This window comes from Monodelphis domestica, chromosome 1 (assembly GCF_027887165.1).
Source record: "Monodelphis domestica isolate mMonDom1 chromosome 1, mMonDom1.pri, whole genome shotgun sequence".
NCBI lineage: Eukaryota > Metazoa > Chordata > Mammalia > Didelphimorphia > Didelphidae > Monodelphis > Monodelphis domestica.
The window spans coordinates 692036171-692108259 of NC_077227.1; the positions used below are offsets into that span (position 1 = coordinate 692036171).

General features: G+C 37.7%; 1 long non-coding RNA gene across 1 annotated transcript; it reads right to left on the reverse strand.

The window, feature by feature from the left end:
• Positions 1-12889: 12889 nt before the first annotated feature.
• LOC103101356 (uncharacterized) lies at positions 12890-30912 on the reverse strand. The gene is made up of 3 exons (XR_008912336.1): positions 30829-30912; positions 27622-27729; positions 12890-12954 (listed from the first exon to the last, which is right to left on the reverse strand). It is a non-coding gene; the product is annotated as an uncharacterized LOC103101356 (long non-coding RNA).
• Between the last annotated feature and the right edge of the window lie 41177 nt (positions 30913-72089).

A 72089-nucleotide genomic window follows, 5' to 3' on the forward strand; every position in this document is an offset into this window, starting at 1 on the left:
ATACTTAAGAGGCTAAGGATGGAAGGACAGGTAGTATAGTGGAAGGTACATTGGAAATGGAATTAGAAGGCTTGCATTTGAAACCTTATTACTTCTAATACGTGCTCTCTGTGGAACCCTGGGCAAGTCATTTAATCTCTGTGAAGCTCATTTTCTGCAAAATGGAGATAGTAAAATAGTAGCTGTTTCTGAGGGTATTGGAGGAAGGAAGCAGAGGGGGAATGGGAAAAGCTACGTAAGTATGAGTTGTTGTTGTTGTTGTTGTTGTTATTATTAGTGTCAGATTGACCAAGTCTGTCTCCTTCTATGAATTTCAGTCTCTTCTATAAAATGAAGGGTTGGACTAGAAGTTCTATACGATCTCTTCCAAATATAATACTTAGGAACTCAGCTAGGGAAGTCAAGTCAACAAACACTTAGTAAAGACTTATGTGTCAAGTGCTGCGTAGAATATTTAAAAAGAATCAAAATAGAAAGAGTGTCTGAAAAAAGAAAGTGCATCATAAATGCCTGGTTCCTTCTTCTCTTTTCCTCGAGGAGTTTACATTCTAAGAGATGAAGACAAGACATACAATTATAGGAAGGTAAGGGAGAGAATTTTGGCAGCCAGGGGGTGCCATATGGCACAAAGTGCCAGTCCTGGAATTGGAAAGCCTCATCTTCCTATGTTCAAATCTTAATCTTGGTCTTAGACACTTACTAGCTGTGTGATCCTAGATAAGTCACTTACCCTGTTTACCTCTGTCTTCTCTGTCAAATAAGCTTAGAGAAGGAAATAGCAAATCATTATAGTGCCAAGAAAGTGCCATATGTGGTAACAAAGAGTAAGTTATGACTGAACAGAGACAGCAAAATGGATATAAGGTACCCAGAATGGGGGCATGGTACAGAAAGTCCAGAGAGTCAGGGGTGCAGGCTAGAGAAGAATGAAGGAAGATATGACTGGCCTGGGCATTGCCCTTAAAATGGAGGTTCTGGGAGATGTCAGGCAATCAGAGGAGGGCTTAAGAACAGAGGGTCCTGGAGCAATAGGGGGTTCATTTGATAGAACGTCAGATCTGGAGTTAGAAGGGCTTGTGTTATTTGCATGACCCTGAGCAGTTCACTTAACTTCCACTATCTAGCCCTTACCACTCTTCTGCCTTAGAACCAATTCATTCTAAGAAAAGGTAAAGGGTTTATAAAACAAAAGAAAACAAAACAAGTGGAGGAAGGTACTTCCAGTGTGAGAAATCAAGGGAAAGTATGAACACTAGGGTGATGAGACATCCTTTCAGTGGTAGGGTATATATAGTGCAGAAAGTCAGGAACAAAGTCTTTAGGGGAATGAAGACAGGAAGTAGAGAAATAGTCAGGGGCCTGGTAATCAGGCTCATATGTGACCTATTTTAATATCTTGAAGTTTGTTAATGAACAAAGGTTCAAGCAGAAACATAAAGGCAACTTGTAAAAAGAAGGGGGGAAGCCCTAACTTTATATGAGGCAAAACCAAATTGGTTAAGAAGCAATTAAATTGAATTGTTTAAAACTTTAAATAGGAAAGATAGCATCAAGCCCAGTTGCTATTTCCTGCCCTGTAAAGATAATAGAACAAAGAGGTCTGAATAGAAAGCAAGAATAGAGAAATTCAGGCAAGTCTGTAGGAGGCCACTTTTCAGGCAGCAGATTGCAAAAGACCAGAAGGCTTCTGGGAGGGAGCCAACAGAAGGCAAAACATCAGCAGGGTCAGTTGTAAATCAGGCTTAGGACACTGGGATGGTGAGGAAGAAAGGTGAGGACAGGAGTTTTCTGCTAGAATAGCCTTCAGGAAAGCAGGTTCTCATTTATGGAGCAGCCAGTCCTATTTGGAAGAAGAAGAGGGGGTCATCACTTTAAAAAGGAGCTATTTGACTCCATAAGGAAAGAAGTAGGAGCTGTCAGAAGGAGCCAGTGGAAGATTTAAGAGAAAAACTTAGTAGTGATTAGAGTAGCCCCAAAACAAAATGGGCTGCTTCAAATGGTAGTGAGATCCCCATCAACATAGGTCTTCTTCTGGGAGATGTCAGAGAAAAAAAAATATGTGTTCAGAAATAGATTGAGTTAGATGACCTCTGAGAGGTCCCTTTCTGTTCTATTATTCTGGGCACTAGGTCTCCATCCATTATTCAATCAATCAATCACCAAGTTTTTATTAAGCACTCACTATTTTCTTGGCACTAGGGAGGTCTTCAGGGAAAGAGAAGCCCATTTGACCTAAGTGCAGGGACTCAGACACAATGAATCATCAAGCTATAGTGTCCTAGATATACTTTGTTGCACTTTGCATTTTCAGCTCCTGAAAAAATATTTCCTCTCCTGGTTACTTCTCAGCTATAACTGGGCACTTCCCAGGCATATTACGCCCATTCTACTGGATCATCTCCCCTTTGTTTTTTCTCATTCACAAGAATCCAATCACATAAGAGGTTGTTCCACAGGTTAGTATAAAAGAGTGAAAACTCCTGCTTTGGCTCAGCATTACTGGATGCCAATGTGTTGCCTGCTGCCAACATTCTCTGGGTTTGCCAACAGGGAAGAGCATAGGCAGTTCACCCACGCAGCATCCCTGGGCACAAGGATACAGCTATCTGGGCAATGCCCATGGAGCCAGTCAGCAGCAGGGTAAATCCAGGGTCAGTTTATTTTTTCACTGGTTCTAATTTCAGAGAGAGAGAGTAAGTAGAGTAAAGGCTGAGGATCACAAGATTTAGAACCAAAAGAGGGGTTGAGACCCTCTAGTCTAGCCCCTTCATTTTATAGCCTAAATCCATAAAAAGGAAAAGAAGTGACTTTCTCAAGGCCCTGTAGTCAGTGGCAGAGCCAAGATTCAGATCCTGATCCTCTTCCTATAATCTGGGGATCTTTTTTTCTTTACACCATAATGAGGTGTAATTTAAAAGCCCATTCCATTACAGCACCCCATTAGGGGAGCTGGGTCACATTGGATAGGGTTTTAAGCCAGATGTCAGGAAGACCCAAGTTCAAATCTAGCCTCAAATACTTCCCTACACAAATCACTTAACCTCTGTTTGCTTCAATATCCTCAACTGTAAAATGAAAAGAATAAAAGTACCTCTTCTAGAGTTGTTGTGAGGATCAAATGAGATCATTCCTATGAAGCACTTAGCACAGTGTCTGACACATAGTAAGCACTATATAAATGTTAGCTAATATTATTGTGAATCTTTAGGTCTGAGACACCTTAAAGATCATCAAATCATTTGATATGTTAACAAAAAAAAAATAGCACCAGACTTGGGGAGTCAGAGCACATCTAGCTTTGAATATCAGCTCTACCATTTCCTGGATATGTTAATAACTAACATTTATATAGTACCTACTATGTGCCAGGTACAAATTTTATCTTGTTTCATCCTTACAACAACCCTGGGAGGCAGCCAGTATTATCATCCCATTTTACAGATAAGGAAACTAAGGCAAATAGAAGTTAAGTGACTTGGCCACTATCATATAGCTAGTAAATGTCTCAGGCCAGATATGGACTAGAGTTTTCTCGAATCCAGACCCAGAACTCTATCTATCCACTGTGCCACTTTGTTGTCTTAAGAAGAGGTATATAATATATAATCTCTAATATATTATTTCATAAATTCACATATAGGTTATAGATATAAGAAGTCTACCTATTGATCTAGATCGCTAGATAGGTTTATAGAAAACTATAGATAGATCTATATGGATATAGATACATAGAATAAATCTGTAAAAGATAGGATACATGCAATAGGTCGCATTCATAGAATTCTTTAGTATTTACAAGGCAATAGATCCTTTTGATCTCCTTAATCACAGGCAAGTCACTTCACATGCATTGCCCTGTTAGATAGTTTTGGGCCTTCAGCAGTTCGTGTAACTTTATTTACTCTTTAATGTCCTTACTTCTAAAATATAAGGTCCCTTCCACCTCTAACATTCCACGCATGAATAAAAATTAAAAATTAAGAAATTAAAAATAAAATATAAAATAAGCAGGCTAACATCCATATTATAGGTCCCACATGAAGTACTTAGCTCGTTGATACTACTATTGCGAGGAGCCAATTTATCCATGGATTGAGAGTGCTTTATAAATCTAAAACATTATAAAAATGCTCTCCCCTAGGACTTCCTTTCCTAATTGGTAAGTGAAGTGCAGTGACTTTTATTCTGTAGACTGAAGTGCATGTCATGAAAGATCTCAGTCCCACCCAACACTCACTCTCTCCCTCCAGCCTTTCCCCTTCTTCCAAAGTCCTTTTTACATATTGTTTTTCCCTATTAGACTGTAAGCTCCTTGAGGGCAGGGAGATCTTTGTTTGCTTGGATTTATATCCTTAGAACACAGCACAGGATCTGGCACATACTAAATACTAAACATAAGCTTTATTTATCTACAGGAATATCAGCTAATATAGTTATTACAGAGGAGGAAATTACAGCCCAAAGAGGGAATTAACTTTCGTGAGGCTGCATACATACATAATAAATGAAAAGTAAAGCTCCCTCTCCAGGTCTTCCATTTCCATGTTCAGTGGTCTATCTATTCCATTTTAGCCGCTGCCTAAGAGCCATATCACTACCCCTCGAGAAATCTCTGGGCCACAGGTTGGATCCCACAAGATACTGGAGTCATTTAGCAAGCTAAATGATTATGGCTGTCATCCGCCAATTTCTATGTCAGCGACCAGTCTTTATGGTACATTTTCACTGTTGCCCGTCTTGTTCCCTTGAAAAAGATACAATTTTGTCTGCAAATTTGACTGTCATGTGAATCTAACCATTATGTAAATTCACTGATAATTTCATTTTCATCCTTATATATATATCACTGACATCAAAATAATGTCTAGTGCTTGTTTCTCTTTCCACTTGACAGTATTTATGTGTAGTTACTGTCAGAGACTATCGTGGTTCTCATTTTTCCCCACATTTATGCTCATTTGAAACAGAGAATTTCATAGAATGTGAGAGGTGGAAGGGGGCTAAGTACATATAATGATAAAACATAGAACAATGATTAATAATAACTGTCATAAAGTACTTTAAGATTTGCAAACACACATTACATAAAATTTCTCTCTTGATCCTCAAATAACCCTGTGAGCTAAGTATTATATGTACTATTACTTCCATTTTACAAATGAGGAGATCAAGGCCAGGAGAAATTAAGGAATGTGATATGTCACAAAACTAGAAAGTTTCAGAGGTAGATTTGGAATCCAGACCCTTTCTGACTCCAAGCTTAGTACTCTTTCTAAGAATGTTAAAGTTGGCAAAGATCTTGGAAATATTCTTGTCTCAATTTACAGAGAAGGAAACTGAGGTGAAGAGAGTAGAAAGTAATTTTCTAAGTCCATTCAGCAAGAAAGAGTTAGAATTAAGATATCATTCCAGAACTTCCAACAATTTAGTGCTCCTTCAGCTACATCATGGGTGAATACCATGAGTGGTCAAAAATGACATTTTTTGTAGAAGTAGTAGTAGTAGTAGTAGTAGTAGTAGTAGTAGTAGTAGTAGTAGTAGTAGTAGTAGTAGTAGTAGTAGTAGTAGTCTCTCGGTAACCAAGGATGACTATTGTCTTTGTGTGTTTTTGTGCACAAAGACACTTGTGCGTGAAGGAGATTTAAGTGGAAAAGTCGATGCACAGAGACAGTCCCACTCTCTCGGCGTTGGAAGCCTGGGTCCAGTGGCACGGAAAGTCTTTATACCTGGAGGCTTCCTCAGCTGCATTGGATGGTCATGTTGTCTTTTGTGCTCCAACACGCCCTAAGCACTCCACAGTGCCTTGCTGCATCGCCATCTCAGCCATTGAACCTTCTTGTTGGTTTCTTCCGCCTGTTCTGCCGAAGCAGTCTTCACATGCTGTGTGAGCAAAGCCCTAGTTCACCAGGGGTCCACGACGACCCGATGGCTACCCTCACAAGGTTTAGCCAGCCTGTCGAAGCCGTTGCCCGGGGTGTGGCCACTGCCACATGCTAGCAGCTACTAGGAGCCACGAGTGAGAGATGGGTGTCAGGTGAGGGTCAGAGGCTGGAGAGCTGCCCTAAGAGGGCACAACAAGCCCTCCAAACCAGAGATACTACCCCTCCATGAGCACCCCATACACCCCTTTTGTGTTATTAGGTAATCATAATAATGATCCTTGTTTTTCAGACATTTTTCACCGGTGTAATTTTGTGAGTCCATTTAGGGTTTTTTGGCAAGGACACTAGAGTAGCTGGCCACTTTCCTCGCCATTACATTTTATAGATGAGGAAAATTGAGGCAAATATCGACTTGCCCACAGTAAGTGTGTGAGGCCATATGTGAACTCAGGAAGATAATATCAGATCCTGTGCTCTATTGCACCACTTAGATCCCCCACTCATAACAAGAACAACAACAACAACAACAGCAATAATAATAATAATAAATTAATCAATGACCATTCAACAGAGTGGTATAGTGGAAAAGAAGGATTATTTTGGAATCAGAAAATTCAAATTTACATTCTTACTCTGTCACTTCCCAGATGTATAATCAAGGACTAATCATTTCTTTACATGAATTTCTTTGTCTCTAAATTGGGAATAATACCACATCTTCACAGAATTGCAGGAATGTGCAAGTTTTAAGCATTAAAGTATGCTTGGCTTCTTCACTATTCCAAAAAAATTTCCATCTCAGACACACATCACATCCCCTTCACATCTGACTGCAATAATATAGAAATAGTACGGCCCACTCAAAATTCATTTCCTGGTAGCTAACCTTAAGTGCAACGTTTCCCAAGAAATAGACACATAATTATCGTGGTTATGTGAAATCCTTTCCACTTTGATCGACCTGTCAGAAAGTTTGACAGCCCAATGCCTAGTGTGAAGTGGAGAAAGAGAATAGAAATTATTATTATTATTATTACTACCAAAAATTTTCAATGAAACTGAAAAAAAGAAACAGCCATGGGAATATTAGGTATTTGGCTATTATTCTTATATACTTAATGTTCTATTGAATATTTTGGCAGATGGATAAAGTAATTGCCTTTTATAATTGAACAAAGGTGTATAATGGGGCATAAATTTACCTTCTATAGACTAACAAGAATCACTGAGATAATTCTAGCAAGACACAAAATGATATGGATGATATGTATTACAACCTGTCCCATGTGATTTTGATTTCTTCTACTATGAATTCATTTTGCTCTATATAGCCTTGAAATAATCAATATTTACTAAAACATTAAAATTTATTACATATTAATTTTTTTAATTATGGTTTGTTCAAATCTTGAGGATATTTTAAAGTTTATTTTCATCATGAGGATGTGTCATCTTTTTTTTAATGATGTCAGATAGAGAGATAGATGGGTAGTTATGTACATGATTGCTTACATTTAAAAAGCACTTAATATGTACCAGAATAGTGAATAGAGTTTAAGATTTCTGAGACAAATAGTGATTAAGTGACTTGTCCAAGATCATACAGCTAATACATGTCTGAGTTTGAATGCAAACTCATTTTCCTGATTCCAAACCAATTGCTTTAACCACTGAGTCACATAATTGCCTATGACAGACAGACAGCTATTTATAAATGTAGAAATGACGTAGAACATTGATCAAACATAATATACCAGAAATTGTGCTAAGCATTAGGATTATAAATGAAAGTTAAAAAAAAAAAAAGCATCCTTACCCTTAAGGGGGCTACATTCTAATTGAAAAAAAAAAAAACAACACTTAACAGGAAGCTAGAAAAATTGGTATGGGTTATAGAATGAATATGCCTTGGGCACTTCATGAAACCATGGTCTTGGGAAGGAACTCCCTAACAGAAAAGGCCACAAAGCAAAGGTATCTTTAGGGTGGGAAGTTTCTAGGAAGGAAGTGGAAAAATCCAGAGAAAGACAAATGGAGCTGAGAAGGAAGATAGTTTTGGTAGGGTGTAGGGATAGGCAGCTGAGTGCCATAATGCACAGAGCACCAGGCTTGAATTCAGGAAGACTTCTTCCTGAGTTCAAATCTAATCTCAAGATACTTACTAGCTGTATAACCCTGGACAAGTCATTTAATTATATTTGCCTCAGTTTCCCCATCTGTGAAATGGCTGGAGAAGGAAATGGCAAGCCACTCCAGTATCTTTGCCAAGACTCAGTTGGACACAAGTGAAACAATTAAACAACAACCAGAAGCAGTGAAGTGTAGTACAATTTCTGCCAGTTCTTTGCATGATAAAGCTGGTTCCTTAAAAGAATCCATCTGTAATTTCTGGTGGCAAAGATCTGGCCCGGAATTATAATCATGAACTCTTCCAATTCTACAAAGCAGTTCCTATGGCTCAGCTGTTAGTTCAGTACTTCTTTGTCAGATTAAGCTCTTATATACATACAATCTGTAGAGGACTTTGTAATTCTATTCTTGGCTCTTAGCCATTTCAAAAACTTCATTAAGAGCTAACCCATTTTAAGTTACATTCAGCAATCTCATGGAATGTACCTATTATCAACCTCTAGAGTTACTTGGTAAAGTGAAGTCATCTTCTTCCAAAGCACTTCTGCAAATTGTTAACCTAATTGTTTGTCATGCATTCTAAGAGCCTCCATAAATCTTCTTTTTTGATGAAGAAATGCTAATGTTTCCATCGCTGCCTTTGTAATAATAGATCCTTTCATTGTTTTTATTTATTTAGCCTCTATTTTCTATTTTTTCCTCTAAATTGCCATTTTTTAAAAATTGTGATGAATAAGTGCATATTCAAGCCTCTTCCCTCATTCTTTTATTCTTGGCAATCCAAGAATTCCCTCACATTCCTTATCCCAGAGCAGCTCCTAAAATTAAAGATTGAGAATGAGATTGAGAGCCCCATCTTGTCTGATAAGCAAGAACTAGTTTAAGTCAAGTATATCTGGAGGTCAGCATTGGGCATTGGAGTGAATGGAAAAGGTCAGTCTTAACCAGGAATAACCTGATTTCTTCATCTAGACACCGTATTCCAATGATAAGGCATGTGATTGTCCATTATGATCAAGGAACTGGGAAAGGACTATAAATTATTAAGCCCACCTCCTCATTAGATATTCACCAATTAGAGATGTATTAGGGTGCCCAGGGAAAGGCTGAACAATAAATCTCAAAATGTATTAATTCCTCAAGATGCTAAATGGCTTTGTCTTTGATCACTGAGAGATATCACTGACCCAAAAATTAATTCATTGATTTTTGTTAGCCTGATCAATAAACTGATTTTCTTACCTGGAACCCAGTCTCAGATTTTTTAATCATCACGGTATTAAGTAAATGTTAATTACTTGAAATGAATTTTTCTCTCCAGACTGACTTCTATTTCAGAATTCCAGTAAATCTCTTAACCTAAATTGGAACCACTTTCTACATGTTAGTTTTATGATGACATGCCTGGAAAAAATCAAGTATTTGTAAATATTGTCTTCATTCATTAGTTTTTTGTTTGTTTTGTTTATTCTTTTTAACTCCCAGATTCAAATTCAAAGCCTTCAATCCCTATTTTATTCAAATGGCATTTTTATGGCATTAGAGAAAGTGTTCATAGACAGAGAAGTTATATGTTTGCTTCTCCTTCACCTCTCAATGGGAGCTCTTTAACTTCATGTCATCTATGCACATCAAGTAATTAATAAAATATTTTGTTTGATTCTCTCTTTGGAAGTCATACTCATTTCTATTTAGTGGAGCTCAAAATGAAATTAAAGCTAAGCAGAACCAAAAGAGACTTGTTTATGTTCTCTGCTTCCAGTACAATCTGCTACAAAGAAGAAAAAAATCTCCCTCAAGAATAGATCAGGCTATGTCACTCCTCTAGTCAAAGATTTTCTTTGGCTCCCTATGGCTTTAAGAATCAAGTACCAACCCTCTACCTTGACTTGTAAAAAGGTCTATGGTATGACTTCAATCAATTTTTATACTTATTTCACATTATACTCCTATACAAATTAAATATTTGAGTATTTACACATCCAGGAATCTTTATTTTCCTTCAAGGCTCAGCTCAGATACCAGCACCTGCTAAAACTTCCCTATCTCCCCATCATTAGAATGCTTATTCTTTTATATTGGAGGAGCAAAGAATGGTTCATCTGTGTCTTTCTATCACCAGCACCTGGTACAATACCTTGTACTACCATTCAATTCAATTAAACAAACATTTATTAAACACTGTGAATGAACTTAATGTTTATTTAATTTGATGTCAAAACACCACCTTTAGTGTAATTTACATTGTAAATAGTAACCAAAATATTAATTGTGCTTTATAATTTATAAATTGTAATGAAACCCATGAGGGAAACATTCCATATCTAATCATCTATTCCTCCCCATTTTTTTCCAGAAAGGAAAACCAAGGCTCAGTAACTTGCCTAATATCTCAATGCTAAAATGTGGCAGAATCTAGACTCGAACCCAAGTCTCCAGTGCCCATTCTATTATACTCTTAAGGACTCTTCTAGTTCTAAACTTCAAAAATGCAAGTCACTTTTGCAGTGGCATATCAGGCTTTCCCAAATACAAAATGAAGGAGAAGCCATTCAACTTGGAAAAACGGTCACCATTCCCTTAGAAAACCCCCTCGCCTAGGAATCTAGGATTGTGTCATCCTTTCGGGGTATCCAAGAGTGCTTCTTCCCCTTCAGCCCCACACTCTCCTTCAGTTCTGCCCAAGGGTCTGCTACTCAGTCTGCTAGAAAGGAAATAAAGCCAGGAAAGTCACCTTCAAATCACTTGAGCAGGCTGACCTCTTGGATAAGAGATGATTGCTGCCTCCAGTGGGGAGGGCCAGGCTGCTAATCACTCAGTGAGAGTGGGCTGAGCTAATAGCAATCTCCACTCAATTACTCAGGCCATGATGCCTCTATCATAACCCAATTAATTTTTTAATACCATTCCACTTAAAAAGAATGCAGCACATTACTCTTCACAAATTTATCTCTTAGGCGAGTTCACCCAGCTTTAATTCTGTCCTACCTGCCTCCTCCAAAAAAGAGGCGACCAGAAGCATTGGCAAACACAGCAGAATCTATTGACCTTGATCTTTGCTAAGATAGGCAGCCACAAGTGCCCCTTCTGTAATTAGAGGCTCCACCAAATTTCCTCCAAGTTTCCATTATGAATTTAAGAGGTGATTTGGCCAAAAGGGTTTTCCTTGAGAGTATAAAATATTGTCTCTGACTCCATGATCTCAACCTACCTCCCTCCAATCCTAGCCAAGCTCCTAGAAACAGTTTTCTACACTTCTGGCTCTGTTTCCTCACCTCCCATTCATTTTTTTCCAGCCCCTACAATCTGACTGTTAAACCATTCACTGAATTGAAATTTTCATTAAAGTTACCACCAATCTTTTCATAGCTAAATCCAAATGTCTTTTTTTAGCCCTTATCTTTCTTTATGTCTCTTTTGGGTTTGACGACCCTGATATTCCTGGATAGTCTCTTCTCCATGGGTTTTTGTGATGCTACTTTCTCCTAATTCTTTTCCTACCTATCTCACTTTTCCTTCTCACTCGTCTTTGCTAATTCATCATCATGTCATCTTCTCAAGTGCTCATGTCTCCCAGGGTTCTGTCCTGAGGTCTGGACATTCTGCCTCAATGATTTCATCAGCTCCTAGAAGGTCAATTATATCTCTTCTTCTGATTTCCAACATACATATGTAGCCCATATCTTTCTCCTGAGTTTATTGTACATTTTCCCCTACCTGGTATACTTTTACACCTGGTCTTATAGGCGTTCCCAATTAAAATTGAATTAATTATGTTTTCCCTTAAATATGGGGTTCTTAAGCCCTTCTTTTTCTTTTTTTTCTTTTGAATAGTAGCTTTGAATCCCCTTCCCTCTGACTTTGCCAGTATGCTGAAGCATAATTGACGTCTTCTCAAATTAATGTTTCAAAATCCATAAAATAAAATTCATAGAATTACAAAGCAAACTATTTTGATCAGCAGTGGAGGATAGTTCTAAGCTTATATCCACTGGCAGCTATAACCATAAAACACTAGTTGCATAAAAGACCATCACAAATAGGAAATAGACAATAAAATTATTTAAGCAAAAATCAGAAATAACTTAAGGAACCTAACCAGATTAGAATATTCCAGAAAAATACATGTAGACGAGCTTTTCTAATATGAGACCGAACCTCAACTCAAACTAAGAGACTAATGTAATTCTCTCTTCAAAATCTCTGGGGAGACAAATTGGAAACTGGAGACATGTTTAGGAGATGTCTTTGCCTATATGTCTGTCTTCTGAATTTTTCTCTCTTTCTCCTCCCTTGGAGTTGATCCCAAAGATAGTCTGTCTTCTCTTCCAATCACATGTCCCTCTCCCAAACAACTCCAGCAGCGATTTCCCATTGATGAAGATCTGAAGAGTCATATGAACATTTTCTCTACCATTAAGTCATATTTTTTCCCTATATGGCACACAGCACTTGACTCTCTCTTCCTCATCCCTCTAGGTGGGAGCCAATTACAGTCTTATTAAGGGACAAACAGAAGTTGAACCCAGGTCCTCTGAGATCTTGAACCAATTCACTTTCCAATGTTCTGTGGAAACCAGTATGGAGAAACTGTTGAGTTCATGTCACATGAGAAATGTTTGAAATGGATGGATACATTTCAACTGGAAAAGAGAATTTTGGAGAAGCTTCAGAGTTGGCTTGAAATGTTTGAAGCTTTTTCATATTAAAAAGAAATATCTATTTTATTTCACCACAGAGAGCAGAAAGAGAAGCAGTAGATAAAAGTTGCAAAGGGATCCACTTCAATTCTATGTAAGGAAAATGTTTCTAAGTATTAGTGATACACCAAAGTAGAATGAAAAAAGCTACCCCAGAAAAATAATGAGTTTCTCCTACCTGCAGTCTATGTTCTTAGGCCAAGTAGCACACTTCTTGGAAAACCATAGACCAGTTTCTTGTTCTGGACAGAGCAATAAAAAGAGAAGTCTAATACCAAGGCTATCCTATTAATTCAATTAGAGGCTGGTATGCCCAGTGGCATAATAGCTAAAATTTTCGTTTATTCCTCTGTAGATTAATTTATTAGAAGGAAAGTTATCTTCCCTCAATCAATCAATTGATCAGCATTTATTAAGCAGCTATGCTCTAGGAATTTTTTAGGTAATGGGAATGTAAAATAGAAAAATGAAATAGCCTTTGATTTTATGAAGCACATTATCTGCGCAAGAGGGTATAACATATTCATGGATAATCACATGGAGGTATTTCAAGAAATACATGATTATAGGGGACACCAATAACCGGTGAGTGTAACTAAGAAAAGTCTCTTGAAAGAGGTGGAACAAGCTAAACCTTTAAGAAATCTGAGGGCTCCAGGAGGTAGAGATGAGAAAGGATTCCTAGTATGGTTTTTCACGGAATTGGAAAATATGATGGCTCATATCAGGAGCAGTACATTAGCCATTTTGACTGGGATGTGTAATACATAAGTGAGAGTAATATATACTCAGTCAGGAAAGTTGGACTAGAATCCATTTTAGAGGACTTTATAAAGACCAGAGAAGTTGATACTTTACCCTGAGGGAATGATGGAACCATAGGAGCTTTTTGAGAAGGGGATGGTTCCTTACTTTAGATTGCACCCTTATCTCTAGCCAGCCACCTTACGAATGAATGTCGATAGGATGTTGGGATTTTTGATTTACAAGGAACCTTAGATCTCCTCATCCAGATGCTCCATTTAACAGATGAATGAAATGAATGACTTGGCTGAGATCCGACAAGCACACAAATAAAATAGCTGACATTTGTAAACTCTGAAACCAATTATTTTTTTTTATTTGACCATACTTCTCTGGGCCATATAGGAGAGAAGGTGAAGCTCTTTCATTGCTAATACTGTTGCTGGTTGAGGTCAAGAGTAGAATCCAGGCTTTTACCCATCATGCCTTTTAAGTTATCTTTTTTTTTAATTCAAAATCTCACTAATTCAGATCATCACAGGAGAGATCAGTCTGAATTAGGACATTGTCTGATGTGCAGAACAATGTTAATGAAATGCCTTTTCATTGATTATAATACCATGAGGTAAATTAAGCCAGGCTTGACTGTATGTGGTCAAGTGAAGTTAAGGAACTTAACTTAAGGGAGATGGGTACACAAATAAATACAAAATAATGATTCCTAATTGAGAGGTAAGCAGAGAGCCAGCCTGGAAGCTAAGAAGAGCTGGTTCCAAGCTTTGTCTCTGACAATGTGACCATGGGGAAATCGCTGAACTTCTCAATGCTCCAGGCAACTTTTTAAGACTAGACTAATTAGAATGGGTGCTGACCTACCACTGGAGAAAGAAGTTCTCTACACCAAGGACATTGCAAGTCCAGTCCCCATCCCCTAATTGAAAATTAGAGAAGCAACATGGAATAAGTATGAATTCAACTTCAGACAATTACTTAGGTATATCACCACAGGCAAACCATTTACTTTCTCCTTCATTCCTCCATTATCTGGAACAGTGTCTATTCATACTACTAAATAGCATTTATGTAGAATTTTAATTCTGCAAAGTGTCTTATAGCTAGACAGAATGTGGATAGAGTATGGGGCATGGAACCAGAAAGTTCTGAGTTCAAATCCAGTTTCTGACATTTGCTAGCTATATGGTCTGGATAAGATACTTCACTCTGTTGGCCTCAGTTCCTTATCTATAAAATGGGCCAGAGAGGGAAATGGACAACCGCTCTAATATCTTTGCCAAGAAAATCCCAAATGGTATCACAAGGAGTCAGACATGCCTGAAAAAAACCAAACACAGAAAAGTCCTGTAATAAATGGGGGGTGGGAGGGGAGAGATTTATAGTAAAGGGAGAAAGGGTGAAAGGGAAATGGAGTCTTCTTTCTTCTAGGCAAGGACAGAATGAAAGGAGGTAGTGTTTAGCCAGAGGAGAGAAGGAGGATGGATTTTTTCTCTCCCCCCTCCAGCCCTCTCTGACTAGACCCCCACTCGATGGCTGCCTTAAACTCCTACTTATAGGCTCTCTGGGATCTTTATTGGAGGAAGGATCAGGTGTGAAGCCTCTTTCTTCTGAAGAGAGATAGACAGACAGACAGAGACAGAGAGAGAGAGAGACAGAGACAGAGAGAGACAGAGAGAGAGACAGAAAGAGAGACAGAGACAGAGACAGAGGGAGGAGAGAGAGAGAGAGAGAGAGAGAGAGAGAGAGAGAGAGAGAGAGAGAGAGAGAGAGAGAGAGAGAGAGAGAGAGAGAGAGAGAGAGAGAGAGCACTTCTCTCCCCCCTCAATATTCAGGCTGTCTTCTAATAAAGCTGGAGTCAGTTTGGGTCCTAATAACTGAGTTTATTCAAGGCAAGCAGGAATGGGACAGGGTTGATAAAAGGCAAGGATTGAGATTCAGGAGGGAAAGAGGGAGAGGAGGTCCATATCTCATTAACAGTCTTCCCCCCAAAGTTAGACAGCTCAGGTCTGATAACCTGAACTCACAGAGTAGAAAAACTCTGGTTTCTTGGCTGGCACAGCAAGTGTCCCCAAGTTCAAGGTTCTAAGGAAGTTGTAGAGATCTTCTTTGTGGACTGCTTGTCTCTCAAAGTCCTTGTCCACTGGCTGGGGTTCAAGAGGATCTGGGAGCAGGAATTCAGGGAGAGAAAGATCACTGACTTTGAGATTCAGTCAGTGAGACCATTCTGCTCAGGTACTCCCAGCCAGGAGTCAGTTTCAACTGTCTGGATCAGCTTTTTTATTTCTCACTCCAAGGTTCCAAGTTCCTTTCTGGCCATCCCCCCTTTGCTGCTTGCAGGATTCTTGCAGCTTTTCCAGGCCTACTCCCAAAGTTTCCAGATTTCTCTCTCTTACAGTGCTTTAAATATAATTCTAATTTGATTCTAACAGTGACCTGGGGGGTTGATGCTGCTGTTACCCCCATTTTACAGATAAGGAAACCGAGCGAGGCAAAGGTTTAGTGACTTGTCTAAGGTTATGCATCTAAGCAAATATTCAAGGCATGATTTAAACTCAAGTCTTCTGGACTGCAACTACAGCCATCTCTCCAGTCTCTCACCTATCTGCCCCTGTGAAGATCACTTGAGTTAATGCATTTTAAGCATGTTAGGAACCAGAAAGCATGATCAAATTCTTAGCATGACAATTAAGGGATTATAGACTTGTAAGACTGGAAGGACCACCAAGTCCAACCCTCTCATTCTACACATAATGAAATGGAGGTCCTGAGAATGATAATGAAGGAGCCAGTTGTGGAAATGGCATCCAAACTCTGGTCCTTTGACACTACATCTACTCTAGGAAGACAGCACATAGGATTGCTTAAAGACACTGAGATCAATAATTTGTGTTTCTATAGTGCTTTAGGATTTTCAAAGTGCTTTCCTCCAAACAGCTTTAGGAGGAAAAGAACATGAATATTTATTATCTATAGTTTACAGATGATAAAACTTTGATTTAGACAAATTAAAATCCTTATCCATGTTCACACTATTAATATCAGAGCTGTAATGGTAGTCCAAGGCCTCTTCATCAAAAGTCCACCAGGCTTTCCCCTCCATAATAAAATCCCTTAAGCTACACATATCCAGAAGACAATAATTGGTTGTCAGTCAAATATAGAACAATATCGTTCAGTCATTTCAGTCATGACCAACTCTCTGGGATCCCATTTGGAGTTTCTTTTGGCAAAAATACTGAAATATCTTTGCCATTTCTTTCTCCAGCTCATTTTACACATGAGGAAACCAAGGCAAAGAGGATAAAGTGACTTGCCCAGGGTCGTACAGCTAGCAAATGTCTGAACCCAAATCTGAACTCAGGAAGATGAGTCTTCCTGACTCCAAGTCTTGGCACTCTACCCACTGTGCCACCTAACTTCCCCCAAAAAACAGGCTTAGTTATGATTCTTACTACTTTATTACTAATATCTGAAGCAAATCAATTCCCCTCCCTGCCAACTTCCCAGAAACACCACCACCATCACCCTCCTACCCCCTGAGGTTTTCTTATCTATCACATAAAGTGATTGAACTAAAGCAGGAGTTTATAACCTTTCTGTAAGCCATGGCCCCGTGGGGGCAGATTGGTGAAGCCTGTAAGCCTCTTCTCAGAAGAATGTTTTCAAATATCTAAAATAAATACCAAGCATTACAAAGGAAATCAATCCTATTGAAATACCGTTCTTGAAATATTAATAAAACAAATTTGGGAAAACCAGGCTAAGACAGACTGATCTAAATATGGCTAAAGTACTTTTTCTCTTTAAATCAGAGACAAAGAAAATTAGGGCTCATAGAGTTGACATGTGGGGGGTATGGAAGAAGGGTACCATATTGCTTATAATAATCTAGAATGACTCCATGAAGGCTGTGTGTCCTAAAGCAGGTTTTGAATTAACCTTCAGCTGAATTGAGTATGCATACACATATTTGTAAGTCCTCACCCCCAATCTTTCTCCAGGCAGTATACAGTGGGCTCTCAGTAAATGTTTGTTGAAGAAGTAATAAAAGTTGTTAACTGCTACCCTAGATAATAGAAAGGAGGCCATTCATTGATAATGAAGGCCATTAATTAAATGCCATTTAATTAAATTCAACAAGCATCAAGTGCCTACCACTACTACTTAAGGAACTCTATATTTGATGTAGGGGGAGGAGGAGAGACAGAAATGAAACAAGAGTTTTTCTTTGCCATCAGGGATTTATCAAAGAACTAACAAGAATATAATTTAAAAATATACTAAGATCAGTCAATCCAATAAGCATTTATTAAGCACCAAGTATGTATGGACTATCCTAGGAGGACTAACACCAATGGCCCAACCCTTTTTAGAGCTGTTGATCCATCTTTGGTGTCCATCTTTTACCCAACTTTCACATGTTGCTCCAAGTAGTTGTAGCATTCACAGAAGCCACACCATGGTAAAACCATCTCAGATGGACTAAACTAGGCTGAGGATAATGGATGGACCACCAACCTGTAGTGAATTAAGGGGGATTCTACCGCAAGTATTTCATGAAGCCACAGTGGAATGGAAGGATAAAAATTATCTGTTCCAATGTCCATTAAGGCAACTGGAATAGATGTCATGGAAGCCACCAAAGTCATCCACTACATACCAGATTATTGCCAGTCATCCCGATTTTTGCCTTCTCAGTTTAATGACTGGAAGGCAGAGTGAGGCTGATGACTTTGTGCTACTCTGCCTCACTTAAATCCAATTCATAAACCAGTCAAGATATCACCCGTGATATCACTGGTCCTCTTTGAAAACAAAGTACTACCAACAACTATATTACAACCATGTTGCATACTGGGAATCAAAAAAGAAAAGGAACAAATATTTCCTGAGCACCTGCTATGTGACAGGGCTAAGAACTTTATAAAAACTCTCATTCAATCCTCACAAGGACCATGGGAGGTAGGTGCTATTATCATCCTCACTTTACAGTTGAGCAAACTCAGGCAGACAGAAATTATGGCACAGAGCTAGCAAATGCCTGTGTTTGGATTTGATCTCAGATGTTCCTGATTCTAGGCCAAGCTTTCCATCCAATGTGCCACCTGGATGCATAAGACAGACCCTATCCTTGGAGAGTTCAGTCTAATGGGCGAAGGGAATATAAAAGATTCAAGAAGAGTAGTCTGAAAATCAGAGAAGGAAAGAAAGATTTCAAGAAAGAAACCAAAGGATGTTTCTTAGAGGGGGGGGAGCACTAAATATAATTATAGAAGAATATGAAGGAACTCAATAGGCTTGGTGGTCCTTTGGGTGTGGAATCAGATGGGGACAAAAGAGGAAATCCTTAACCTAAGTTTGTACCTTCTTAACCCTCAGTGTGACAAGAGCAAAAAGGAAGAACACTGGGAAACAGAAAACAGGATATAAAATAGTTAGGCAGCTGTCAAGTTGTAAGCCAGGCCAAAGATGCCTTATTTTAAAAGTTTACAGCATAAAAGGGAAGAAGAAGACTGAAGACCTCTGGAAAGCCTGTCAAAGAGACAGATGGGATCTGGGAGGAGACCAAGGCTGAAATGAGGGATCATTTTTCTCGCAACAAATCTCAGGGAATTTTGAGAGGGCATAACATTCCTTTGATCTATGGCCCAAGGTAACTCCTTTTGAGTGGACCTCAAATTTGTGAGGGCAAAATATTAAGCAATTGGTCAAATCTCAAAGGCCCTGTCTGATGTGAATGCACTCATTGAGGATGAAGGACTGGGTCTCTCCATCATCCCCAGGTTAGAAAGTAGAATTCAATGGAAGACAGACCATACAGTAGAGTATAATGGGTAGAGATGAACATATAAAATTGTCATTCTACTATTTTACTGTATATGAGTAAGTGACTGGAGTGGCGACACACCTGAAGTGTTGTTATAGGAAAGAGGGAATGGGGAGATGACTGTCAATTAATATTTATGGATTATGCATGGTGAGCACCCTGCTGTAAGAGGGACTTTATGTATTTGCTTGATAATCCCTCTCCTACTGGGGGAGAAGCTAATCTTCTCATTGTGGCTTAGCATTTATGTATGGAGGGCTTTTGAATTCAGCAAGGGCTTTATTATCTCATTTGTGAGTTACTTCTTGTAGGCATATTGAACAAAGCAATATTGAAGTCTGCCAGGAACCCCTCCCACCAGCTAAGGAGCAGTGTGGTCTAATAGAAGGAATATTGGCTTTGAGGGGTAAATGGGCCCAAATTCAAATCTCGGCTCTGCTATTTTCTTAGCTATATGAATTTAAGCAAATCAGTTTTCCCTTAGGGACTTCATTCCTGCTTCTGCTTCTGTATGTTACAAATATATCCAAAAGAATATAATTGGATTTCCCTTTCCTAATGGTTTATATAGAGAATACACAGCTTTTTCCTGACGACTTCTAATTCAACCATGTAGGAAATTTTATGAGCCTACTTCTAGTCATGAGTATCCCAGGAGTTGGGACTATGTAATGATTAAAAGTCTTCTAATTAGCAGTAGAATGACAAAAACCAATGACTCAGGAGGTGATGTGCCATAATTGAATGTGCAAAGAAAAGATGTGATCTTCCCCTCTCTTAGCTTCTTTTTATTCCTGGCTTGGAGTGAAGGCAATATTACTTTGAGATACCAAATAGGGGAGAAGCAGGACATGGGCCTTGCAATCAGAAAGACCATGAGTTCAAATCTAGCGACAAGTACTTATTGTGTGAAGTAGTAACTTCAGCAATTATGATCTCATGAAGGAGAGATTTATGAGCTTTGATTCACTGAAAAGTATCAACCTTCAGAACCCACCATGAAGAGAAAAGAACATTTCTGGGACTAGGAGTTGTAAGGTCTTCCTTACTAGCAAGTTATATAATCCAGTTTGCCTCAGTTCCTTGTCTAAAAAGCTAGAAGAGGAAAGGGCTAACTATTCCAGTATCTTTACCAAGAAAACTCCAAAATGGATCATGAAGAGTTGGATGCAACTGAAATGATGCAATGACAAGAATCTACGTTCAGTAACTATTCAGTCCATGAAACCTTGTGTGTGTGTGTGGGGGGGGGGGGAGTACATATTCTTCCCTGATCCAAAGAAAATGAATATTCTATATCAGGCATGTCAAGGAGATTTTATGAGTTCTTGAGATCCAGAGATTCCAATAAAGGTAACACTAATCATTAGAATCAGAAGTAGAGCTCATCAGAGTTCATAAAGTGACTTCTAGAGAAGTAGCAGTCTTTGACAGAGGAAGTGACTGTAGACTAATTTGAACAGACATTCAATGAAGAATCATGGTGTCTTTGGGGATCATAATCTCTCATAAAAGAGAGATTTGCTCTCTCTGTTTCATTGAAAGGTACCAATCTTCAGAGCCCAACAGAGTGCTTTACCATCATAAAAGACAAAAAAACATTTCTGGAGCTAGGAGTTGTGAGGTCTTCCTTACTAACAAGTTATATAAACCTGTTTGCATCAGTTCTATGTAAAGGGTATAGTCTATGTAAAGGGTAAAATTATGGCTGAGACTGAATACAATAATTATTTTTGTTGCCAAGGATTTAATTTATAAAATCCTAATGAAAAAACCAAGTCAGCTGGAAATTTTATGTTGTTTTAATTGATAATGGAGGAGATTAATGAGAAGAAAGAAGGAAAGGAGTAGGTTTTCTTCCCCCCCCCCCAGTGGTATGGGGTGGGGAGATTAGGAGATAAGGTTTCAGAGTATGAAGGAGGAAAGAATCAGCCTGACCTCTAAAGGGGTTCAGCTAAGATGCCTGAACCTGAAATCAGCTCCAGGGCAAAACTCACCACTGAACTCAGACAATAGCCACCACCATGCCAAGGTGTGGGAACACCTAGCACTCTGCCAGCCAGAGTCATCTCTCTGAGACAGGAAGTGATGTGCCTTATGTAGACAGTTTTACATCACTTTCCTGAGTCTCATCTGTACCAATGCTGATTTAGCTTGACTTAGGACAGCCCAGAGGTCTGTCCTTTTTTTCTGCACATATCTGTTGAAGGCCATTTCCTCAGATAATTAAATCTTGAGTTTGATGCAGACCTTCCTAATCTTGTTAAACTAAGAAGGGTAGAGAATGTAGAGTTTCCAAGACCTGATTCTGTTATTCCAAGTATCTCCATTGTTATTGATCAGGAAATAGCTAAATCAGTTCTAAAGAATGGTCTGATTAGGTTGGAATAGTTTTAAAGTTCACATCTATAAAATGAGCTGGAAAAGGAAATGATTAATCACTCTACCTGAAAACCTCAAAATGGGATCATGAAGAGTTGGACACAATTAAAATGACCCAACAACAAGACATGATCACAGCCCTTCACTCAGTAGCAACTTAGTTCATGAAACCCTTTGTGTGTGTGTGTGTGTGTGTGTGTGTGTATTTTTTCTTGATCCAAGATAAATGAATATTCCATTTCAAAAGTGTCAAGGAGATTTTATTAGTTCTTGAGATGTAGAGGTCCCAATAAAGTTATCATTAATGAATAGTTTCAGGAGTAGAGTTCGCCAGAATTCATAAAGTAGCTCCTGGAGAAATATTAGTCTTCAACAGGGGAAGTGCCTATAGACTAATTTATGAATAGATCATCACTGAAAAATGATGGTGACTTCAGAGATTATGATCTTTCATGAAAGAGAGTTTTGTTTGCTTTGACTAATAGAAAGGTACCAATCCTCAGACCCTGAAAGGTATGTATGCCTCCGTGAAGGGAGAAAAATATTTCTGTGGCTAGAAGTTGTGAGATCTTCATTGGTATAATGTGTTTTCTACATGTGTATCTCATCACCACCACACTCTGAATTTAAGTCTATTCTTCCTTTGAACTCTGTGGAATACTTATAAAGTAATTGACTAGGGTTTTGTTTTTTATTTTGGAGGAGAAAAATGGAGGATATTTTGTTCCAATTGTTCTGACTATACTTTCTTAGTAAAATTCCTTTTTCTGAAAGGTAATGGTGCTGAACTGTTGATTGATAATGTGAAGCACACTGGTGGGCGCTCAAGAGTGACAATAAAGTAGAACCATTTTGGCAATGCTTATTACCTCCCTGTAAGGATGCTATTATACTCAAAATATGTTGCAGGAACTTGAGAAATGCCTGTGGACTGGTTTTGGAGTTATGTGGATCTGAAAGGATCCCTATGTGGTAGTTTCTTTAATGCACTTTTTCTTGCTTTCTTTTACTCTAAATTTGTGATTCCATGATTTCAAAGATCTAGATTAAAAAAACTAAGACTACCCTTAGATAGCTGTATGACCTTGAGGAAAGAATTAAAATTATGCTGATATGTTCCACTGAAATGCAAAGTGAAACAAAGAAAGAATTTCCCTGGGAGTTGGAACACCATGGGCCTTCTGTGTCTAATTGGATAAATCCCTGCATACCCCCACTTGAATAACCACAGGCACAGTACCTACTTAGCCATTCTTATAATAATGATAATTTTCTTAGAGCTCATGTTTCTATAGCACTAAATAGTTCACAAAGCATTGTCCTCACAACAACCCTGAGGATAATAGAAATATTATTCTATTTTGCAGATGAAGAAATTGATCCTCAAAAGATTTGTCTGAAATCCTAATGCTATTTAAAGATTAAAATCTTTAAAATCATTACAACTGAAAGAGACTTCAGAGGCCATTTAGTACATAACTCACAGTTTATCAGAGGAAACTGAGGCCTCAAGAACTATTGCTAAAGGTCTCATAGATAGCAAATGAGAGTCAAGATTTGAACCCAGGTCCATTAACTCTCAATCCCAGCATTATGTTTTCTACTATATCTACTCACCCTCCTATCTCTTAATTCATTGCTCTGCCCACTGAACTGTATTGACTTAATCTGCATTCCTATGAGAAATAGACACATCCTGTAAATACTTTTGGGATTTGGGGGTTTATATCTTAATCAGACAGAGGAGATCTTGGAAGAGTTAAAAGACCATAATAATAAACTGAAAACTTGGTCTTAGTTTTCATTAAGAAGATGTCCAATCTGATAAAGCCAAAGCAAAAATAGACCTGATCAAAAGGGATAGGGAAAGTAATTATATTTTGTTAAAAGGGACTTTAGAAAATGAGGAAATATCACTAATCAACATGTATGCACCAAATAATATAGCACCCAAATTTCTAATGGAGAAACTAGGAGAATTGAAGGAAGAAATAGACAGTAAAACCATATTAGTGGGAGACTTAAACCAACCATTATCAAATTTAGATAAATCAAACCAAAAAAATAAATAAGAAGTAAAAGAAGTGAATAAAATCTTAGAAAAATTAGAATTAATAGACATATGGAGAAAAATAAATAGGGATAAAAAGGAATACACTTTCTTCTCAGCACCACATGGCACATTCACAAAGATTGAACATACATTAGGTCACAGAAACATGGCACACAAATGCAAAAAAGCAGAAATAATAAATGCAGCCTTTTCAGATCACAAGGCCAATAAAAAGAATGATCAGTAATGATACATGGAAAACCAAATCAAAAACAAATTGGAAATTAAACAATATGATACTCCAAAATCATTTAGTTAGAAATGAAATCATAGAAAAAATTAATAATTTCACCGAGGAAAATGACAATGGCGAGACATCCTTTCAAACCTTTTGGGATGCAGCCAAAGCGGTAATCAGAGGTAAATTCATATCCCTGAGTGCATATATTAGCAAACTAGGGAGAGCAGAGATCAATCAATTGGAAATGCAAATAAAAAAACTTGAAAGCGATCAAATTAAAAACCCCCAGCAGAAAACCAAACTAGAAATCCCAAAAATTAAGGGAGAAATTAATAAAATTGAAAGTGATAGAACTATTGACTTAATAAATAAGGCAAGAAGCTGGTACCTTGAAAAAACAAACAAAATAGACAAAGTACTGGTCAATCTAATTAAAAATAGGAAAGAAGAAAAGCAAATTAAAAGTATCAGACGAAAAGGGGGACATCACCACCAATGAAGAGGAAATTAAGGCAATCATTAAAAATTGCTTTGCTCAATTATATGGCAATAAATACAGCAATCTAGGTTATATGGATGAATATATTCAAAAACACAAACTGCCTAGACTAACAGAAGAAGAAATAGAATTCTTAAATAATCTCATATCAGAAAATGAAATCCAACAAGCCATCAAAGAACTTCCTAAGAAAAAATCCCGAGGGCCAGATGGATTCACCAGTGAATTCTATCAAACATTCAGAGAACAGTTAACCCCAATACTATACAAACTATTTGACATAATAAATAAAGAGGGAGTTCTACCAAACTCCTTTTATGACACAAACATGGTACTGATTCCAAAATCAGGCAGGTCAAAAACAGAGAAAGAAAACTATAGACCAATCTCCGTAATGAATATAGATGCAAAAATCTTAAATAGGATACTAGCAAAAAGACTCCAGCAAGTGATCAGAAGGGTCATCCACCATGATCAAGTAGGATTTATACCAGGGATGCAGGGCTGGTTCAACATTAGAAAAACCATCCACATAATTGACCACATCAACAAGCAAACCAACAAGAACCACATGATTATCTCAATAGACAGAGAAAAAGCCTTTGATAAAATGCAACACCCATTCCTAATAAAAACACTAGAAAGCATAGGAATAGAAGGGTCATTCCTAAAAATAATAAACAGTATATATCTAAAACCATCAGCTAATATCATCTGCAATGGGGATAAACTAGACGCATTCCCAATAAGATCAGGAGTGAAACAAGGATGCCCATTATCACCTCTACTATTTGACATTGTACTAGAAACACTAGCAGTAGCAATTAGAGAAGAAAAAGAAATTGAAGGCATCAAAATAGGCAAGGAGGAGACCAAGTTATCACTCTTTGCAGATGACATAATCGTCTACTTAAAGAATCCTAGATATTCAACCAAAAAGCTAATCGAAATAATCAACAACCTTAGCAAAGTTGCAGGATACAAAATAAACCCACATAAGTCATCAGCATTTCTATATAATTCCAACACAGCTCAGCAGCAAGAACTAGAAAGATAAATCCCATTCAAAATCACCTTAGACAAAATAAAATACCTAGGAATCTATCTCTCGAGACAAACACAGGAACTATATGAATACAACAAAAAACACTCTCTACACAACTAAAACTAGACTTGAGCAATTGGAAAAACATTAAATGCTCATGGGTAGGACGAGCCAATATAATAAAAATGACCATCATACCCAAACTTATTTATCTATTTAGTGCCATACCCACTGAACTCCCAAAAAATTTCTTTACTGATTTAGAAAAAACCATAACAAAGTTCATTTGGAATAACAAAAGATCAAGGATATCCAGGGAAATAATGAAAAAAAAAACACAAATGATGGGGGTCTTGCAGTCCCAGACCTCAAACTATATTACAAAGCAGCAGTCATCAAAACAATTTGGTACTGGATAAGAGACAGAAAGGAGGATCAGTGGAATAGACTGGGGGCAAGCAACCTCAGCAAGACAGTATATGATAAACCCAAAGATCCCAGCTTTTGGGCCAAAAATCCACTATTAGATAAAAACTGCTGGGAAAATTGGAGGACAGTGTGGAAAGATTAAGAATTGATCAATACCTCACACCCTACACCAAGATAAATTCAAAATGGGTGAATGACTTAAACATAAAGAAGGAAACCATAAGTATATTGGGTAAACACAGAATAGTATACATGTCGACCTTTGGGAGGGGAAAGACTTTAAAATCAAGCAAGACTTAGAAAGAGTCACAAAATGTAAAATAAATAATTTCAACTACATCAAATTAAAAAGCTTTTGTACAAACAAAACCAATATAACTAAAATCAGAAGGGAAACAACAAATTGGGAAACAATCTTCATAGAAACCTCTGACAAAGGTTTAATTACTCAAATTTATAAAGAACTAAATCAATTGTACAAAAATCCAAGCCATTCTCCAATTGATAAATGGGCAAGGGACATGAACAGGCAGTTTTCAGATAAAGAAATGAAAACTATTAATAAGCACATGAAAAAGTGTTCCACATCTCTTATAATCAGAGAGATGCAAATCAAAACAACTCTGAGGTATCACCTCACAACTAGCAGATTGGCTAACATGATAGCAAAGGAAAGTAATGAATGCTGGAAGGGATGTGGCAAAGTAGGGACACTAATTCATTGCTGGTGGAGTTGTGAACTGATCCAACCATTCTGGAGGGCAATTTGGAACTAGGCCCAAAGGGCGACAAAAGAGTGTCTACCCTTTGATCCAGCCATAGCACTGCTGGGTCTGTACCCCAAAGAGATAATAAGGAAAAAGACACGTACAAAAATATTCATAGCTGCACTCTTTGTGGTGGCCAAAAATTGGAAAACGAGGGGATGCCCATCAATTGGGGAATGGCTGAGCAAATTGTGGTATATGTTGGTGATGGAATACTATTGTGCTCAAAGGAATAATAAAGTGGAGGAATTCCATGGAGCCTGGAACGACCTCCAGGAAATGATGCAGAGCGAGAGGAGCAGAACCAGGAGAACATTGTACACAGATACTAATACACTGTGGTATAATCGAACATAATGGACTCCTCCACTAGGGACAATGTAATGTCCCTGAACAATCTGCAGGGATCTAGGAGAAAAAACACTATTCATAAGCAGAGGACAAACTGTGGGAGTAAAAACACCGAGGAAAAGCAACTGCCTGATTACAGTGGTTGAGGGGACATGACAGAGGAGAGACTCTAAACGAACACTCTAATACTAACAACATGACAATGAGTTCAAATCAAGAACACATGTGATACCCAGTGGAATCACGCATCGGCTATGGGGGTGGGGGAGGAGGAAAAGAAAATGATCTTTGTCTTTAATGAATAATGCTTGGAAATAATCAAATAAAATATTATAAAATTTAAAAAAAAGATGTCCCAAAATAGTTGCTTTTCATTTGAGTATAAAATGACCACAGAGAAGCTTACATCATGACTTCAGGCAATGCTTTAAGACCTAGTGTCATTCATTGTCATCTTTTTATGATCAGAATCTATTCAGAAGCCAAAGTATTATTTTTTATAACTGTCCTAGAGTTATTGAAGCCTACCTGAAAATTCCAAGTCTATGAGACCTACCAGAACTAGATAGTCTTCTTTCTTCCTGTTCCCAGCTTACATTTGTTCACTTCCACAACAATAAAAAAACCAACATTAAGTCTTGATTGGAGAAGTGATTTTGAAACCCTAGAAGAGAATAAACAAATTCAGATTCATCCTTCTTTATGAAATTTGATGCTTATTGTAAAGATATCATTAGGGCTGTGTTTGAGTGAAGAGGACACAATGCTGTAAACCTAGTGATGGACAGAAATTCCTTGGTCATTTATCACCCTAGATGAGCTGCCTCCATGTTGCCTGCTGTTGCCTTCATCCTGGGAAGCAATCTGTGGTCCTGCTATTACTAGTGTCTGTGAGGTCTTATCTTCCTTGTAATTGGATGAATGAGTATTGGGGTTGGAATGGACTCAACTACATCTCTGTGAGCATGGAAAGGTGAGAAGAGCACAGAGGCTCTAGGAACTGGAATTCCTATCAATGTGTTCTAGTAATTGAGTCAAGTGAAATACTAGTAACGCCTTTAGCAATACTGGAGGGCAATGAATGACTCAAGTCACTATGCTCTGTGCCAAGGAAGCAACTCCATCCAGTGGCTCTCCCACATTCATAAGTGAAGCCAGTTGGGCCAACATATTATAGCAACCACTCTGAGATTCAGCCCACTTTCTCTAGGGCTGAAGGTGATAGAGGGGAGAGTATCACCCCCCCACACACACACACACTTAAAGAGTTGTGTTTGTGGTCCTTAATTGCTATATCTTTGAGGTAAGCACCTCTTTGTAAAATTTAATTGCACATTGATAACATCAAGGAAAGGGAAAGAGAACCAGCATTTATTAAACATCTACTGTGTTCCAAAAATTGTGCTAAATGCCTTACAAATATCTCATTCAATCCCTACAACAACGCTGAAAGACAGATGCTATTATTATCTGTATTTTATTATAGAGGCAACTGAACTCAAACAACTTGGCCAGGGTCACATAAGTAGTAAAGGTCTAAATCTGGATTTGAACTCAGGTCTTCTTGATTCTAAATCCAGCATCCTAACCCACTGTACTACTGAGATATCCAAGTTGCTTACCATTCAATTATCCCATCTACCATCTTAGTAACCTTCTTAGATGAAATATCCTTTCTCTGGTCACCATATCTCTATGTTTATTGTCTTCCCTATTAGAATATAAGATTATTAGAATAGAATAGAAGAATAAAATTCCCTTCAAGGGGCAGTGACTTTGCTTCAGCATTTGTATCCCCACCATCTAGTACACTGCTTGCCACATCACAAATGCTTAATACATATTTTTTCTATTTTTCTATTTATTTATTCTAATTTATTTAGAGTTTTTATTTTTTATTTATTTAAATTTAGAAAGACTTGGTGATTGATATAAACCTTTGACTTTGGCTTCTGGTAGATAGCAGAAGTTCTGACCAAGTTTAGTCCTTTTTCCCCGATTAACTCCAAAGTGAAACCCAGAAGGATTAGAATATTTTGTGTCCATGAACAATGCATCAGTGTGCCCTCTTCTTACAGCCATTCAAAATTCATTTTTCCTCATCTTTTTCTCTTCTTTGCCAGTTTATCTGATATGAGGTTGGAGATTTGTTTTAATTTGCATTTTTCCTGCTATTAGTGATTTGAAGCATATTCTTATGTAGTCATTTATAGTGTGTAATACTTTATTTCTGAAAAACTATTTGTTCACACACTTTGATGGCTTCTCTCCAGGGGAATGTCTCTTGATGTTATGGTATATATTTGTATCAAATCCCTGTATTTTTTTTTAAACCCGAACTTTGATGCAAATATTTCCCTACTCTACCATTTCTTTTCTAATTCTATCTTCATTGATTTTATTGAAGCTAAAGCTTTTTAAATTTTATGTGGTCAAAAAATTGTCTGTATTACCTTTTATGATCTCATCATCCTCTTGTTTGATTAACAATTCTCCCCCTAACCATAGTTATTAAAGTTACTTGATATTGTTCTTTTCTATTGTGTGTGTGTGTGTGTGTGTGTGTATGTGTGTGGTATGACCTTTAATTTCAGAACATTTTTCCATTTTGAGCTTATTATGTTATATACTGTAAGATTTTGGACATGCTGTATAGTCATTTCAATTGCATCCAAATCTTGATCTTCTTTTTGGAGTTTTCTGGCTGAAGATGCAGAAGTGGTTTGCCATTTCCTTCTCTGGCTCATTTAACAGATAAAGAACCTGGCAAACATGTTTTAGTGACTTGCTCAAGGTCACACAGCCATTGGGTGTTTGATTTAGGATTTGGACTCAGAAAGTTACATTTCCTGACTCCAGGCTCAGCACTCTATGCACTGTCACCTAGCTGCCTTGATTTTGGACCAGGGATCTCTTCTATCCTTTCCAGCTCTGAAATGTTGAATCTCTGAATCAGTCCTAAATCTTCTCTTACCTTCTTTATCCAAAACTGAAAGAGTTGTCAAGTCTTGTTGCCCCTACCTTTACAATATCTCCCATTTGTCCCCTTCATGCCAAGTGCAAGGCAACTAAGTGCTTCATTCAGTCCCTGAACTGTGACCCAGAATCCTGAAATTACCTTATCAATGACCTCCCTGCCTCCAGTCTCCCTTGTCTCCAATCCATTCTCCATGCAGCTTCCAAGTTAATATTCTTAAGTTACAGCTCCGTTGAAGACAAGTCCCTGAGAATCTAGAATGACTCCCTACTTCTTTTAGGATAGAATACAAACTCATAGCCTAGAATGTAAACCCCTTCAAAATTTAGATCCCACATACTTTTATTCTAAAAAAACCAATTAAGCTTCATCAGTGCCTTTTGTTTTAACATTAGTCATTTCTGTAAATATCCCCTTCCATTTCCCATCCTCCCTCCATGAATTGAACCCTCTACTCTAATAAAGAAAAATGATCAATACAGTGATTAGGTCTGACAACGTATATATAAAATTCTGACCTGGTAGTCTCCCACTTTGACTGAAAAGAATCCCACTTACTTTTCTCTATATACTTCATAATATTCCCCTTAATCTGCCCTTCATTCCAGTCAGACAAGGTTACTAGGTGCTCTATCACCTCCACATTCCATCTTCCACTTTCCTGGTTTGCATAGAATGTTCCCCATGCCTGCCATTTTCTCCCTCCATATCTCCCTCCACTTCTTAGAATCCCGGGAACTTTAAAGGCTCAATTCGTTTGCCATCATCGAGATGACCTGTGCCTACCTCTTGTCCCCAGTTGTTAACTGCTTCATCCCCTTCTTAAATTGTCACATGTATTCATCTCAGGATACATAATCTTTTTTCTGAAAAAAAATATTTAATTAATTAATTTAGAATGTTTTTCCATAGTTACACAATTCATGTTCTTTCTCTCCTCTCCTCCTACCCCCTCCCATAGCCAATGAGCAATTCCATTGGGTTTTACACGTGTCATTGATCAAGACCTATTTCCAAATTATTAATATTTGCACCAGGGTTATTTTTAGAGTCTATATCCCCAATCATATCCCCATCAACCCATGTGATCAAGGGAATGTTTTTCTTCTGTGTTTCTACTCCCACGGTTCTTTCTCTGGATGTGGATATCGTTCTTTCTCATAAGGCCCTCCAAATTGCCCAGGGACATTGCATTGCTACTAGTAGAGAAGTTCCTTACATTCAATTGTGCTATAATGTATCAGTCTCTGTGTACAACTTTCTCCTGGTTCTACTCCTTTTACTCTGCATCAATTGCTGGAGATTGTTCCAATTCACATGGAAAAATGCCTTCAGTTCATTATTCCTTTTATCACAATAGTATTCCATCATCAACATATACCACAATTTGTTCAGCCATTCCCCGATTGAAGGGCAGCCCCTCATTTTCCAATCTTTGGCCACCACAAAGAGCTCCACTGAGAATATTCTTGTATGAGTCTTTTTCCTTATTATCTCTTTGGGGTTTATAAATAATCTCAATAAGGATAGGACATGGAAGAGTGGAACAAGCTTTGAACTCAAAGTCTAAAAGACCTAGGTTTGAACAAAACATTTGACAAATGCTATCTGGGTAACTCCGCACATCATTTCATTTCTCTAAATCTGATTCTTTTTCTATTAAAGGGCAATAATATCTGTAATACTTTCCTCACATGATCTAATGGGATAACTTTAAGTATAAAAAAAACTAAATCTTTACAAATTTTTAAAAGTACTTTATAAATCTCATACTGTTATTATGCAGGATGTCCCCAAAATTTGGGGGCAGTTTTAAGCAACTAAAGCTTAAAATTGCCCCATGGTTTGAAGAATGTTATATACATTGCACACCTGTGGCATCCAATTCAAATAGAAACAGGGCCAATAAACCATGTATAAAGTTACCTGTAGGACACGTACTGACTTAAAAAAATTAACATTCTATTATTTTTGTTAAATGTATTCTGTTGTATTTGTTAAAAAATGTCCCAATGTCATTTACATCTAGTAGGGACTGCAATGGAGCAGCTAGGTGGCATAGCTGGGCTTGAAATAAAGAAAACTCATCTTTTTGAGTTCAAATCAAGCCTTAGACACTTATTAGATGTGTGACCCTGATCAAGTCCCTTAACCCTATTTGTCTCAGTTTCTGTATTTCCCAAATGAGCTGGAGAAGAAAGACAAACCATTCTAGCAACTTTCCTGAGAAGACTTAATGCTAGTCCTAGATTACTTATTGATTTAAAAACAAAGAACAAGAACAAAAACCCAAAATAGTAAAATATAAAAAGAAATTAATGTTTTATAACCTCAGAGGGGAAAGAATTTCCAGCACAGTACAAAAATTTAAAGCATTCCTTTCTTTAATTTTGTAAGTCTTTACTGTGGAAAAGCTCAGAATATCAATGCTGTTTTCGATAACAGAATTGATAGATGACCATGGAAATGGAATTTAGATTATAAAATTCTTGCTTTAATAAAAAATTCCTTAAATGGTGAAAAAAAATGATGCCAATAATCAGATATGACAGAGAACAACTGAACAAGGGGCACTGATGCTCATATTTGACATCTCTGTCTCATCATTCTCTCCTCCAATCCAGGAACATAAACCCCTTTATGATACAAGAATTATTTACACTGCCTTGCAGATTGTGTGAGGAAAAATACCTTGATCCCACCACAGCACCCCAAGGATGGATGATGCAGAATAGCATCATATCTAATGGTCTGGCTGACCTGACATCCACAGACATCAGCCTGAGCATCAATGTGCATTATTGCCACAGAGGGAGGAGGTAGGGAGATTTAGTAGGCAAGCATGGGAAGGAGAAGGCTCTTTATTTCCACTCTTGAACAGACTGGCTCCCTGGGCTGGTGCGTGACAATTGGCAGTAAGCATGGAGGGAACCATGTTGGGCTGAAAGTTGGACCAGATCTAAATCTAACTCTCTCACCTCTCACCTTCTCATTTTATTAATAAACACTTAAAACTCTGACAAGACTCTGTCTTGTTCCTAACAACATGGTAGTCCTCAGCCTTTGTTGTTTTTTTTGTTGTTGTTGGTATTGCACTGAATGGTATTGAACTGAAATTAAATTCAATAAATGTTTATTAAACTCTTTTGGTGAACATGAAACGTGGTCTTTGTCTTCTTGGTGGAGTCCTCCATAACCTCAAGGATTCAAAGAGGAGTGATAGGGTGAATGGTAGTGCCACACACCAACATATTAAATTCCAAAGGAGGAAAGATTTAGGACTGAAGAAAAAGAGCTCAATTTTGGAAATGATGCATTTGAGATGCCATTGGGAAATGCAGCTTGGGTTATCCTGGAAGCAGGTGAAGATTAATGTCTGGTCCTCTTGGGACATTATAGGACTGCAGATATGAATTAAGAGGTTATCTACCTTCAGTAGAGATAATTGTTGAAGCCAGAAGAGAATGATCTTGCCAACGAAAGAGCAGAGGGAAAATGAGATAAAGACCTGGGGCAGAACATAGGGGAAAGGGAGCAACAAGGCTTTGGGAAGATGACTAGCAGTTAGAGAAAGCAACCATTCTGCCTTCTTTTATAGAAGAGGAAATCAGGATTCAAAGAGACAGGAAGTGATTTACTCAAAGTCAACAATCCAGTGAAGGAAAAAGCCCAAAATGGCACTATGATTTTCTGTTTCCAAGTCTAGTCTATTGACCATTCAACTGCTCTACCCTTCTTTCTAAAGGAACTATGATGTACCCCGTAGGTGGGTGTCTTTCATTATAAGCAATTAGTGACATCAGCATTTTGTGTAACCACTCAGTATGACCACCTTAGTTTTCTGGAACCTCCATAAGATAAACAGCCCTTCTGCCCTTTGAAGATATAAATCACACTAACTGTTTTTTCAATACTCTCTTCCTTGCCAGGAATGACAATGTTTACCTTGTTCCTGGCGTACGATGCATTTTAATATTTCAAGATGTGTTAAGTGTATATATTTGTAGGCTGTGGTAGAATAAGTTTATGTTTGGGGTCATCCTTCAAAAAAGAGGTAATGAGGAAGGTAATATTTTTAGATTTGAAGTAAACTTAAAACTAACCATAAGTGCAGGTAAAATACGTAATTCTATTACCAATTGGCCACAGTTTTTTTTTTTTTCTGTAAGATTTAGAGCTAGAAGGCAATTTAGAGATTGAATATTCTCATTTTGTAGATAAAGAAACTAAGTCTTAAAGGGAAGATGTTATTTACCTGAGATCACACAGGCATTAAGTGAAAGAACCAGGATTTGAATGTTGAGCTTCTGATCTCAAAATCAATGACTTGAGTCCTGAGAAAAAGGGAAAAACAAGAAATGTTTGATTTCAAATAGATGCTTCAAAATCCAAAGCCAATTTTTATGGCTTCAAGATGAGCTGCCCTCCATGACTGCTTTGGAGGTAAGTTACCTTAGAGTTTGATTTGGGGAAAAATGTAAAATCATGACTACTAATCATATTCCTAAATAATTAGGATAGGGTAAGTGATGATAGGTTGAGTCTATCATGTATCAAAGACAGGGGAGAATTACAGGATCATAGAAATAGAGTCATCTAGTCCAAAACCCTCAATATTCTGATGAGGAAACTCAACTCCAAGGAGGAGGTAGGACTTGCCAAGGTAATGAGTTGCCAAGCCCAAACTGGAATATTAGATATTTGTGATTCCAGTTCCAATATTTTTTGCCATACCATTCCAATTTCCACTGAGCATTTAGTTTTATGCTGTTGTAACTTCTCTGTTCTTCAGCCTTAACAATCTCCCAGGTCCTAGTAGCTGGGTGACCTTGGGCAAGTCGCATTCCTCTGAGCTTTACCTTTTATTTCTTCAAAATTAAACTAATTATATCTGCATTGAATCCATAGCAGCTGTGGTGAGGAAGCCATTTTGTGAACCTTAAAGTGCTATACATATGAGGGTTAATGCCCATTACCACCAATGTACAGATACATCTTCTCTCTGTCTGTGTGTCTGTCTGTCTCTCTTTTTTCCTGTCTCTCCTTTCAATTAGAACAATTTCTGGGAATCAGGAAGGAGCATTCCCTTCCTGGTACAAGAAGATCAGGTCTAAATGAGAATTTAAGTCATATAAGTCAAAAGGCTAGTCCAAGTGAGGAAACTTGAGTTTTTTGGAGTGCTGAAGTTCAAGGGTTTATAGGGAGAAAGAAGCCAAGAGTAAGATTGGAATTTCTAAGCATTCAGAACTAATACAAGGGTGGTCAGAGGGATAATCATTTGTCTGACTCCACCTGTCTTCTCAAAGCTCCCTTGGACTGCTACGTATATTTCTTAATCATGTTTTGAACTGTTATAATAATGACAATCATAATGATGTCGGGACTATCTTTTCTCTTTTTGTATCACTGCCTGGCACATAGTAGGCACACATTAATAAATATGTTAATTAATCATTAATAATAAAAATAACAATAACTATACCTTTATAGTGATATAATATAAAATTAAATATATTGAATATGAAATCAATATAAATGCATTAATTTATTGACTCATTTGATCCTCACAACAACCCTATTATAGATGAGGAAACTGAGATAGAAAGAATTTAAGAGACTTTCCCAGGGTTACACAAGACACCTACTAAGTGTTTGAGGTAAGATTTTGACTCAGTTCTTCCTGACTCCACTTCTAGAGCTCTAAGTACTTTCTCTCCTAGATGTCTTTATATGTTAGTTATGATATGTTCAATCTGTCCTTCTGACTCCACCATCATTGAAATATTTTGATATTGTGAGTTCAGACAGAAATAAGGAATTGCTTCTTTTAGCTACTCATAGGAGTGTGTATTTATACACATGAAAACAAAAATATAGACATGTATTTATGCATACATATGTAAATTAAATATATATAGATATACATGAATTTTCATTACAATTTACTTAACCCTTTGTACTTCCCTGTGGAATGTATAACATTCTACTTTGTACTATATGTATGTGCATGTATATGTGAGTATTCATGTTTTATCTTCCCCACTAGACTAAAAATTCTAAGGAATTAGATAGTGTCTTATTCAGCACTGTGTCCCACAAAACACCTGTCATGGTCATTTAGGATATATATTCTCAATAAATATTAAAAATTAATGAATGAATACTTTTTAAAGTTTGGACCACTGGACATGGAACCATAAATGGTATTGAAATTTAGCAATGATCCTAGATTTTAGATAAAAAATTATGAGAGCTCTTAACAACCTGGCTTCTTTTCTATTCTCCCATCTTTCTCAAGGAATTCAAATACTAGCTCACTGTCTTCCTCTCTAACTTAACTTCTATCCTTTTTCTAGGGGACTTCAACATCCATCTTGACTCTCTGTCAAAATCCCTGAACCCTGAATTCCTAAGTCTTCTTAAATCCTTCAGTCCACCTCAGTTAGTCCACCTTTTTTACACACAGGAGTGTTTACACTCATATTTCATTATTATTACTCACAAATGTTCTACTATCTTGCTTAAAATCTCTAGCACTTCTCTGTCCAGCCATTATGTTCTAACCTCCCTTCTCTCCTCATCCCTACTAACCTATCCTTAACCCTCAACTCCACCTCCACCATCCACTGATCAGTATTTTCTTTTCATTGTCAATCACCCAATTATAGTTAACTAGTTCTACTTCACATTTTCATAATCTTAAATAATCCATCCCTTTTTCTTATTACCACTTATAATCTTTACAGACACATCGAGGCAAAAACTTCCTTCTGAAAGAGACCATGTAGAGACATTGAGCCATAGTGATCACAGCTCTGTCTTGGCTTTGATTTTGCTCTGCCTTGCTAGATCACTACTGGCAAACCAATTCAACCTCCATGGTCCTCAGTTTCTTTAAATGTAAAAGAAGGATGTTAACACTTGCACTATCTACCTCACAGGGTGTTGAGAGAAAAATGCTTTGGAAATCATAAGACTCCATAGAAATGGGGGCAACTCAGGTGGCTCAGGGGGTAGAAAACCTACTTAGAGATGGTAGGTCTTGGATTAAAATTTAGCATCATATACTTTTACTATCTGGCTAAGTCACCTAACCCCCAATGCCTAGCCCTTACTATTCTTCTGCCTTGTCACTGATACATGGTATTGATTTTAAAGTGGAAGGTAATGTTTAAAAAAAGAAAAAAAAAGATTCCAGTAGTAGTAATAGTAGTAGTAGTAGTAGTAGTAGTAGTAGTAGTAGTAGTAGTAGTAGTAGTAGTAGTAGTGTAAAAAAGTAGTAATAGTAGTAGTAGTAGCAACAGTAGTTGTAGCAGTCATAATAGTCATAGTAGTCATAATAGTAGTAATAGATAATACAGCAATATTTAATCTACTGGAAAACTATCACTTGGGACTTGTTCATCTATTGGAAACTGTACCTTTAAGAAAGGAAACATAAAAAACAGGAGCCATCGAAAGAAAATGGTTATTCAAAATGCTTAAAAGCCTTCCTGAACTTCAAATAGGCTCTTCAAAACAATAATACTGATGATTTAAGGGAAAAATGAATCAAGACGGTATTGATTAAATGTTCCTTAAATTACATGTGGGTTTAAAAAATGCTTGACAGTATGCAAAACACGTCTGAGCCAAAGCATTTGAAAAAATCTTTAGAGACACTGGAAGAATTCAGAATTCAGCCCCCACAAGCTCAACTTAGGAGTGAGAAGTTCAAGCAACACTGGAGATAATCTAAGGCTTTCATTTTGTAAATGAAGAAACTGAGGACCAGAGAATTTAAGTAACTTACCAGAGGTCATTCAAGTAGCCCATGCCTGAGCCAGAATTTGAATCTCAGTGTACTATCTGCAAAACAAAACTCTTTCTTCCCAAGACAAAAGTTTTTCTTTCCTTCCTTCCTTCCTTCCTTCCTTCCTTCCTTCCTTCCTTCCTTCCTTCCTTCCTTCCTTCCTTCACTTCCCATGTAGAAGTTGAGGATCAGAACTGTTAGATGACTCCCAAGATCACATAGCTAGGAAAAGAAGGGGCCAAATTATGAAGTCAAGTCTTCTGGGTACAAATAAAGTACTCTTTCTATTATGTCCACCATACAACAATTCACTTCTCTTTCCCAGGGCTCAGTTTCCTTATGTATGAAGGAAAAGGATTTGAACAAAATATTTTCCAAGTTCTCTCCTAGCTCTAAATTCCTGAAATAACTATGGTAACCTGCTCCTGACCTGACATGTCATTTATCTCCCCTCCCTCTAACCAATGTTACTTCTCATTACTTTCAAAATACTCCATTTACTTTCAGCCAACCAGCCTCCACAAATAAATTACCACCGACACCACATAGATTCCTACCTTCTTTTCAATTCTGCCATTGCTTTCACTGACATTTTCCAAATCCCATCTGTCCATCAAGAACCTACAGAAGTCCTACTTCCTCAAGGAAGTCTTCCCTGATTATCCCAGCTCTCAGCAATCTTCTCTGATGTTGAATCATAGCCTTGACTATACCAATAATGGTTGGTGCTCAGCCAACAGAACAGGAGTCAAGTCATTAACTTCTAGCAACTGAGACCTCTGGGTTATGCAACTTCGTACTGCCAGTTAAATTGTCAACTAGGATCAAGGTAAGTGATAGCCTGGGATTTCGATGCTGTTTTAAAGTTTTAAAACATACTTTCCTCAATTGTTGATTGAGAGGTCACAGTTACCAAGAATCTGGATAGGAAACTAAGAAGTTTGGCCATAGGTGAGATCAAAAAAATAAGTAAATAAATAAAAGTCCAAACAAGATGGAAGGATACACAGTCTAGGGTTTTAAAAGGACCCCAACAAGTACAGCATAAATCCTTACAGAAATCATTAAAGCAGACAGAAAGTGACACATAAATACCCTCCCTATCCCAGAGTTCCTTTGTCTGGTGTCCATGAACTTAAAAAAATTAATAATTATTTTTCAATATAATTGGTTTCCTTGGAAATGTCATATATTATTTTATATGATTAAATATTTTATTCTGAAAATAAATCTAAAGATTTTACCAGATTGCCAAAGGGATGGGCCATAACATAGAGAAAGATAAGAAGCCTGGCTGTGGGTAGAATTGAGAAGGTGTGATGTGGGAAAAAACACTGAATTTATGTCCAAGGACCTGAGTTTGTTTTCAATTTTTTATCTCCATATTGTTCATTCTTATAAATGAACAATCCAATAAATCCCAAACCCCAAACAATATACATCAATAAACAAGTGATGAATCATTTGCTTCCATTTGCATTCTTATTCCAACAAATTCTTTCTCTTAAGGTGGATAGCATTCTTTTCGAAAAGTCCCTCAGAATTCAGGGACCTGAGTTTGAATTCTGTTTCTGCCATTTATTACCAATATGCAATAGCAAATCACTCAGTCTCTTGGAAACTAAGCTTCCCCTTAATCAATGAGCATTTTGGACTCTTGTTACTTCTATAATACCTTCTTTGCTAAATATTACCTTCCCAAAGAAAGGATCATTAGAGTTGTGCCTTAAAAGAAAGGAATAATGCAATATGGCAACACAAAGGCCAGGAAGGGCATTCTCTGAAAAGGCAACAGCATAAGCAAAGGTGGACAGACATTACCGTGTTGAGCCAGAGTTGAGGAATATAGAATTGCTCAGTAGGTCTGAATTGAAATTGATAAATGGCCAGGCAGAGGAAGACCCTTGCAAGTGGTGATTGTTAGCCAGTGACAGGACAAACACAAGACACTAAGCACTAATGAGACCCAGCTGGGACATGTTAAGCTTATAAAAGCCCAAGTGTCTGCACTGATATGGGAAAATGCTAATAAGATAAACTAATATGGAAAATATCTTTTTGCAAAGCTCTATGCAGAGAGAATGCTATTTAGTTAATAGGATTTTTTTTATTATGAAGACATTTCTAGCATATTTTTCTAGCCCAAATAATAATACCATGATAAAAACTCCAATTGTGATTTTAAGTTCTTTCCTTACAATAGCCCCAATAGGGAAGCAGAACAAAGACTATTCTCCCATTTCCTTGATGAAGAAAGATAGGTTCCAAGAAGCTGTAGCATTAGGTTGAATAAAGTAAGGGCTCCTACAGGCTGGCCAACTTTTTCTTCAAGTCTCCATACAACAATTCATCATGGCATAGTAGGGACCTTTGGTTCTCCAAACTACACCACAAGGACCCAGTCTCATAGGGGTTTTACCAAACTGGAAAGACTTCAGAAATAAGCCTGGAGATGAACTGCACATCTGTAATTGAAGGAGCAGACTAGCTAAGTGTGAAGAACACTGGTGTGTCTAGAGCTTAGATCGTGGGCTGGTACACCCTAAAGGAACGTCTTCCTTGGTCCATTCTCTTCCAGTCCCATGATGGAAAGCCTAGCCAACAAGGAATGGATTTTATTTATTTTTTTTAACACCAAGTCATCAAATAGAGAATATCTAAACACATTGTGGCATGTGAATGTATTCTAATATTACTGTACTGTAAGAAATGAACATGATGAATACTGAGAAGCATGGAAAGACATATATATACATATATATATAATATATATGTACACACACACACAGTTGGACAAAGAAATAGAACATTGAATGGAGGAGAAGGAAAACAATCATGCCATGATTCCAATAAAATGAGTGAAAAGAATATGAACAAGAAGGCAATCAAATTGGGAAATTATAATATCTAAGTAGAGTCCAAAGAAGAGAAATGAGGAATTGTGAGTGTGTACCATTGCAGAAAAGGTTAGACTTTTTCCATATATGGATTCATTTTGCCATATCTTCTTTCCCCCTTTTTATTCTTATTTTTTGTAAGGGGTGGCTACCTAAAGAGGAGAAGGGGTTCATTTGGAAATTTAATTGATGTAAAAAATATCCAAAAAAATGTTTAAATATTTAATTAGGTCAGCTCTAAATGGCCAAGTATATTTACTGGTTGATGGGATGCCCACACAGAAGAAACTACTAATCTTTGAAGTATTGAATTAAATAAATATAATGATGGCAAATATATTATTATATTCAAATTTTCTATTTTTCACAAACAGTGAACTGTTTGTAGACTTTCCTCATAAGAATGCTATAAATTTGGTAGGAACACAGATGTTGGTGATTTTCTATTCGAAATCTTTTATCTCCGTTTTATAGATGAGAAAACAAAGTAGAGAAAAAAGACATGTGTGTGTATATATATATATATATATGTACATGTATATTTGGAAATGTGTGCGTGAATGTATGCACACATATGCATGTGTTTTACAGTTCTTGGAAATTAAATATTTTATATTCTATAAAGGATTATCAGGGTGCCTTGAATTGTGTCTTTATTTTTGAAATTGAAAATACTGTCCACTGAAATTTGCACATTTTCTTTTCTATAACTGGGGCCAAATTATTATAAAGGAATGAAATGGTGAGAGAGAAAAATGTGTTGCCATTAAGACCTGATAAGGATGAAGTAATCATTCTGACAATTATGTTCTAAGTGAAACAGAGAACCATGCTAGGTCTGAAGGAGTGAAAGACGGGATTTTCTACCAAGAAATACTAACCCACCCTCTTGCCCATTTCAAAGGCAGGTTTCAGCGAATAGTTCCCAGCACTCAATTTCTTTTTTAAGCTCAACACAATTATTGGATTTATGACCAGCATGAAGACCTGGACCAGAATCCAGCACTCCAAGAAGTTTGAAATGTGGACAGGGCCTCAGTGACCATCTAGACCAACTCATATCGGAAATGAATAGGAACTTACAGTGTACTCACCAAGTGGCCATCCAGGCTTTGGTTGAAGACTGTGTCTTATCTAAAACCACATTGCAAATATTCAATGCATGATTGTTGAAGTTGTTAGGAAGCAATGTGTTCATGCAACAGATCATCATCCTCACCATCAGATGCCATCATTGTTCAGCCAACATTTATTATGCATTTACCATGGACAGGGTGTTGTGTGTATTCTGAGAGAATACTAATTAAATAAGCAATGTTTCTGATCTTATTGACCTTATGCTCTAATGGGTCATAGGGGCCAGAACTATGGATCATTCAGAACTATTTAGCTCTCATATAGATTAATCCATCCTACAGTATCAGAGTTAAGTGCAAATAAAGTGGTATATGAATTTTAAGGAAAGAAAGATCATAATGTAGGTGGTCAAGAAACAAAAGGACGAAGGAAAGGGCTAAGAAAACGTTTGGAGGAAATGACATTTGAGCTAGGCTTTAAAGGATAATAATGTTAATAATGAACAGCTAGATGGCACAGTGGATAGAATTCCTATTCTGCAGTCAGGAAGACTCAACTTTATGAGTTCAAACCCAGCTGTATGAACTGTATGATCCTGGACAAGTCACTTAAACCTGTGTGCCTCAATTTGAGCATCTGTAAAATGAGCTGCAAAAGGAAATGACAAACCATTCCTTGTACCCTTGCCAAGAACACCCCAAATGGGGTCACAAAATTGGATTCAAGTGAAAAACAATTGAAGAACAATCTTAATAATGGCAACCATTTATCTAGGACCTTAAGGTTTACAAAGGGATCGACATGTATCATTTCCCTGGGAAGTCAATGCTGTTATAATGTCTACTTTACAGATGAGGACAACTCAGAGTTGTCTTTGAGTCAGCCAATTGCTTTTATTAAGCTTCCATTGTGTGCTATTTGCTAAAAGGTTAAACAACTTCCCAGAATCATTCAGCTAATGTCAAAGACATGCTCTGAACACAAGTCTTTCTGACTCTCAGGTCAATATTCTAGCCAGCAGACCAAATTTCTTCTTGGATAAAAAGGAAGATCTAAATTCTAGGTCCCAGGGTATAGTCAGAAAATATCATCTAAATTATAGGATCAGAACTTCTGAGGGATGGAATGAACTTTAGCAAAGTTTGAGTCAGATTCCTTTAATTTACAGATGTAGAAACTGAGATGAAACATGCCCACCACTACATTGATAATGAGTAGATGAGCTCTGACTTGGACCCAAAGTCTTACAGCTACAGATTCAGTATCCTTCTCCTTCCTCCTTTCACATCCTTTGAGTGAGATGCAAGAAATATTCTTGACTTAGTGATGATGGCTTCTGAAGCACATTTACAGACCTTCTGTTTGGCTCTCTGTAAACTCAGAGAAAATGCATTCTGCTGTGGGAGATGGGCTTCTCTCTGCTGCTTCCTTTCTTAATTAATATTAATCATATTTGCGGGAAAGCTCGAGCTGGCTTTCAAGAGTCCATCTGTTCTTACTGGGCATTCTCCACTTGAAGGGCTGCCTCCAGTCACAGCCCTTCTCTGCCTCCGTCTTTAGCGAGACCCTACTTAGAGAAAGAAAGGGCATGGGGGCCTGAAGTCATGGAAGCCACCTGGCAAGGGTGGTGGGAGCTGACTGCCATTGAAAGCATGCTGTCACAAATGGGCGATTATGACCTCAGGTGCAGAAAGAGCAGCCAGCTAATAGAAAGCTCCTAAGGAACAGCAATCTGCTTTTCATCCTAATGTGCTTAAAGATAGCTCTACCACACCCCTGTCTTTTTTTCTTTCTGTCTGTCTTTCTGTCTCTCTCTCTTTCTCTATTTTTGTTTCTCCCTGTCTCTGTTGCTCTCTGTCTTGTCTCTGGCTCCATTTCTTTCTCTCTCTGTCTCTCCATCTCTCTGTGTGTCTCTGTCTCTCTGTCTATTTTTTGTGTGTGTCTGTATCTGTCTCTCTGTCTCTCTCTGTAAAGATTAAAATTTAGGGAAACTGAGGCAGGTAGAAATTAGTTTCTCTCTGCAAGGAGTATCATATTTTAGAGGTTTATTAAAGGTTGTGAATTTAAGAATATACAAGTAAGAAAAGGCACATGCCAGGTGAGCCATGAGGTCCACCCAAAATTTCACTCACATCATGAGACGCGTCTGTTTGACAGCAGAGACAGGAAGTAAAGAGCCCCAAAAGCCTTTGCAATCAGGTTAAATACCCCATCTCGTTCTCCGCCCAGGTGAGGTTACAAAGCATTCTGGGGAAGTAGAGCAAGGGCTTCTGGGGATTGAAGTCCAGAGTTCAAATCCATTTTTACATCACAGTTGTTTTTAATATCATTTGGAAGTTTGAAGGAATCTGGTAACCTCTTTTCAGAATATTGTTTTTAAATGACCAAAGGATGTTTTAGATTTTGGTTAGACGTTCATAAGCCAGTAACCAAGTGTTTATTATGCAGCTTTGGTATGTTTGCGATGTTTGAGAAGTACTAGAACCTCTCATATGAGGCTTGCTGAGCCTTTTCAGAGCCTCTCATCCACCTGTAGTGTTCACTCGTCGCCCAGTTCTCACTGCCACAGTTGCAGACTTAGGGGAAATCCATATTGGCAAGACCCACAGAAGGAACTTAATATGTCTCAACTACAAACTCAGAGTCTGCATCCATCCATGATCCATGCACTCTTTTCCAGGAGGCCTCTCTTCCCCCACCCACCAAAGAAAGTATGACAAACGAGATCAAATATGCTCTAAATGGTCTCTGGAAGGCTATAAAAAGATAATTCAGAAGATATGCTAGAAACTGGGATATTGTTTTGGTTTGGTGGTATTGGGGTTGACTTCCCACACAGCTCTCTTTTTTTTCATCATATTCCAAGTACATGAATATATTATTAACAATTGAGAATAAAGACAATTGTACAGAAGGGGGCACAGATATGAACCAGTCAGTGCTCTGGGGAACTTTCATCTCCCTATGGTGATATGACCCAGGAGAGATAATTTTACTCCTGATCAGAGCTAGATACTAAATATTTGTAGTCTAGGCAACCACCTGAGTGATTGGGAAGACCAGAACAAATGCAATCTTCTCCAGGAAGGACTTTTCTTTCCTAATCTAACTTGGTTATAACCTCTCCCCTCAGAGAACCTCATGGAACTGTAACATTTAAAATGGTTGATGTTGTAAACTGTAGTGAGTTAAAATGGTGGAAGATATAAATTATAGTAGATATAAGAGTGGGTGAGTAAATTTGTGACCACAGAAAATATGTTTCACTACTATGTCTTGGTTTTAAATCAAATATAAGATGGTCGCCAGGGAATATATTCCCAATTATGAATATACCCAAGTCAACTGGGTTTTATAGAGAATTTAATTAATAATACAATGAGTAATTAAAGAAAAGAGAGAAAAAGGAAATAAGTATGAAGGGCCTTAAGCCAACATGGCCTAGACCTGAGTCTTAAGAGAGAGAGATCAGTCAGTCAGTCTTTTATCACTCACCACAAAGTCTGTCTAAGCAAGGATTCTAGTGACAGAGTCTCCTCAGAGAGAGTTCCAGCCAGAGTCCTCCTCAAAGAGCCTTCCAGCCAGAGATTGTTTCAAAGAGCCTCTCTCAAGAGCCTCCAGAGGGACAGAGTCCCCTCAGAGGAGCTCCAGCAAGACCTCCTTAGAGACTGTCCTCCAAGAGCTTCCCTTCTCCAGAGCCTCTCTCAATAGATTCTCCTTAAGCGATTCTCATAAGAGATTTCTCCAAAAGGATTGTCTTTCAAGAGATTCTGCTTTTTCTTATATAGGGGGTTTTCTCCTATGTCACCTCCCCTAAGTCCTTACATCTACCAATCACAGTAGAGGTTTTCCAAAGGACAACCCATTCTAAAAACACTGCTGGGTCGACTAATCCCCTCAGTAAGTCTGAACCAGAGAAAACACAGCTGAGTCAAATAATCCCCTCAAAAGAAAACCTCTAAGTAAGTTTTCACCTCTTTGCTCCTGGCAAGTTTACAAGTTGCCCAACCTTTATAGGTACCTAGCATCCCATTGTATCAATTCTAAAAACAGGTATGGCTCAAAGAACTCCCTGCCTCATCATAAGCATGGATCCAAGTACTTTCATTGTTTAGCAAGGAGTTTTCTCCCCTAAAGCAGTCTTAAGTACGGGTGGAGTAGAGGTCCTCCCATTTCTGATCCTGGCTAGTTCTCACAGTCAAAATGGGGAATGTTCCTAGTAGGGAATTGTTCCAATTGAGAATTCCCCGATGGGGAAATTTTAACATTCACAAGTCTGAGAAATTTCAAGATTTACAGAACATTTTGGTTGCTTGTAATATTATGCATTTAGTTTTCTGTGACAACCATCAACTGAGCTGTGAATTCAACAGAGACACTGAGCATTTCTTAGCTAATCTTTGTTTCTTCTCGGGGGCCAAGCACTGTGCTCTGCATACAAGTCCTCAATAAATACGTGTTTGTTGAATCTTGGAATCCAGCAGGAGTCCAACGTATAAAACATTTCATAAGAGCATATGGAATTGAATTAAATTTTATCAAGGATCTGTATGTACATAGGCCAGTTATGTGTTGAGAACAAACAGTAACAGATAAACTGCAAAAGTATTATTCATGACTTCTCAACAACAACAACAACAACAACAACAACAACAACAACAACAAAAAACAGCAAGCCCTTTTGACCATTGTATAAATCTTCTATTGAAGATTTATGGATGACTGGAAACAAGAGTTCTTTGGCATAAGAAACCATAGAAGGGTACAGACCATGTCTAATGGAGAGAAGGAACCCAGGTCGGACCACTGAACCATCAAAGTATCAAAGCATAGAGTTTAGTGGAATTTGTTAAATGGAGCCTCTACATCATTAATAAATAGGCACTAGGAATACTGACTCTCCATTCACAGGAGAATCTTTTTAACTATAGGATGCCTTCCCCACTCTCAGATGGGCCATGGAAGCTGAAATGCATTTGTTCACAGAAACAAGTATCGTTTTCTTGAATGAATTGGCATTCTGGGTCAAACTAGGTCAATCCGCAGTCAAGATGTTTCTGAGCTGCTCTGGCCTTATATAATCAACTCAGAGCTAGTTCAGCCTGGAGCCATTTAATTTGGGGGAGGCAAAATTTAGCTGACTTTAAAGAAGGGGAAAGCAAGCTTGCAGAAAGAGATTGATTTCAGCAAAACACAAATTCATACTTAACTAAAATGCCTTAACACTTCAAAATCAATTAAAATGAGATGGAGAGAAAGCCATGGAGAAATAGAGTATGACAGGAAGACTAGATTGGAAAAAAATAGGAAAGGGGGACAGTGACCTGCTCCAGAAGAAGGTTTCTGGGACGCTGAGTTAGAGGACTAAAACTCTGGGTGATTTCTTCAGAAAAGGAATGCTGGGACCTCTGAGTTAGTGGGAACATTTATAATTTGAGTAAATAGTAAGTATCTGAATAGAAAATCTCCTTCCTCCCTTCCTTCATTAATTCCTTCCTCCCTTCCTTCTATCCTTCTTCCCTTCATGTCTTCTACTTTTCCTTCCTTCCCTCCTTCCTTCCTTAATTCCTTCCTTCCTTCCTTCCTTAATTCCTTCCTTCCTTAATTCTTTCCTTCCTTCCTTCCTTCCTTCCTTCCTTCCCTCTATTGTCCATTCTTCCAATATTCATTAATTATGTACATATTATGTTCAGAATTCAGAACTGGGTGTTAGAAAAGAGCTATAGTTTAGATAAGATATAATCCTTCATGGATTCCATAAGGTAAAGGGGGAATATGATACAAACCCAGGTAGTGGACAATATTAATGATCAGTATATCAAAGGAGATTGTTAAACTTGGGGTTAGGAAGATCTAAGTTCAAATATTTCCTCAGATACTTTGTGAACCAATCAAGTACACTTAATACATCTCAGCTTCAGTTTCCACGTGTCTAAAATGGGGATAATAACATCTACTTCACAGGGTTGTTAAGAGAATGAAATTAAAATATATACATATATGTATATGTATGCACACATAAAATGCTTCATTAATCAAAATGCATATATAAATGTAATATACACATATAACACAATACAATATATTAAAATATATACATGTTATTATCATTTTTATTTATTTTAGTTGAGTTCTCAGATGAAAACAGTCAATAAGGAATGTGGAGATGGAGAGAGCTTTATTGAGGTTATAGTTGAATTGGACTTTAAAGAATGTAGAGAAATTCAGTAGGCAGAAATGAGGTAGGAGGAAATTCCAGATGTGGGTAAAAGCAAAGGCATAAAGTGAATGTATGATACAGCAAATTGGAAAAGATGACAAAAGACAAGAATAGTTCATAATAGGAGATTGTGGAAAGATAAGCACACTGATGCTTATTCTTGATGAGGCTATGAATTGGTACAACCATTTTGGAAGGAAAATTAGAATTATGCAAATAAAGTGACTACAACATAATATTTCTAGCAGCACATTTTGGTACCAAAGAACTGAAAACAAAGTAGATACCCATCAATTGAGGAATAGCTAAACAAATTGTGGTTCATGAATATAATGGGATATTACTGTGCTATGAGAAATGATGAATAAAAAGAAGCATGAAAAGGCTTGTATGACCCTAGTGAAATAAGCAGAGCCTTGCAAATAATAGGCACAAGGACTATATCAATGAAGCAGAGAAAAAAATCATAAAACAATGAAAACTAAATATAAAATTTTAAAGAATAACTTTGGCCCCAATGAAGTGGTATGAAAATACACACACACACACACATACACACAGACACACACAAACTCCTTTACAAAAGGTAGGACCCATGGGAGCAACAAGATGATAGAGTAGACATTTTTCTCCAATCACCAAAACCTCTCAAACCTCTCCAAAACAGAAAGCGTGTACCAAAGATAAAGCAACTTCAGCATCTCCAAAGTCTATGACACTCAGGATCCTAAAGAAGTTTCCAAAAAATCCCCCTCAAAGCCCCAAATTGATGCTCAGTGATTCTAATTTCCTTCCTCTGCCACCTCCAATGCTGCTGACAATGAAGTTTCTATGAGGTGGATGGGGTATTATGAACAAAACTTGGTAATATTCTGCCTGTAGGTGAATGTTTCTCTCATGGAACTACAGTGCAACAAGGGAGGGCACATGAAAGATGAGGAGGAGAGCACAGAGATAGAGAGGAGTGAATGATTCATCGAAGTCAAGTCAAGGGTCTAGTAATGAGGAGATGACTTCTATGGTCTCAAAAGAGAAAATCCTACAGAGAAGTGGGTGAGGAAGAGAGGGGGGAGATTCAAACGGGGGAAGGAGGGAAGGAAGCCTTACTTTTGGAAGTGGGAAGTGGTTCCACTGATAATGTTCTTAGAGCTAAAGGGAGATGAGGACCTTTCATGGGGTGAAGCCTGGGTGATTTGTTATTAGAAAAGTCTACTTCTCAGGGCGAAGGGGAATTAGAATCCTTGGGGGCAACTGGCAGCTGAAGGAAGAGAAGAGCATCAATACAGAGAGATTTCCAGACAGATGTAGAAAAAGGAAGATCAGCTGGAGAGAGAATATATCAGTTCCCTAACACAGAGCTGTGTCCTCTCTGGTATGTGAAATAATTAGAATTGTTCTGAGAATGAGGCACCATAGAAAAGAAGAATCCATAGAGTAAGTCCTACAAGACAGTGACAGAAAAGCCTAGAATGGATACTTTGGTATCTTTTGTTATTAGATAAAGAGAAAAAGAAAGATCAGATGATTACTGGGGTCATGAATAGGAAAATAAATATCTACAATAAACAGAAAGTGAAGATTAATAATGAAGAAAGTAAGAGAAATACCTTTTGGAAAGGAGCACCAAAAAATGAAATAAAAAAAGGAAACAGTAAATAGGACCAGCTGAAGGGGAGGAGAAGAAAACAGGATCTATTTGAATGGAGGGAGGGGAATGGAGGGGGGCAATATTGAATCATATAAAAGCAAAAGAGAGGAACTAATAAACAAAACCTTAAAGGAAAAAAAATTAACAAAAGAAAAGCGGATATTAGGGGTGAGAGCAAGAGAGTTAGTGGAAATAGGACCACTCTAAAAAAAAATAGGATTTAAGAAAAATGCCCCAGGGAACATAATAATATGTTTATAGAAGAAAACAGGGGGAAAATCTTGGCATCCCCACATCTATTCCAAATCTCAGTTTTGCTTTGAATATAGTTACCAAGGTAGCTTTCAGATCCTTCTAGGGGCAAAGGAGACCAGAAGTCTAGGACTAAGACTAAGCATTCTGGTCTCCCCTCTTTCTGGAGTTCTGAAAGCTTCTGTTAATAATGGCAGAGCTCTAGTAATTCGTAAAGCCTAGCTACTATGAATTTCCATTGACTCTTGATTTACAACAACCTATAATGGGATACAATAAATGATAAATAGAGACACAAGATATGAGTAAGTCCTCCCATACCCCAAGCCCCATACATAACCTAACAGCACTGTTAAAAACCATATCTATATCTCTTCTGAGAATCTGCCTGTGGTGATGGAGTTATAGAGGTAGAAAAGGAGAGAATGAGTCTCTATTAAATACCTACTATATGCCAGGCCCTGTGTTAAATGCCTTGCAATTGAGATTTTTTGATCACAAGGGGAAATAACACAGAACACAGAATTAGAAGATTTACCATAATTTTGAATGTTAGAAGTGAAAAATCTATTAGAAATACTCTCAACTATTATATTAAGAAAAGGTCTAAACTATACCTACCCAAAGATTTTTGCTCCTAAGCATAAACCCAAAGAAGGTCAATAATAAAAAGAAAGGGCCCATAGAAACCAGAAGATTTATAATAAAAATTATGTGTGAAACTATTTCCTGTTTGGAGAATGACTAAGATTTTGGTACATGAATATAGTAGAATATTTTTGTACTACAGGAAGTGACAGATATGAAAAATATGGAGAAACATGAGAAGACATGAAAATTGATGCAAAGGGAAGAAACAAAAATATAAACACACTATTATTTCAAGAAAGTAACAGAGGCAAGAACCTAAATATGCAAGTCATCGATCACTTGTTAAGCATCTAATATATGCTAGGAACCATGCTAAGCAAAAGGAAAAAATGGTCTCTGTCCACAAAGATCTCATAGTATAATAAGAAAAAAATACTTGCCAATAACAATGTACATACAAGCTATAGTTAGGATAAATTGGAGATAACCAACAACGAGAAGACACTATGAAAATCAAGAAAGACTTCTTGAGGTGGGTCATTAGGTGAGGTTTGAAGCTTCCAAGTGACAGAACCGATGGGAGAGAATTCCAGGCATATGAAAAATGGGTCATATTTTTGGACAGAGTCAATCAATTAATGCTTGATTATTAATATTTATTTCAATGATTTTTTCTTTTTTTCTCCCCCCCCCCATGAGGGAATGAATTGGGAGTGAGAGAAAATAATTTCTTGTTAATTAAAAACAATTAGTTTAATAAAAAATATGAGAAAAAAATTAAAACTGGATGCTGTGAAATTATAATAACAGCTTAGACCCAAATAAGACACATATAAGAGTACACTCTCCGCCTCTTCAGGGTAGCCTGTGTGTGTGAAACATTGCATATGATGTTGTACTCCATTAATATTTTGATTAGTTTTGTTAACTAATTTTTTCCTCTATTTTATTTGTATTTATGTTTTTATTTTCAGTGGTAGTTTCCTGGGAAAGAGGAGAGGAATATGTTGAGAAATAAAATAAAAACCATATTGATACTTTTATAAATTTAAATCTAGAAAAAGAAATCATATGAAACATCCTCCCCCCTCATTTTATAGAGGTCCTTAGATGTGAACTGATAGACTTTTGGTAATTCAATTGGTGAAGAGCAGAAGACAGAGCAGAAGACCTGAGCCTCCAGACTTCCAGCCTATCCCAGTGCTCTGAGCTTATCAGAGCTCTGGGATTATTATAGCCACCCCCATTTTGCCACCAAATCATTAGAAGAAAAAGGAATAAAACTTTATTCCTGCTTTTGACAGTTTGCCAGCCATTTATAAAGATCCTCATTTTCCCTTGTCCCAAGGTACAAAACTATATACAAATGACAGTAATACAAAGCCAGCCCTTCAGGGAAAAGAAAAATTTAGGGTCATGCATCTTAACGTCCTAGTTGGCAAAATATTCCCCCAGTATTCAATATTTTTGGTATTCAAATAGGAGGAAATATATGGAAGACAGAACGACTACTGAAGTAGAGCTGACAATTCAGATGAATGTTTGTTACACAAATTATGTTTTTCTTTTTTCTATTTGTTTTTCTTCTTTTAGTAAGGCAGAAGTGGGAAGGAGAGAAAATAAATGCATTTTAATTGAAAACAGATAAAATTAAAGTTTTAAAAATGTTTTCTTTTAAGTTGTCCTTGCATCCTTGGATACTTAGAAACAAAAGGGGAATGGGGGCCAAAATAGAAAACATGATGAACCCAAAATCAGAGCGTGAATTCATGGTGGAGATAATATTCAAAACTGAGAGGTCGAGACCAGTGTTTTTTCTAAGCCACCAGGCTTTCTCCTTTTTTGATACACCTGATATTGTCACACAGAGCCAAGGCAAAATGGCAAAGACCAATTACCTTGTTATACATGCATCCTGAGATACATCTGAATTACTGGTTTATCAATGATAATCCTTTCCAGTAAATAGATTTGAGCTAATAACAAGCTTAATATTAATTAATAAAATGCCTTGGCGAATTGGATGGGGTTTGGGGGCAGGTCATGGAGATACAAATATAACACTGTTGCATCCTGCCCAAGTACAAGGAAAGCTGCCTTCCTAGAGGGTCAGTGTACCAATTAAACTTATGAAAGCATTCACATGAGGAAGGATTCTTCAGGATGTCCTCAGACCTTCAGGTGAACTCCAAAGGTATATTATATCATGTCTACTCTCTTCAAGAAAGCCAATTCAAACTGACACCAATAAGATTGTGGACAGTCTTAAAAGCCACCTATAACTGTCATCACTCTTCTTCTGGAATAAACTCACCAGCAAAATGCCTCCATCACGTACCAGAAAAGCAGCATAATTATTTTCAAAGTGGTTCACCTTCCCATAGCTCCACTGGGTTTCTCTAATTACAATGCTAACACTTTAAAAAATGAGCGCTTCCTTTTCTCTTTTTTTGCCTAGTTAATATCTTTAATTAGTACGGTGCCTGACACATTACAAGTATTTAGTAAATGCTTTATCTGTCTTTACCTAGCTATCAATTAGAGAGTTGTATGAGGACACTAAGAAATGAAGACAGGGTTAGCCAGACAGTATCCTCTGTTCAAAAAAAAAAAAGGGATTTAAATCCAGTTCTTCTGACATCAAGTTTGCTCTCTTGCAAAATACAACACTATTTCTTATTAGTTAGCTCTTTACGACCCTAACCTGAAGAACATTTGCCAATCTCAAATCAGAGAGGTTGAGTTGTCTAGAAGCTCTGTATGCCAATCAAATAACCAATTTATTTTTAATATTCTAATGAAAAGGACCAATTTATTTTTAATCTGCTTATATAGCATGAATGCTCTTTGTCTTAATGATCTTTAAATCCCCTAAAATACTATAGTGACATACAAAATTCTTGAATGATGACAGGGTATAATCAGATATTACTTCTTACCCTATTCTTCTTAAACAAGAATCACCAAAAGTTACTTGAAATGATTTGTTCAGGGGCTAGCACAACTGAAGAAGAACACTGAGAAGTTCCAAGAGATGGGCAACCAGGATGATGAAGGGCATCGAATTCATGACAAATAAAGATCAGTTGAAGGAACTGGACATGTTTAACTGAGAAGAAAAAAGACATGGTAGCTACATTCAAAATGTGAAGGACTGCTAGGTAGAAGAGGGATTAGACGTTTTGTATTTATCCATAGAGGACATCCAGGAGCAGGATGGAAGTCAAATAAAGGATAATTCAGGCTTGGAATCAGAAAAAGCTTCCCTACAATGGGAGCGGTTCAAAACTGGAATGTGTTGCCTTAAGTAGTGGCTTCCCTCTCTTTGGAGGTCTTCAAGCAGTGTCTGGATGCTGCTTTTTGACTAGCCTGAGATTCCCCCAACTCCTAAATTCTGTGATTCTATGTTTCTGAGCCTACAATAGAGCAATTACTAGCTGTTCTTGCTTCTAGCTTCTGGTTTTGAATTGTCCTTCTATTGTCACAACCAGGAGACTCAGAGAAGTTAACTACGGAAGAAGGAAGAAGACAATAGCTGCTGCCAATATATCCTGAAGACATCAACTTCTCTCTCACTTCAAGGGGTGCAAGCATCAATTAAAAGCAGGCAATTCTCCCACTTCCTAGACTGGTTACATCCTAAAGCAGGCTTTACACCAAGACTATGGGGGGAGGTGGGGTGGAATATGTTGACAAAAGGAAAAGCAAGAAAGCAAGCTGAGACTTCTTCATAATGAAGCAGAGACCGTCTGGGAGTTTTATTACCTGGGTCATTATTTCAGGGTGTCTGTGTATTTTCCCTCTGCGTGTGTGTGTGTGTGTGTGTGTGTGTGTGTGTGTGTGTGTACCATGCTCTTGGAGAGGTCTGCTATGAATTGGTCAGTGAGCTAACAGAGGTCTTAAACATGAAGAATAGAAAAGATCTGAGCAGGAACAGTTATGGATGATAGCCACTGAGAACAACATCCTTGACACCTTCTGAACCCTGCTCTATTTCTTGAGATATACCAAAGATGCTGCAGATCCTCCTAGTCAGAGGTTATAAGACCCTTATATCTATAATAGTTACTTCTGAATATCAGTTGAGATTGTAAAAAGTTTGCCACCAGTGCTCCCTCCTCACATACACTTTATTTTTTTTAAATATTTTAACAATGAGCCCATCCTCTTAAATAATGAATGGTTGAACCTTTCCTTGAAACCTCCCTTGTCAATTCTAATCATTTGTTTGTTTGAACTAAGTTCCTGAGGCTTCATTTCACCATGAGCTCTGTTTTCCTCCCCTCTCCTGACAGCAGATGGGAGAAGCCAAGTATCACAAGGCTCTAAACCATCTCTGTACTCTGTCTGCGGCTGTGAAGGATCCCTTAATCCCCCCTAAAGAAAACAGTGCAAACAGGTGCATAAACTAGAGTCAAACAGGAAACTCCACAATCATTATCCTCCCAGCACAGCGTCCTAATACCCCCTTAATATAGCATTTCCCAGCATGCTCTTAATAACGGCTTCTCTCTTTCATAAGAGTCCTATAAAATGCATAAATATTCCTCAAGGAACCCAGAGAGTGCCTAAGAGTCTTTAATAGCTATCATAAAATGAGGGATAAAATGTGGAAAAGAAGATCACTCATGATAATAGTACAAGATACGTAGAGCTGTGAATTTCCTATTGCACCAAGCCATTGAGTTTTATGGCAATGAGATAGTACTGCCCAGAGCGCCCACCAAGATGGCAGAAGGGCTCAGCTTGAGGGACCAGTGTAAGAGAGAGAAAGACAACCTATCTTTGAGGAAAGGGTTTAACTCTAGATAGAGGGTAAGGCTAAAGGGTTTGTCAACTAACTTTAGCAGAGGCTATATGAGGATGAAGATTGGAGTTAAAGTTCCAATTCTCTCTTACTTAACAGGGCTCTGTAAATTGTCAGGGCAGCTATGTCACCCAGTAGATAGAGCACCTGGCCTGAAGAAAGGAAGACTCATCTTCTTGGGTTCAAATCTTGACTCAGATACTTACTTGCTATGGAACCCTGGGCAAATCACTCTGCCTGTTTGCCACAGTTTTCTCATCTGTAAAATGAGCTGGAGAAGGAAATGGCAAACCAATTCAATAGTGTTTCCCAGAAAATCCTAAAAGTGATCATGGAGAGTCAGAAATGACTGAACAACAAATAGCAATAATCTTAGCTGTCAAATTCAAAGTTGATGCTGATGGGGGGAGAAGGTTCTAATTAACATCTCTCTTTTTAAAATTATCAAATACTATATCTAGTACTCAATTCAAGTGAATTGAAAAAAAATTATTCACTATCAACTCTGTGTCAGTAGTGTAGGGGGTGCAAGGAATACAAATGAAAATGAAACAGTTCCTGACCTCAGAGAGCTTATATTCTGCCAACATAAATAAATGGAAAATCTTGACAAAGGGCTGGGGACTGGAGGACCTGGGTTCAAATCTGACCTCAGACATTTCCTAGTCATGAGACCCTAGGTAGGTCACTTAACTCCATCTGCCTAACCCTTGCCTTTCTGTCCTGGAGTTATTGCCAGGACAGAGAGTAAGGGTTTTTTTTCTTAAGCAATTGGAAGGGGGAAGGGCTCTAATTGCTTAGGGCAATTAAGGAAGATTTGATATAGAGAGATCACTTGAGGAGACCTATTCCAGATGTTAGAGATTGCATGAGGTAGTGATCTAACCAGATGAGCCATCACAGAATCCTAAAGTTGGAAAACCATCTTATCTAACCACTACCTGAATAAGAACCACTTTTAATGATAGCTGACATTTGCCTAGATTTTCTTCAATTTTGCAAAGTGCTTTGCATACAATATTTCATTGCAGTCTAACAACTCTATTACATAAATTTAACCTCCATTTTATAGAAAGAAAATAACTGAGCCTGAGAGGCCTGAGAGGCCTAAAGACAAGTCTATCCTCACAAAGGTAGGAAGGGTCAAAAGTGGTTTTGAATCCAATTCTTATAGACTCTATGTCCTGCATTCTTTTTTCTTTCTTTCTTTCTTTCTTTCTTTCTTTCTTTCTTTCTTTCTATCTATCTATCTATCTATCTCTATATCTATATCTATATATATCTATATATCTATATATCTATATATCTATATCTATATATATATATAGTCAAACTGGGAAAACAAAGACCAGAAGGAGAGGAGGAACCTCACCTAAAACTCCGCACATTGTAAAGAGCAGGACTGAGCTTGGGACATGGGTTTCCATACTTCAAATGTTGCTCTTTTTCTACTCTTATCTTACCTCCCCTGAAGGGCATCAACTATGGAGGTCATTCAAAAACTGACTAATCCAAGTCCCTCATTTTACAGAGGAGAAACTAAGACCCAGAAAGACCAAATTATTTGCCCAACATCATTGCCAGTAATTACTTGTGATTCAAACCCAGATCTTTTGATTCCAAAGCCAGTACTAAGCCATGAGTTCATATAAAGATGAAAAAGTCATGCTCCTTGCCTTCAAAGAGCTCAGATCAGACTTTGCTTTCTCTGACCCTGTCTTCCTATACCACTTTAATGGTCTCTTAACTAGTCTCTCTGCCTCTATCCTTACCTTCTCCCATCTATCTAATAATCCAAGTATTATTCCTAAAGCAAAGCTTCCATTATGATACTCCTCTACTCATAAATCTCACTGGCTCCCCATTGCCTCATGAATAAATGGGAAAACTAATGTCATTTTAAGACAGAAATTCTTAACCTTTTTGTGTATAATGGGCTCTTTTGGCAGTCTGGTGAAATCTAAGGATAATGTTTTTAATTGCATAAAATAAATTATATAGTATAACCAAAGGTATCAATTATTATACAATAAAAGTGTTAACATTTTTCTCCATCCAAGTTTATGGACCCCATGAAATTAATGCACAGAAAAATCCCAGCTAAAAAGTCCATTTTTATAGTTCATAGAACACTATCCTTATCACAATCTTGTTCAGTTGTGTCTGACTCTTCCTGACCTCATATGGAATTTTCTTAGCAAAGATACTGAATGATTTGCCATTTCTCTCTCCAATGGATTATGGAAAATAGTGGTTAAGAGACTTGCCAAGGGTCACATAGGTACTAAATGTCTGAGGCTGGATTTGAACTCAGATCTTCCTGACTCCAGACCCAGCACTCTCTCTACTGAACCAACTAGCTGCCATGAAGTTATTAATGCACCTACTATCAATCTGCATTTCAAGATAAGGAAATGAAATCTTAGAGGATGAATAATTGTGGCCAAGGTCATATAATTAGCAAGTTACTAAGCCAGGATTTAAACCCAAGTCTTCAGGGCATGAGCTAATTCTGGGGAAACTTTTTATTGGACCTGACTCCCCTCTCTCTAGTTTGACTTTTAAGATTCAGATCACATTCCCGAGCCTTGAATTCAGGGCCCTTCATATTCAGCCTCAAGACTTACAGTTCACCATTCTACAGTGCCTAAAGGTTTGTAAAATGTTTTCCCCATAAGAATCCTATTAGGAGAGTAGAATAATAATCACTGTCCCCATTTTACAGATTGAAACTGAAGTTTGGGGGAGTAAGATGGCTTGTCCACAGGCATATAGCTGTGAGCAAACACGTAGGACCTAAATATTCTGATACTTCAAGATTTTTTAAATAAAAGTTTTAAATAACCATATAAAATACAAGTATTTTATATGTAACTGTCTAATAAAAAAATAAAGACAGTAAGCCTGCCATCAGAAATGGTATTGTGTAATGGGGAAAGATTCAGATACAGAATCCATAAATCTGACCTTCTATTTATGGTGTTACCCTAGGCAAGACAATATGGCAGTCAGGTGGTACAGTGGATAGAGTTCCAAGGTTAGAGTTAGGAAGACCTGAGTTCAAATCCTGCCTCAGATAATTACTATGTAACCCTGAGTGAGTCTTTTAGCTATTTGCCTCAATTTCTTCATCTGTCAAATGATCTGGAAAAGGAAATGGAAAACCACTCCATTATCTTAGCCAAGAAAACTCCAAATGGTGATCATGAAGAGTCAGACACAACTGAATTAAATGAACAGTGATGACAATAAAATATTATAGAAGGAAGAGAGAGATGGGGACAAAGGAGAGACAGAGAAAGACTCTAGAAATGTGAGGATAAAGAGAATATTTTTTTTTACATAGAGATGGAGATAGATCAGGAAAACTCTCATAGTTTTTCCTAAAAACCTCAACTTTTTCTTTCCTAAAATACCTCGATTATATATTTTAATTGAGCACATTGAGGCAATAAGATGTCAAATGACTTGCTCAAGAATACACAGTTTTGTCATTCTTCAGTTGTATCCTTTTGTGACTCCATTTGGGAGTTCTTGGTAAAGGTCCTGGAGTGGACTGCCATTTCCTTCTCCAACTAGTCTTTCCATAGCTAATCAGTTCCTCAGGGCAGATCTCAATTCAAGTCTTCCTTTCTACAAGTCCCAAGGTCTATCCACCAAGCTTCTATAAAAAAAGGATTTGCATCGGATTATCTTGAACGTCCTTTTCAGCTCTCTGTGACCAGGATTTCAGTCTCAGCTCGACCACTTTCTAGTCCTTTTGATTGTGAACTCGTCATTCTCCTTATATGTAAAATTGAAAAATGAACACTCATTTCTCCTGTCCTGTCTGATTTTTATGAAGTAAATAATAGTTATAAAGATTCACATGTCTATAATGCATTGCAAAACACTGCCAATGGGGGAGCCATTCTTCTCAGGCAGTTAAGACTACCCAATGGCCAGGGTGGCCTGAGGAAGCTTCCTGGAGGTGCCATGCCATTCACAACATTCCAAAGAGTCCAGAATGGAGTGAAATCTATATGTAAAACTGTGCAATTTTCCACTGCGATGCTCCTTTTGCTGACAAGGCAAATACAGCAGTCATCTCATTGTTGACATGTGTAAGAGGGATACAAGCTGGCACATTATCAGAAACTTCCTGTAGGAAAGGAAGCGAGTTGGACTGAAAAGAGGCTGGCGGGGGAATAGAAAGGCTTTCATTGTGTGCCCTGTCTCCAGGCAAGATGGGGAAGTCATTATAAAAGGAAATTAGGATGCTCAATGCAGGTAATTTAAGATTATAGGGTAAGTCTAAGAAAATGATGATGAGGTTAAACGATGGGGCTGACTCACTTAGAATTGATGTTCGGCCCTGGTTACCACATTATAAAATGATGCTCTAACACCTGGAGAGAGGAGGAACTTGTTCCTGGAATTAAAAAGTATAGCTAGAAGGGCAAACATAAAAAATTTATATTGCACAGTTTAACAAAGGCTTCCTGAGATGGAGAGTTATGACAGGATCCTGGAGAAAATCAGAGGTCAGGTTTTCATTTCTCTCCCCCACCACCCCCCCTCCCCACCAAACGTCTCTCGCTTGGGAGGAAAGCATATCCTTCCTGCTTTAGGCAAGTCGGGATGAGCTCAATGGCCAATTGACCTAGTGTTTGCTTCTGAGATGCTTCTACTTATCTCATCTTCTCAGTCCTCAACCCCAAACCTTCCACTTGGAAGATACAGCTACATGGAGACCTCAAGGTTCTCCAAGGGGAGGGCAAAGTTCTGATGAGGCACCTTGAAGAGGGTCTCCATTTGATGTTACCATCACCAGGGTAGCCAAGAAAAAAAATGTCCCTTGAGCAGTGTAGACTTGACTCCTGGAACCACATTGGTTACAAGGTTTAGCTCTTTCCACCCAATTAATGACCTGATTATTGGTCTTAGAGTAAGCTATGAATCCCCTTCTAGAATTTGAAAAATGACCACAAATTGGGGAGAACCCTCAATTTTGTGTCAAAAGGATTGGGTTCAAATCCAAACTCTTCTACTTCCTAGCTGTTTCACTTGCATACTTTTCTGAAATCCCTTGGTCCCTAGTTTCCACATTCTTTCCAGCTGCCTCATGGATAAAGGACAAAACCTTTATTTGACTTTTAAAGCCCTTTACTGTCTGACTCCAACTTACCTTTGCAGGCTGGTTTCATATTAATCCCCCTAGACACACTATACATTATATGAAAATAGGCTATTTGCTATTTCCTTTAAGAGACTTACCCATTTTTCCATACTTTGCACAGGATGTCTCCCATGCTTGGAATATATTCCTTCCTCATCTCTTCCTTTTTGAATCCATAGCTTCTTCCAAGGCTCATTTCAAACACCTCTTCTTACATGGGAATAGATGGGGTCTATCCTGATCCCCCAGTTGCTAGTGCCCAGCCCTACCCCCATTTAAATTATTTTGTATTTAGAGTAGAGCCCCCACATCTTTTGAGCATACGTGGGAGCTGGAAATGTGGATTTAGGTAAATATTTTCTGACTCCCATATATATATATATATACATATGTATATATATATTATATGCCTATAATGTATATGTTATCTCTCTACTACTACCCTCCCATCAGTTCTCCATCACCAACCACATGCCCCGAAAATCTCTAAAAAAATGAAAACAGAAGTGGAAGAGACCAAAGGAGCTCCAGCCCTTCAGGTTGATTGATAAGGGAGCCAAACTATATTTGCATGTATCTAACCATAGTCTAGGAATCTCCTGAGATTCAAAACTACACAGACCAGGTTTAAGTCTGGGATCCGGAACCCAGCCCTAATTATTTAAATCATTTTGTCCTCATTCCAGATTTTTTCCCTAATTCCTAAAATAAAACGTAGGTATAGCTCATCTCTAGTTTTTTCCAATTTTTTTTAAGGAAGGGTACCCAGTTCATTACTACATTGACATATTAAGTTTACAAAGAGCTGTACATATATTATCTCATTTGATCCTAAAACCTTAAGAGATAAATGCTATTATTATACCCATTTTAAAGATGAGGAAACTGAGGCAGACAGAAGTTAAGTAACTTGACTAGGATCATATAGCTAGTAAGTGTCTGTGGCCAGATTTAAACTCAAGATTTCCTGTCTTTGGGTACTATGCTCTATTCACCTAGCTTCCCTTGAATAGAGATTCATTTATTTTTGACACTGAGTGACACAGTACATAGAGCACTGGCCTGAAGTCAGAAGGACCTGAGTTCAAATCCAGCCTTAGAAACATACTACCTGTGTGACCCAGGGCAAACCATCTAATGTTCCAGAAAGTAAGAGTTATTCAAATGATCAGAAAATCATAACATTTCAGAGTTAGATGGGGCCTTAGGGGCTACTCAGTCCAATACATAGTTGAACAAAAATCACCTCCAAAATAATCCCAGTTTATTTACTAATTGTATTTGAGCAGAGGATTATTTTTTTCACCCAGGTAGAAGCCTCTGCATCCTTATTAAACTTGACCTTAAATTCAACCCATTGTTCTGTAACTCTCAGAAAATAATCATTAAAAATTTTGTCAACATTTAATATGGAAAAACAATTAAAACATTTAAAAAATTTTAAAGACTCATTTCAAGCCCAGCCATCTCTGACAACTCCTGCCTATAGGGATCTCCCTCTCAAACTTCTAATACCTACAGATTTATCACACCCATACCCATTCTACAATCCAGTTAAACCATCTTATTTGCTTTTCTTCTTGCATGATAATTCATCTTCCCAGTATTGGCACTGGATGTTCCTCCTCTCCCTGGAATGATCTCCTCCTCATCTCAGATTCTTAGCTTCCTTGACTTCCTTCAAGATTCATCTCAAATGCAGGATACCCTTAGAAGTCGAGAATGTGCATAGTTATTGTATATTATCTCCCTCATTAGAATGTGAGCTCCTGGAGATCAGAGACTTTTCCCTGCCTCCCTTTGTAACCCTTGTGTTTAGCCCTGGCACATAGTATAAGTAGATGCTTAACTTCTTGACTGACTAGAATTTAATGTCTTATATTATTAGTTGTCTTTCAATGTGTTTGTGCTTTGTCACTCTAAATGGATTGTTTTCAAGGTCCTTGAGAACCCAGACAGAGGGATTCTCTGAAACATGCTCAAGCCTTCTCTCAAGACCTAGTTTTTAAATGATCGGTGTGACCATTTATACACCAGAAATCAGCAAATGCTATAATGTTTTTCATTAGTATCGAGTCACTTTATTGTGATATAAAGGGTGCGATTTTACAGTACAGATTATAAAAAGGTCATCTAACCAAAATATGTATCCACTGAAAGACAACAGGAGTCATGCCCATAGATGCCAGTCATGAGGGAAATGAGGTTGAGGCTTAACTCTCATGGCCACTGTCTCCAAGGTTATGCTTGTCAAAAAGATATTTTTCCATGTCAGAATAAGAAAGCACATTTGGCACTTGAACATCCAGATGTCTGATACACTTTATGTGTTCATCCAGTTTCAATGAAATCACATAAAATGGCGGTTCTTTTGTGAGTTACCAGCTGGGACAATTCTAGGAATGACTGATTTTTTCCCCAAATACAGAAAATATGCTCCATTGGATTCTGTCCATTTTCCCAGGCATCTCAGGCTGGTTTCTTGATGCCTTCAAAGGAGATATGGATGCATTGCTTTTGGAGTTTTATAAGCTTCTTAGCATGTTCTATCTCTTTTACACCAGCGTCCTCTCTCTCTATACCAACTGAGAAATTGATGTAAGAGATATATGGCAAAGTTCTCCAATGCACACCATCTCCATCAAAGTAGTAAGACATGGATAGGTAGATGTAAGGAGGCATGGTGGCCTCCAATTACTCATGGTAGTTCTGTCACAACTGTAAGGAAGCTAGATGGTACAGTGGGTAGAATGTTGGGCTTGGAGTCAGAAAGACCTGAGTTCAAATATACCTTCAGAAACTTCCTAGCTAAATAACGTTGGGTAGGTTACTTAACATATGTTTACCACTGGAGGAAGAAATAACAAACCACTTCAGTATCTTGGCCAAGAACTCCCCATGGACAGAGGTTCATAGGATCACAAAGAATCAGACACTACTAAAACGACTCAACAACAATTAATCTGGACTTCATTAGTGATTTCTTAATAATCCAAACTTAAGAAGGTAATGGAAAAAATATTAATAATGAAGATTACTCTAAAGAAGATGTTGTGCATACATTTTTTCAGAAAAATTGTTTTTAAACATTTACCAGCATACTCCTAACTATATCCCTCACAAGGTGAAACACAGCATGTCAAACGTTTGTCAATAATATTTTCTAATTATTCAAACACTTGAGGCATCTGCGATTTTTGTTAGCAAAGGATGCTCTTAGACCTGCATTGATGCAGACTGTGGCCCATCTGTGATTTAGTAAGCACCTTATGAACCTTCTAAAGACTTGTATTCATCAAGGGACATTTAGGCAGCAAGGTGGCCACGTGGATAGAGTGTGGGATTTATAATCAGGAAGATATGAATTTAAATCTAGCCTCTAATGGATACTACTATGTGATCCTGAGCAAGTCACTGAATATCTCTCAGACTCATGTTTTCCCATCTGTAAAATGTGGATAATAATAGCACCTGTACATCATGTTCATTCTAAGGAGAAATTGAATTTAGTAAAATGGGTCAAATACTTTACTAAGTGATTTATAAATGCTGTTGTTGTTTTTATTGTTGTTAAAGTTTAAAAACTAGGATTGAGAGAGGTTAAAATGATGTGTCCAAATAGTCAAAGGATATGAACAAGCAATTTTCTGATGAAGAAATCAAAGCTCTTAATAATTTTTTTTGCTCTTGATTAGAGAAATACAAATTAAAACAACTCTGTGGTACCACCTTATATGTATCAGATTGGCCAACATGACAATAAAGGAAAGTGATAAATGTTCACGGAGATGTGGCAAAATTAGACATTAATACATTGTTGGTGGAGTTGTAAACTGATCTCTCTTTTCTGGAGGGAAATCTGGAACCATGCCCAAAGGGCCATAGAATTTATCCTCTAATACCACTATTGTGTCTGTAACCAAGAGAGCTAATAATAATAATAATAATAATAAAGGAACTACTTGTAAAAGTATTTACAGCAGCTCTTTTTGTGGTGGCAAAGAATTGGAAATTGAAGGGATGTCCATCAATTGAGGAATGATTGAATAAATTGTGTATATTTTGGTGATGGAATACTATCAAGCTATAAGAAATGATAAGCAGGATCATTTCAGAAAAAAAGCTGGAAAGATGTGATCTGAAGCAGAGAGAAATAAGCAGAACTGGGGGAACATTGTACACAGTATTAACAATATTCTACAATAATCAGCTGTAAAAAAATCTGGCCACTCTCCACGATAAAATTATCTGGGACAATTCTGAAGGACTTACGACAGAGAATGCTCACCTCCAGAGAAATAACTGTTGGAGTTGGATAGATGTGGATCAAAGCATACCATCTTTCCCATCAGTTTAATTACAGTTTTGGTTTTATATGAGTGCTCTTACAACAATGATGCATATGGAAGTGACTTAGCATGATGAGTAAATAATTTATTTAGAATTTTTAAAAAAATAAAATGACTTGTCTGAGGTCATAGAATTGAGACTCTATGAAGGCTTTCATGATTTCTCCCCATCTCTAGCTAAAATTATTCTCACCAAGGGCAGCTACATAGTTCAATAGATTGAGATTCAGACCTAGAGATGGGAAAGTCTAGGTTCAAATATAGTCCCATACATTTCCAGGGCAAGTAATTTAACAACACCACCCCACTTACCACTCTTCTGTCTTGGAGCCAATAGAAAGTGCTGATTCAAAGACAGAAGATAAAGGTTCAAAATATTTTTTTTCTTTCTCCTCACTTTTCTGGATCCTTTTTTCTCCCTCTTTTGTCCCCTCTTTCTTCTATAATACTCACCTGTATCATTTTTCTGTTATTGCAATAACTTTCTTCAGACCACAAGGTGGTCCTATCCCTGGCTCCCAGCACTGAGTTTGGGGCTCATGTTAGGTACTAATAGGAAGCAACAGGACAGACAGAGGGGACAAAGAGGGCAGAGATGTTGAGAATCCCCAATATTGAGCAGCTTGCTTTGTGATAATCCCATCCACAGGTAATAGTCTCGGTATTCGTCAAAGGCATGCATTTCAGTAAAGCTCCTGTACCTTCCATGTATACCCACAGCTGCCTTTTAGAGCTCAATGAGATGATGGTTTTGAACCTCAAGGCCATGATGAAACCTTTGACTATTTGCCTTCCTGCTGCAAACTCCTTTGGACGTTTCATAAATTTTTGATATGTTACATCCTGGGGAAAAAAATGCATTACTTCCCAAGTCTGTGTTATCTACATTGACATCTCAAATGAAAGAGGGAAAAAGCAGGACAGCTTTTTTCAAATAAAAAAAAAATGATGAAATATTCTCAACCTTTGTGAGAGCTTTAGGGCTCAGAGGTTTGTAGCAGCACTTATCCCTAAGGCTCTCCTTCTGAGCTGGCTCTTGTTGGTCTGTTTTGCAGTCCAGCAGCTGGGTAGATGAAGTCACTCAGGATATAGATGATGGGAATAATAATAATAACTCACAATTCTGTAGCACTTAAGGTAAACAAGGCACGTCCCTACTAATTCCCCTGTGATGTAGATAATGGATGAAGTGATATCATCACTCCCATTTTACAGATGAAGAAACTGACCCTGAGCTGACAAGATGCTTATAATAGCTTATGTGTAAATAGCACTTTCAGGTTTCTAATGAATTTATTTAGCTATAGATCTACTCTAAGTCTCCAGTGTGTAAACCCAGAAATCCTCAGTCCAATTTTAGCATTCCTTCACACTAACCTGGCCCACTACTCAATTTATTATGTCAGGGTAAAACCATTTCTAGTCTGCTGATAATGAGAAGTGAAGATTTTCATTAGAAATATTGCACAGTGGGTAGTGCACCCAGTCTGGAGTCAGGAAGACTTCATTTCAAATCTGGCCATAGACATATACTAGTTGTGTGAACCCGGGCATGTTGCTTCAACCTGTTTGCCTCAGTTTTCTCATCTGTAAAGTGAGCTGAAGGAGAAAAAATGGCCAACCACTCCAGTATTTTTGCCAATTAAACCAACAAGAGTCTGGCATGACTGAAATGACTCAGCAACAGCCACAATTAACATGGCATGACTGTTCATTCTCTTGTTTTCCATCTAGTAGAAGCAAAGGAAAAGAGAAAGAGACCTTGACTCTGAGGCAGATGATTGATTTGGGGCTCAAGTCAATTTCTCACAATGTGATTGTAAGTCATTTCCATGCCCTAGGACTCAGTCCTCTTCTTTAAAATGTATTCAATACTTGTGATCTGTTTCCCAAATTCCTTGTCTAAGACTTCCTTTCCAAATATTTTCTAGAATCCAATCATGAACCCATCTCAATCAAGAGTCTATGTGAATAAGTGTGAAGTCTTATATTAGTATGTTTTTGTTTATCTATACCTTTGTCCTTGGTTATGGAGACCTAGAAAGCCATTGCTTTTATTGCTGGTTATTTCCATGGATTCCATCTTCTTTAAATAAATATAATCTTTTTCTTCACTTCTTCTTTATAATATCAGACTCATCAGTTATTTCTGGGCAGATTTTCTTTTCCCTCTCCATTTTCAATTTAATTCTATCTTGATCAGACCAACAGGGAATTATATTTTTACTAGCCCTCATCAGATGTCTTCCATGCTTGGCCAACAGCTCATCCACCCTGTATTTTAAGCCATGATCCAGAGATCCAAATCTCATTTTCAGATTATATCTTCTCAATCAGAATTCTACTTTTCAAATATTTCTTTTTTCTCCATCCTACCTTTAATTTTCAGAGGTCATGAGCATAAAAATGATAAATGTTTCAATATTTCATAATTAGAGCATTTTCCAGAGGGGATACACTATTCCACTGAGGAAAATCACTATATCTCTAAACTTTAATAAGTGATCTTAGAAAGGAAAGTTATGAGATAAATCATGATTCATCAGCTTGGTAATGATCTTCTCTAAATTTATTGAATCTGGGCTTCAGACAGTAGACACCCAGATCCTCATTAAACCAACATATAATATTCTGGTCCAATGTAGTAAAAAGAGGTTTGACGTCACTACTAAAGGATACATGAGACATGTTCTCAGCCTCAGAAGAGAGTGTATATATCTATCCGTTTCCCTGGTTCTCCTATCCATTAAATCTACAGTGTTGAGTATATCCTAACTTGGGATCCTAGAAGTCCCTCCAGTCCCATTCATAACTTTTGTGTCATTCTCTTATTATCTTATACTTTAATAAGCAATATGCTATAGTTCCTCATCCTCAGGCAAAGAAATATGTGGGCTTCTCAGACATCTAGAATAGACAGTCCTTTACTCCATCCTTAGAAATATTCATTAAAAGAGATTATTTGTAAACTTCTTCAATCATCCAACCTAGTATTTAATTTTCATAAGACTTAAGATGTTTATAGAACCCAAGAGCTTTCTCAAAGTGTGGTCCAATGGCCCCATGATGTCCCCAAGATGTTTTCAGTGGGTCTGTGAAGTTAAAACTATTTTCATAATAATAATGTTTTCACTTTTAAGAGGATAAATATCAGTATCTATAACCCATGTAAGGGGGTAAAGAAATGTAAGGGGTTTTTATACAAGATTGGACTGGATTATTGAAGAGTAGGGTCGCCAGGAATTTGATTAATTCCAATATGAATTTTTTAGCAATTTATTTATAAAATATAGAAAGAGTGAATGTAAGAAAATCAGAGAGAGGATAGGGTCAGATATCTAACCTACACACTAAGTATTTTGCTCTAGCCCTGGGTTCAACCCAGGCAGGGTGAGTTAGTCCTTAGCTGGAGAGGTCTTCATCTCAAGTGGAGGACCTGGGATTGCAGGGAGAGCCTCTCTCAAAAGGGTAGGTCTCTCCTGAGGCTAGGCCCTTCAGAAATCCAGGAAAGGAGTCAGGCTTTTTCACTCACCATGGGTCAGTCCAAAGCGAGGCAGTCTAAGATCTCAAGTCCAAAATCCTCCCAAGTCGAAGACCAAAGAGCTGCTCACAGGAAGTTCTTGGCATGTTTAAAGATCATTCCTTTTTGTCACTTCCTGTGACTGTCTTGAAGTGTCCCAATTACAGCTAAAGCTTTGCTAGGATTTCCCAGGGGACAGTCAGTCAGTTCTGATTCATCACCCACTATCACACACATGGGTCACAAACTACCACCCCCACACACTCAAGTATGAGTAGGGTATATACACTTTTGGTGATTAAATCTAAAAATGGGCAGGGGAGAGTTAATTTAATCTTCACACCCACATGAATAAAATCTCTTTGATGAGTTCTCAAAATATTTTTTAAGAGATTAAGGAGGTCTAGGGCAGTTATGTGACTCATGGGATTAAGATCCAGGCCTAGATATGGCATGTTCTGGGTTCTGTAGAAGAGAGAGGAGGCATGCATGCAAGACAGAATTTAAATGCATGCAAGGCAGAAAGCCAAGGACAGAAGAGCTGTCAGTCAAGTGACAGTTCCATTGGAATGTTCCTGGGAAAGACAGTTGGAGCCAAGCCAGCAGCTGAACTGGGCTGGACTTACTCCTGACCTAGGCTGAGAGACTTATGCCTTAGGCTAAGAGACCCTTTTGGCTTCTGGAGCTGGGGGAGAAACTGGTGAACTAAGTTTTAGCTGTTTATGGCTGATGGTGAAGACCCTGAAGCTTTTGCTGACTGACTGATATTTATCTGGCTGGTTAAAAGAAGAAAGAAGTAAAAAAGAACTCTCTGTCCCTGCCAGTGACTGATTGCAATTTCCTCAATACCCTCCAAACCAAGGCTCCTTGTATAGACTAGGGAAAACCCCATCCCTCTTACCTCATCCTCTATCCTTGTCCTGTCTTCCCCAAAAGAAAACCCTTACTTGAGAAATCAAGAGAAACGAATATTTCCTCTGAAATCTCCTAGTGCACCCTGAGTGAAACTGGGGAAGGGGGAGGGGAAGCTAAAGGTTTCTGAAGAGGGGAGGAAACCTGGAGGTGAAGGGTGGAGGGTAGGAAAAACCTTTGATCCATTAGTCATACATTATTGATCAATAGACACCCCCAGAGTATTCCTTAATTTCAGTTCAAATATGGCCTCAGACACTTCCAAGCTGTGTGACCCTGGGCAAGTCAGTTAACCCATATTGCCTAACCGTACTACTCTTCTGCCTTGGAACCAATGCACGGTATTGATTCTAAGGGAGAAATTAATGGATTATTTTTTTTAAGAATTAAAGGGTTTCTGAGACCAAGAAGTTTGATAACCATTGTTCTAACCCACCCTCTTGCTCCATTCAGTAATGCCTTCAATAGAATCTTGATACATGTTTAGCCATTCTCTGCTTAGGGACATCTAATGACATTCTCCTGACCATAAACAGCTCTCAAAGGCACTTTACTTCTACTTTTGCTTCACTGCTCCAAACTTTTACATCCTTCCTTCTGTCAGGTAGCTGCCAGCCTGATACCTCTGTTGTTTATGAAGAGGAAAGATCAGATGTCTTCTTTCAGATCTAATGTCTCCTCAGAGCTATGACTGGCTGTCTGTGATTATTTAAAGCTAATACACTATGGTAGAGTCTGTGTGACAACAGTAATCAATAAATAGCCCATTCCAGATCCTACATTCAGCATCTCTCTGATGATGATGAAAGGAGGTAAACATATTTAGAATGGAGTAAAAAAGATGACTTTCTTACACTAATTGACCAACTATTACAAATGAGAGAAATACAAAAAAGAGTATCTCCTACAATATTCATGAATGAAGGCATTTCCCCACCATATTTGACAAAAAGTTTCAAAAACATTTCAGAACCTGTGCCCTATGGTTTATGTAGAGGTTACTGCCACAATGAAAATAACACAAAGAAAGGTGGAGGTGACTAAGATTGGTTTGGGGTTGGTATTCATGGCAGAAGTACTTCAATAAAACAATGAAAAACCTGCAAAAAGCAAGTCATTGGAAGATTAAATTAATTTCTGGTAGATTCTCATATCCAAAATATCAAAAACACTTTGTCTATTGTCCAAGTGAAAATAACAAGAATCATAGATTAGATTAGAAAAAAACTATAGATTAAAATTATTGAAACATCAAATTGAAAATTGAAAGCAATATCTAAATGTTAAGGAAATGCAAGAAGTAAAAGAAGTAAAAGAAATAACAAGGTAGGCAATTCAACATCAAACAAAACTATCATATAAAGAAATCAGATGAGAGAAACCCTGAAGAAGGCTGATGTGGAGACTATTGGAGCACTTATATTATGGAAAGAAGACCGACACAATGCAAACACTCTTAGGTCAAACAAGACATAGAAAGTTTATATACAATTAGGATCATTGATGAAAGGAAAGTTTAGTTAAGGAGGTTACTGCAAAATTAGAAGGTGATCGGTCTAAATAATATTCTTTATTTTTTTATTTCAAACTCTTCAAATTGGTGAATGAATCCTATCAAAGTACTAGACCAGTTTTCCCCTATGAAAAAGTATGATCTCACATGTCTTAATAGAAAGCATCATGAGGGTACAAAACATTCCTAACTGTGTGACCCTGGGCAGGTCAGTTAGCCCTCATTTTGTAGCCCTAACCAAACACTCCTCTGCCTTGGAACGAAGACACAGTATTCATTCTAAAACGGAAGATAAGGGTTTTAGAAAATATGTATAAAGGGATCTTGAGACCAAGAAATTTGAGAACCATTATTCTAGTCCAGCATTGGTAAAGATGTGGCATGCTTGTAGAGGGCACACTTGGGGAGTATTCCATTTCCCCATCTTCCCAGAGCCAAGGACATTTTTTATGCCCTGCCCCTCTGTTCAGCTTCTCAAGCTTTCTCCCTCAGCTCTCTTTGGCAACTCAGAGGCTCACAGACACCTTGCATTTGCCCTCTGGGCACTTGAACTTAGAAAAGGTTCCCCAACCCTGTCTAGTCCCTATCTACTCCCATATTTAATGTCCTAAGATGACAATACCAAAGTTCCTTCTAAATGTGGGCCAATTATAGTTTGAATGCTTTATGCAAAGAATTGACAACTTTTGTCACTCAAAATGAATCCATGGATGTTTCCCCCCCAAATTCCTAGAAAATTGTGTTCTAGAGTACAAATTAAGTGCTTTCTATGTCCCAGAAGTTATACTAAGCAGTAAGGATAGAAGCAAGCTAATCCCTGATCTCAAGAAGCTTATATTCTAATGATGACAAGCAACATACAAAGGGGGAGTGGAAAGGAATTTAAGGAGAACCAAGCTTTACACAAAGAACATAATAGCATGAACATGTCCTGGAATGAATGAAGTGGAAGCCTGTACTTTGGTGTCATACCCATGAGCAGAACTCATGGTTCATAGGGGGAAAAACTATATATGATGGCCTAAGTGGGCTTGGAATGGCTATGGAGATGATGGGGAAGATATATTGGCAGAGGAGCAAAGAGGAATGAATACCTAAAGCCCCAAGGACATAAAGGGCAATTCAGCCCATCAACAAAGAAACTCAGGCAGTTGAGCATCTTTGAGAGGCAGACTGTTGCACTTGGGAGCAAGACAGCAAGGGAGAAGGGTGTGGAATTAGTGATCCTAAAGGCTCACTTCAAGCCAGTTGACCATGTTATTGGAGAAACTGTATAGCAAACAACATATCCACTATGATGCCATCATGAGA